General features: G+C 48.4%; 4 protein-coding genes across 5 annotated transcripts; 2 read left to right on the top strand and 2 right to left on the bottom strand.

Moving 5' to 3' along the window:
- Positions 1-25097: 25097 nt before the first annotated feature.
- On the top strand, positions 25098-52227 carry RFX2 (regulatory factor X2; the record flags this gene model as incomplete). Of its 2 annotated transcripts, XM_079546689.1 has the most annotated exons (17): positions 25098-25202; positions 27910-27999; positions 28998-29074; positions 29779-30043; positions 34584-34658; positions 39804-39985; positions 43125-43244; positions 44126-44241; positions 45073-45191; positions 45512-45624; positions 47458-47609; positions 48442-48539; positions 49035-49184; positions 49581-49789; positions 50123-50276; positions 51937-51992; positions 52128-52227. In XM_079546689.1, 17 exons carry the CDS (start codon positions 25098-25100, stop codon positions 52225-52227), a joined length of 2181 nt encoding a protein of 726 aa, XP_079402815.1. The 2 variants fall into 2 exon arrangements, with proteins under 2 accessions (XP_079402815.1, XP_079402816.1); XM_079546690.1 differs by lacking the exon at positions 34584-34658.
- Positions 52228-55044: 2817 nt separating this feature from the next.
- On the top strand, positions 55045-57364 carry LOC306955304 (la-related protein 6-like; the record flags this gene model as incomplete). The annotated part of the gene is made up of 3 exons (XM_079546568.1): positions 55045-55199; positions 55384-55594; positions 56447-57364. 3 exons carry the CDS (start codon positions 55045-55047, stop codon positions 57362-57364), a joined length of 1284 nt encoding a protein of 427 aa, XP_079402694.1.
- A 1110-nt stretch (positions 57365-58474) lies between these two features.
- PRR22 (proline rich 22) lies at positions 58475-59675 on the bottom strand (the record flags this gene model as incomplete). Its single annotated transcript, XM_079546938.1, has 3 exons — positions 58475-59286; positions 59367-59471; positions 59585-59675. 3 exons carry the CDS (start codon positions 59673-59675, stop codon positions 58475-58477), a joined length of 1008 nt encoding a protein of 335 aa, XP_079403064.1.
- Positions 59676-61294: 1619 nt separating this feature from the next.
- On the bottom strand, positions 61295-68900 carry DUS3L (dihydrouridine synthase 3 like; the record flags this gene model as incomplete). Its single annotated transcript, XM_079546943.1, has 13 exons — positions 61295-61367; positions 62776-62904; positions 62999-63187; positions 63480-63555; positions 64007-64103; positions 64705-64815; positions 64899-64964; positions 65267-65383; positions 65463-65615; positions 65712-65753; positions 66357-66944; positions 67372-67705; positions 68866-68900. The coding sequence occupies 13 exons, from the start codon at positions 68898-68900 to the stop codon at positions 61295-61297; spliced, it is 2010 nt and encodes a 669-aa protein (XP_079403069.1).
- Between the last annotated feature and the right edge of the window lie 969 nt (positions 68901-69869).

Here is a 69869-nt window from a genome sequence, read left to right as displayed (position 1 = left end):
GGCGGGGGAAGAAAGAAAACAGAAATCAATCAAAATGTAAAGCTGGCTCATTCTGCTGTGAGGCTTGTTCTATGAGCGAGAGGCAAATTCTTTACTATGAGAGTGGTGAGGTGCTGGAATAGCTGCCCAGAGAGGTTGTGGATGCCCCATCCATCCCTGGAGGTGTTCAGGGCCAGGTTGGATGAGGCCCTGGGCAGCCTGGGCTGGTATTAAATGAGAAGATTGGTGGCCCTGTATGCAGCAGGGGGGTTGGAGATTTGTAATCCTTCCAACCCTGGCCATTCTGTGATCCTGCTCTATTTTACTTCCTGCAACAGTTTGCTTGAGTTCAAGATGAACCCATCTCCTCGTAGGACTGAGCTGTGGTGTCAGATGCTGACATCAGTGCTGGGACAGGGGGCTTCCACGGAGGCTTTGCTGTTTCATTTTGAAAATCATATTTTAAAAAAGGAAAAAAGAAGCTGTCATCTTAGCACTCGATATTGCTGTCCCAAAGGGTGTGACGTTAGGCTGAATCTTGCTGGGCACCTTACATTTTGCCTTGAGGTGCATGGGGTTGTGCATGTGCTCTGCTTCTTGTTTTAAGCCTTGAGAGTTCGGGTTCTCAAAGCTGTTTCTGTACAGCAGGGCTTGGGAATGCCAGTCTTTCCAGAAGGAACTTGGGATCCTTGTGTAAGTGCAGGATTTTGGCCTGAAGGGCAAAAACACATGCAAAAGTGAGGGTTGACAGCTGGAATTTCTTTGTCCCTACTTGCCTTCTGCATAATGGGAAAAATACCAGTGAATGCAAGGGGGATGATAAGGAGCATCCAGTGCTACAGAGGAACGCCAGGTCTGTCAAACTTCCCAGTGGTTCCCATGGGCAGTCCCTGCTTTGCATTTCCTGCTGTGTCATTTACATCTCATGAATTCTTCTTGTGGCACCATGTCCCTGTCCTGCAGCCCTGTTTGCTGTGGAAGAGCCCAAGAGCACAAAATCCCTGAGGCTGGGCAGCAGCAGGGACACAGACTGCTGGAGGGGAGGAAACAAACAGCCCAGGGCAGCAAATCCATCCTCACCCTACAGTCTGCCCTCTCTAAGGACGTTTTGTATGTTTGTCACACAGGTTTACAAGGCTGGCGTGCAGGTCAAGGTGCAGCCTCACAGAGTGACCTGGGTCAGTGCAGCAAGGTGGGTGGGAAGGGGCTCCCACGCTAAGACTTGAACTGAGTGAGGTCTGGAGAGTCAGCATTAATTTGTGTTCTAGGTAGATATCTGTGTGTGTGTGTACTTGCAGGATGGGACAGCAGAAATACACTTCTTGTATCCTTTTGCTTGTGTGAGTGTGAAATGTAATTTAAGGGTGTAATTTATGAAGACATGAGCAGCTATTGCCTCCAATGGCCCTGAACATGCTGTGTGTCCTTGCTGTCTGCTGGGGTAAATTAGAATCATGGCATGGGTTGTGTGGGAAGAGACCCTAAAGCACTCCTCATCCCCAACCCCTGCTGTGGCTGCTTGCCCCCCACCAGATCAGGCTGCCCAGGGCCCCATCCAAGCTGGCCTTGGGAGTCCCATTCCTGGAGGTGACCGGAGCTTCTCTGGACAGCCTCATGATGAGGAATTTCTTCCTAATATCTTGTCTAAACATACTTTCTTGTGATTCAAAGCCATTATCTTGTCCTGTCACTGCATCCCCTGATAAAGAATTGCCGTAGCCCCTTTTAGGCCATAGAAGGCTGCAGTGAGGCCCCCCTGGAGCCTTCTCTTCTCCACCCTGAAGGCCCTCAGCCTGGCTCCACAGCAGAGATGCTGCAGCCTCTGAGCATCCTCCTGCACCCACTCCATCAGCTCCACATCCTTCTTGTGCTTCCTCAGTGGAGAGCATTCAGCATTTAGGTGCCACTGAAAGTCAGTGCTGCACTTGTTGCCATTCCTACACCTTTTGTGACAGAATGTCTTCAGAGCTGACATCAATTTAAAGCCTCAGTCAGCACAGCTTTTCCTGGCTCCATCAAAGTGAAATAGATGGCGCCAGTCATTGTCTTTAAATAGTCTCATACTTGTAACACCTCGGAGCATTGACAGCTGTTAAGTTGAATCAGAACATGGTTTTGCTTTTAATACAGGCCTATAAACAAAGCTGATTTAACGCATCTTAGCATATTTCCCCCGTTCTGTTTTAATGCTCTAAATCTATGTGCATCCTGCGGCGTGCGCAGTCACAGAACAGGGAGGGCAGTGCTGATTCAACAGGCTTATCTTACAGCCGCCTGCTCAGCCCAAGTTTCTGTCGGAGGAGGCCGAGTTATATTTAAACCAGTTTCCCCCTTTCCCTCCCATGAAACAAATGCCAGCGCTGCTACCGCCAGACACCGGGCAGCTGCAGCCTGAGCTGTGGGCCTGAGCACCGTGCGTGCAGCCCGAGGTGTGGGGTTGTGTTTCTCCTGTTTGAAACGCACATTTTGAAACTTTCATTCTGTGATCCCTGCTCTGAGAGGAGGTGGTTTGTTTTGTTTGTGCTGGCAGTGCTTTATTCCTGTGTTCAAACATTCACAAATCCACCTTATTGTCTAAGAATGTGCTGGCTTGCTTGTGGTGGGCTGTCTCTGTCTAAGTAATGTGTGAACTAATTATGCCATAAATATATAAATAGATGAAAATGTATTCAGCACAAGCCATGTACCTCTTAATACACCGAGCAAAGAGGAATCCTTTTGTAAGGGTACTACCTACAAACAATCACTTTCCATAGCACAGGTAGCATGGAGATACGTCAGTGCGCATTGTTAGGCAAACTGTTTCCAAATACAAAGAAGAAAACAACCAGCGCCTTCAGCTTTGGGCCATGTATATATGAACGACAGCCGTGTTTGTGATGCAACGTGCACCAAAACAGCCTTTGGTGCAGACGTGTAACTTCATGTCAATAACTGAAAGTCTTCCTCACCCAATGAGATCCAGCCTGCTTATCAGACCAGGTGTGGGCAGCATCCATCCAGCACTGCATTTACAGGGAGAATTCTGAAGCACATGAGAAGCAAAGCCTCTTCCCAAAGAGAGCTCTATGAACTGTTTTGGTTTTATTAGTCTGACGTTACACAGGACTTAAGAGCTGTAGTAAGTGCCAGATGAAGGCATTTGAAAAGCAGTTCAAAGGCAGTTGTTGAGTGTGCTTTTCCTCTAAGTGAGATTTCTATTAGAAAATTAAGAATTTCTTTTTCAGAGTTTAACAAACGCCAAAGAAGTCTCAGTGCAGTACAAATGTGTCCTAGTGGCAAAGCTGTGAAAGCAACTGGCAACTGCCAATTTGTTGCAGTTGCTTTCAAAGAAACAGTGGTCACAGGATGCTGTGCCAGTGATGACTGTACAAAGCAAATACAAAATAGAGTCAGCTTCTTTGTGTTCTTGTCACAAATCGATGCTCTGCTGGAGGAAGCCCTCAGCAAGAAGGAAAGTTGCACTGACTGGACCTGCGCCCTGTGCTGATGCTCCGCTTTGTCCACCAGTGTGTGTTGTAACAATCCAGGCTGCACAGATGGCTTCGTCTCTGAGGTGGTTCTTCTCTGGCTTCGCATGCAGGACAAATGACGGCACATGGCTGTGCGCACTGGGAAGCCTGGTGTTTGCCTGTGCTCTGCGGCTCAGCAACTTCTCATCCTATCTTTGCGGTGTTTAGACTTTCCAAAGCTTCTAGTCATCACAAAGAAAATGCTGGTTGGCAGGAATGCCTGGAGGGGAGGATGTCTGAATTCTTCACCCCTTTTAGGGAGGACTCCTGAGTAGTCAAAACCTGAATCACAGTGAGTGCAGGAGGCACGAGTGCTGCTGTGTGTTGTGCCAACCCTGGGGTGTGTCCAGCAGTGGCTCTGTGTGGGCTCAGCTCTCCTGCTTGGGGGCAGTTCTGCTGAAGGAACATCAGGGGCAGGAGAGAAAAAGGAAAAACAAGTGCAAGTGGAGTGATTACAAGCAAACAGCCTTCTAGCTGCCGGCTGGTTAGTTGTTTTTAGACTATTCTTTAGTATTAGCCTAAGATCCCATTGCCACCCCGACAACCCTGCAACAATTCTGGATAATTTCTAGCTCACCACATAACGCTGGTCAAACGTGCAACTTGTTTGGGGGAATGTGTTAGTTATCTGACTTCTTGTAATCCGTACTGAGTGTGGGATGCTGGCAGTTCAGCAGGCTTTAGAAGCAGCCTTCTGCTGAAGGTAGCATCTTTCATGTGCTGGGAAGGGCAGCGTTTTAGTAACACTCTGCAAGTGCTGTAACCTCAGTGCTCCGTGATGGGTATATTTCTTTTTCTTCCCCCCACCCCAAGCTGTCTTGGAAGGCACAGTCAGAAACCAATCTGAAATCCTTCTCTGGGATGTGATACGTGGGGGTAGATGTGAGTGCATACGGACTGGTTCTACTTTATAGGCAGTCTGTGCATTTAAATAAAATATTTTATTTAAATATACATCCTCTTCCTCCTGAAGAAGATGAAATGTGGATCTTCTCAAATATTCATTACTTTAAATGACCAATCATGGGAGGAAATATTTCTTTAACAGATACAGATCATGAGAGAAATAATGGCTTTTGGTCACCAAGCTGATCTTCACAGCTTCTCTCTTCCCAGCAGATATTCATTCTCTACAACATGAGCTCTTCTCACCTGATGAGAGGAGCAGCCCCTGACCTGAGCTGGGTGCTGTACAGCAGCACTGCTCCTGCTCATGGTCTGGCCTTGAGGTCTGGTGCTGCAGGTGTTAGATGCTGTAGAAACACCTCCTACAAAAGTTTATGCCCTGACCAGAAGATGTCTACCAGATGGGAGCCTCAGCAGGCAGTTAGAGGACCAGGACTTCTGTTTGCTGTGCTGATAAGTTTACATATTTACATTTTAGAGCGTTGTCTTGTGTGCTGTGACCATTAGATAATGACTGCTTCAAATTATACTGGAGCACCAAAAATGCTTTTTGATATCTGGTTGGACGTTTTCGTTCTTCCCCATCTAGACACTGGTTAGAATGCTTTTTTAAAACAAAACAAAACATACTCAACACTGCTGTAGCATTTAATAAATTGTGTGCTCCTAAAGGTTGGCCTGGGCTCTGAAATTTTGTGTCAGTCCCATATTTAACCTGGCTTGAGGTAGATGGAACTGAGTAGCAGTAACTTCTTTCAGACTTATTCTCCACAGTCAGTTAAAAACTGTGTTTGAGCTGTTACAATCTGAGAACACGTTACCCAAGCTCTGTGCAGAGGTACAGCAGGGCTGGTGTCTGCCCCAAGGAGTTTCCGTTGGAAGGCAGAGCAAGGATTGCCTTCTAACCAGGATGGGGGTTAATGATTTCCTGCTGGCAGCACGCTTTGCCGTCCCAGCAACCTCCCTGCAGTCCCTGTCCAAGACATTCCAGTGCTGTGCCTCATCCACTGCCTGCTGCGTAATCCTCGGGATTGTTGGGGGAACGGCTGTAGCCACAGCCTTTGGTTACCAGGGAAAAGCTTGATGTGTCTTCAAGGGCCTCCAGAACACGAACATCTTTGGGCTGGCTCAGCTGCAGAGCCCTGCTGGATGGAGATCAGCATCCCTGAGAGCAAACCTCTCCTTACCTTCAGGGAGGAATGAGCTGTTGTGTTACAGTCACAGACTCTGTTATTGGTGCTTAATATATAAACTGCAAATCCACGTTTTGGAGGTGATTTGTAGGAGACGGTGTTCTGGTTCATTGTGGCCCACAAGGTCAGAGGATGCTTGTTGGTGGCCAGGCATTGCCCTTTTTTTGGTGCCACGTTCTCGTGGCTGATTGCAGCAAAGCAGGGGACGTCTTTCATACACAAGCTGTGGACCAGGCTCATTTCTGCATTGGCTTCATGGATGCAATCACCTGTGAAATCTAATGCGATGTATTGCAATATAATGCAATATGCTCAGGAGTTCTTAAGTCCCCTGCTGTTGCTCTGTAGGGAAACATGTTTTGTCTTTAGCTCTATAGGTAGCACGCCTTCATAGCTCATTAGTAAAAAGTTGTAATCATCTCTACTTTAATGAGGACTGAAAGGAGAGATTTTAGTATCAAAACAGCTGAGGATGTCTGTCAATAGAATGTATGTGTTAATTCAGACCCGGGGCTGTATCTGTAGCTCTCTGAGGAGATGTATGCATATGTTTGTATCCATATTTATACATATATGTTGTGATGCAGTGTGGTTTGCAGAGTACAGCATGCCAAAGGATGCTTCCTCCATATTTGTCCCCACACTCAGTCCTTGCTGGGTCTCCCGGGGAGCTGTGCCACCTCGAGCTCCCCTGCAGGACCATGGCACGAGGCACAGCTTCGTCTCTGATCTACAGCTCCCATCTTCTGCTCCAGGCTTTGCATCTAGCAGTACTTCTGAGCCTGTTTGGGAAACCTTGCTTTGATTGCTCTGTGCTTTCATTTCCACGTTTCAGAAGGAAAAAACTCAACACTTGTCTTTTTCTGGCTGGTAAAGATGCTGAAAGCATGCTCAGAGACGTGTTCTGGGCACAAGGACCTGGAGGACTGGACGGGGCTTAGAAATTCTTTACTTTGAGAGATGCTTGTGGGGGAAAAGAGTGATTGGACAAGGTTTTGCTGAAGTGCTTCAAGCATAGTGATTCTTCAGCCTGCTTTACAATCCAGCCGAACACAAGTTGTCAAAAAGTGAACGTTTCAACAGTAACATTCAGTAGCTCAAACTACAGGAGAGGTAGAACCGTTGTTCCGTGTCGATTTGTTTGCAGCATCTGATGAGCAACACCAAATAGTTTCAGTGACACTCCCTTTGATTGCACATTTAAAGAGACTATTTATGCTGTGGATTGAATTTTTCCAGCTGTATTCTAACCTCTTGTCCTTAACACTCGAGTCCTATTCTTAAGTGCCACAAAATTACTGAATTAATACATCATGCATTGCATTTCTTATTCATGTTCCCTGAAGAATTACTTAATACTTTGGTGAAGAGTCTCCTGTTATTCTATTATTAAGGAATTTTTGTCATAGCTTTCCTTTTGGCAGCTGTTTGGTTGAACTTGCATTCTGAACGTTACACACTGTGAATGCATCTTCTGATTCCTCACTGCTTTCTTTATATATGAGGACTGAATTACACAGCCTGAACATTATGCAATGCTTTTGTTGGAGACAAGGGAATTGGGTATGGATATATATTTACTTTACACTTCTGGCTTATTGCCATCCTGGATTAATAGTGAACTGAAAGTTGGGAAGAAATGACAGCTGGTGGCCTCTGTGAAATTTTTATACCTTTTCCTTTTTTATGAAAAAGGTATTTATAAAAAAGGGTTTATGGAAGTTAGTAGCTTGTACCAGAAAGTTGAGATAAGGCTTGAACCTGCTATCTCTTCTCTGGAAGCGTCCGTTTCCCCCAAATCAGCAGTAGCATGTGCTGATGAATGGAAAGTTTGGGATCAGTTACAGGAGGTATGCAATAATGGGGTCCCATAACGGCTTAGCGGGGCAGGATTTCATTCTGCAGTCTGCCCTGCCCTCCAGCCCCCAGCAGTCTTACTCAGCTGGGCACAGGGAGTTGGCTCTGCAATTCCTCTGGGACAAAGTGTGCTGAAAACCTGCTTTGGAAGGTAAAGCAGTCTCTGTACTGATGCCATTTCATGGGTTTATATCAACAGTGAGTGCTTTATCACTGCAGAAGCACAAACAAAACTCTTGCTGGGACGCACGTGTGCACGCTTGCAGGAGATCAAGGCTGCAAACATGATTTGGTTTTTTGTTCTCTGCAAGGGGATACAAGCATCGCTGCTGTAGCTTTAAGAAAGATGCAGTGTTTTTTGGTGAAAATAATACAAACTGCTTGCAGTGTCCTTTGAGTCTGTTTTTTGAATTGTCTCTCTGAACATCATGTGAAATGAGAAAAACTGAGCATTCTCTTTTGGAAGATTGAACCTGGAAATTCAGGCTGAACAAAATCTACTTTTTGCCTTTGAAATTGGCAGATGGGATCACATAACAAATCACTTGCTGGTGTTTATTTTGACTGAAGTCTGATGTCAAGTAGCATCCCAAGCAAATATTTAAGAATAAAATACCATATTGCTGACTTACAACTCTGTTGCTGTTAGTTTAAACTAACTATGGTTATAAAATCCCTCGTATTGGCGTGGGTTCTGTAACAGAACAGTCACTGTTTGTATATAGTATTTCAAGCCCGTTGTGTTTTCTGCTATTACGTTAATGGAAAGCATGTTTTGACATCTTCCCTTTAGCTCATTGACTAAGCTGCCTAGATTTGGAATTCCATCTGGCTTCAGTGAGGGAATTCTTCCCTCTATTCCCCACCCGAATCCCAGTACACAACTGAGCCAGAAAAGGTTAACTGCTTTTTAAGGCAACAAATCATTCTGCTTTTACGACTGGCTTGGTGGTGCAAGGGCCCTTGCTGGCTACCTGCTGCACTGAGGCTCTGGAGGTATTGCAAGCTTTTTTAAAGCCCTTCAACTTGTTTGAAGCACGTTTGTCTTGTAAATACCTTCAGATCATGGCCCGTGAGAGACCTATGAGTCAGGGAGTACGAAAGGGTCAAGTATGGATGCTGTAGAAACCCCAGCCTGATACTCTGAGTAACAGAATGAACTGGTGTTTCATTTGACAGTGCCAAAGCCCATCTGTAATTAATGCTTCCCAACCTGTCCTCACCCCTCCCACCTCTTTTTTTTCTCTTCTTTGTTTTTGATGAATGCTGCAAATAGGAAGACTACGGTGAGATCAGTGTTAGCACGTATTTTCTGATTTTCTTTTTAAAGAGTGGTTTATGGAATTCAGTTAATGAAGGGAAAATCGATGGAGAGCTGAAATGGGTCAATAGCCAAACAATCCCTAATTTGGAAAAGAAAAAAAAAAAGACACTGCTCAATACTACTGAAAGCTGTGAGTGCTGACTGCCTCCTCTGATGCCTTTTAAGCTGCACTGCTCAGACAGGAGAATGAGGTTGAGGTGATTTAATCAAGCCACCTGTGCAATCTTTCCTATTGAAAAACTCCACTGAAAGCTTAATAGCCCACACAGAGGAGCAGGATCTTGGCTCTTAATGCTTCAGCCCAGCTCCCTCTTTTTCACTTAATGACAAACCTTCATTGTTCTTTTCAGCAGAATACAGGAAAAGTTGCTGAAGACTTGATGGAATTCACTATTTTTTAGCCACGTGCTTTTTGAAAAAAAAAAAAAAAAAAAAAAAAAAAGGCTGGATGTGTTACTGGGTGGCTCTGGAGCACTTCAATCTGCAGGACTGAACTTGGGCTTCTGCACGCTTTGTCTTCCAGGCAACATCCCTGCATCCTCTTGATTGCTCCAGGCACAAAGCAGCTGCTCCTGCTTTATCCAGCTCTGATACAGAAGTCTCTTAAGTCAGTTGTGGTGTCTGTGAGGGAGGTTGGCCTTGCTTGGAACAATAACAAGTTTTGTTGATCCTTGAACTGTTAACTGGGCTCTGTGTGACTTAGGAAACGTCTGGCCAGCCCAGGCAGCTCCGCATTCCTTCAGGACCAGCAGAAGAGCCCCACTTTCTCTCCCCGTGGCAATCGCATTCGGTTTGAAGAACTGAGATCTGTATAGCTTGCTGACAGAGGGCGTGCGGGCAAGGGCTCAGGTGGGCACAGGCAAGGGCTGCTGCCTGGGTTTGGTGACGGTGGCACAGCACAGACCCTCAGCCCCAGTTGAGCATCTCTCCCTGTGGAACAGAGCCTCAACAAGATGTTGCCATTTGAGACATGGACGAGAATAAGAAGGTGTCCCAGCTGCGGTGCTTATGGTCAGTAACTTCTGTCTGTCAGCTCAATCCAGCACCACCTGCAGTCTCCCTGGAGAAGGCGGTGATGTTTGGGGTATTGCTTCTCACTCTGCCTCTCGAGCTCCTTCTTCAAATGCTGCACCGTGTACAATATGCTGCACTGTGAGATGCTGTTGGTGTTTTTAACTGAGGAAGTACTCCTAGAAAACATTTTTCTTTGCTAATGTCACTGCACCTTTTTTGCTTGTGTTTGCTGTGCTATTTGGCCTTGGGAGGGTTGTTACTCTCTTCTTGGCTGCTGACAGCTTTCCTTTTCAGAGCAGATGGATTTGTTTCTTCACCTCTGTATAATTTAGATACTATTGACAGTTTAAGGAATACTATTTTGCAGAGTAACTGTCCTTGCATTAGACTGCAAATGAATAAACTTCCATATTTCCATCTGCAAATTACGAAGCCGTTGCATGAAGTTTACTATTAAAAAGCTGTAGGATCTGCAATTTAGTTTTCATTTAACCAGTTCATTCTGTGGAAGAAAATTTGTATCACATCTGGCAGTCCTTTCAGTAGGTGTGTTTCAGAAATGAAATGATGGCTGATTCTGGCTTCAAATGTGCTGTGACATTAGGTTACTTTCTTTAAATTGGGGGGGAAAAAAAGCAATTATTGCTTCTCTTAATTCTGAAATAAGGCAAAGCCATGTATATAGAAATTTGTTTTAATATTTGAAAGGTTTTATCATCCTCAGCTGTCGGCCACTGTTGTTGCTTGCGAGTGCATCCCCAGCTCAGGAAATGTCTCATAATTTGAAAAACAAACATTTTCTGTCTGGCCTCTATTAAAGGAAAGATTTAACTTGAAAGCTTCAGTCAAAATAGTGACACAAATCAATAGGGTGCTCTCAGTTGTGGCAGCTGCTACTTTCTTTGTTTGGAATGAGGGAATTTGAAGTAGGACACCAAGAGGTACCCCTGTATCAATCCTGCCTTGGGGCGAGAGTGTAGGGGTGCTCACCTGATGACACCCCACGGCTCAGCCTCGTGCACTGCTCACCAGCTCTATTTGTGCTGCAGTGAGGCCTTCGTGCCCCAGAGGAGGATCACAGAGCAGCTCTGCTCCATGCATGGCTTCCTTTCACAGCCTGGTGGTGCATGGATGTGTCAGCTCTGTGCCGGCTCTGCACCATCCCGTGAGGCTCCGCTCCAGCAGTGCCCAGTCCCTAAGCAGTGGCATTCCTTGCATTCCTTCCTGTTTGTATCTCAGCTACACAACATCTAATTACGCTGCTACACAACAGCCAGCCAGCAAATTAACATTATAATGGATCTTAAGGTTTAGTAATTACTCAGAAATGTCACTGGGCTCAGAGTGCTGTGCATCCAGCTCAGCAGCTGTGTGCAGTCAGCTCTGGCTTGCCTTGCCCTTGTCTTGCAGGTGAGAACTGCTGGACATCCGTTCTTCTTGAGATGTTGCTGTCACAGAATCACAGAATGGCCAGGGTTGGAAAGGACCCCAAGGATCACGAATCTCCAACCCTCTGCCACATGCAGGGCCACCAACCTCCACATTTAATACTAGACCAGGTTGCCCAGGGCCCCATCCAACCTGGCCTTGAACACCTCTAGGATGGGGCATCCACAGCCTCTCTGGGCAGCTGTTCCAGCACCTCTCCACACCTTCCTTTGCTATAAGGTTATTTGCTATATGGTTATTACCATGCAGGAGTGTCACCTAAGTTTTAAACCAGGCTCTTGAGCAGTCGGTGTATCAGCACTGATGCGTCGTAAGGAACAAAGCCTCAAAGGGAGGTGCAGGACCTTGGGCTGTCCTGTGTGCACCAAGGCTTCAAACATTGCTGTGAGAGGGCCTTACTGCACTGCTCAGGCTGGCCATACACTTGCAGTACTTTAAATATTTGTCATAGCTAGGGAGAAGACAGCGAAAGTAACACTTCTTTTGGTTCAGGACCAGTTCCACTGTTTTGTACTGCTGCATTTCTCCTGTGTGTGCACAGGAGGAGGCAGGGAGGAGCTGCTATGGTGATTGTGGATGGAGGCAGAAGCTGGTTTTTGTGCATGGACTTGGGAGATGTCCTAGGCAGGGATGAAAGAAACTTGTACAAAGAAGAACAGGAGTTTTTATCTCCCATTGCTTGGTTTTTACTAGCTCACTTATTAACATAGCATATTCCTACAATAAATCTGTTCAGTCACAGTTTACTGCTTTTCAAATATGAGCCACTTACATCTAAATTGCCGTGTAGCATGGAAAGCGACTCCCATGGTACCGGTGTCCTCCAGGAGCAGTTACCCTGTTTTGTTACATCAGTGCTTACTGTTTACTATGAAGTTATATGGTTGACTTGTAGGAATATGTTGCCAAATTTTTTTGCAGACCTGAAGTATCTATGCAGCTTCTACACACTTGGCAACTGCTGCTTTCTTTTGACCTGACTGGCAGTGTTGCATCGCTTCCTTGTGGGCACTGACCTGAACTTTGGACTCCTGGTGCGGGCAGCACAGAGCAGCATCTCCTCCCCAGACTGCCTGCATCTCCTTGCACAGCAAACTGAGCATTGAGCTCCCAAGGAGGGCACTTGGGGTAGGTGGTTAATGCCAGGTGCTGGAATGCCAGGTGTTTGGGAGCATCCTGCAGGACTGAGAAACCTGGGGGTGTTCAATTCTTATGTGGCTTTGACCTCACTTCCAGCTGTGTCCAGTCAGCATTTGCTTTGCAGAGAGAACAGCTTGGGAACTGAGGTTTGCTGCCTTTTTATCAAAAGGGGGAAGGAATGAAATAATAGTTAATACTTAATGCATATGAGCAGCACGGCTGCTCGGGTTGCCTAGCAGCCTGGAGCCAAGCAGCACAATGAAAAGGCCTCACTGGGTGAGCCTGCAGCCCCGTGGCTCTGTTTGCGGGTGGAATCTGACCCTCACAGCTTTGGGAGAGGGGGAGGAGATGATGGAATTTGCCACTAATGGATATTTTAGCTCTGGATCATCACTATCTGCTCCCCCCCCTCCCCCCACCCTCATCTGGTTTTCCTTTTCAGTTTTTCATGTGTAACTCAGAAAGCTTTAGCCAAAGGGAGGTGTTAAAGTTTTGTGCGGTTTCTGGAGATGAAATGGGCAAAAATCTCTCAAAGCTGTTTTCCTTCTATTTGAGACTGTATCTCCAGCAGTCTGTAGAACATTACCATTTCATGGTCTCTTCAATATACTGCTCAGCACAGGCAGTAAATGCTATATAGACTGGAAATAGCTCCTGCCATCACACTTAACTCTCCTAGCATTGCTCTCGTTCTTGCAAGAAGAGGATGTGGGTTTCATTTTCTGGAAAGCAAAAAGTAGAAGGATTCTTAGGGAGGGTAAAGAAAAAAAAGGAAGGAGAGGGTTCAGATGGTATTTGATTGTGAATACACTCGAGGTCAGAAATGCCCTAAAATAAGGGTGCGTTTAAAAAGCACTAGGAGATACAAATGAGGAAGGCTGACTGTTCAAACAGTGGCTTACTGAAATTGGGTTCTTTGTGCTTTTTCAGTGAAAGTCAGAAAGCTGAAAGCTTCTTCCTGTAAGGTAGAGCTCTGTGGGAGTAACAGGACTCCAGCAACTGAGTTGCGAACCCCCACCAGCATCCTTGCTTGTGATAAGAGGTGTCAGCTCTCAGTGTTAATGCATTTTCCTCATCCCAGCGGTAACTTTTTAGCATATTAAAGGCAGGAATGAGGGCACTTAGGAGAAAGAAATGGAAAGAGAAAAGTCTTGGGCTTAATTTGCCCATCTTAATAAGGAGTAAGAACAGTGGCTCTTTCATGGCTGCAGGTCTTGCATCTGAGCTGATAGGTCTTGGGCTGATGCCAGGAAGGCATTGCTTGGGCAGCTTTGGTAGAAGGATTCTTGGCATTGAGTGAGACCAGAACTATCAGGAGGCTGGAGGCAGAGCTGTTCCTCTGAGCCAGGAGCATCTGTGGAAGCCCTTTCCTTGGCCAAATGTTGCAGTGGTAAAGCATCTTTTGACCATATTTCATTTTAAACCGTATTTCACACAGTGCTGAGGTCTACCATAAGTTAGGATAGCAGTAAGGAGTTTGAGGTTACTTTTTTGTGCAGTGAGCACAAACGCTGCCACTTCACCTCAGATAGCTGCAAACTGTGTGCTTTTTATTCCTCATGTTCTGGCATTTCTTAGTTTTCAGTTGTCATTTTGAAGGTGCCAGGCTATGCTCAGCTCCTGGCTCTCACACAAGTCTTTCTTCTCACCACCAGAAATATTCCAAAATGTTCCCAGGGTTCCCGTTTGGAGGACAGGAGGCCTGTGAGATGGAGGTGCAAGCAATCAAGTGCTAGAAGGCCGGGTGCTTGGGAGACTGAAGTCAGCAGTAGTTTGAAAAGCAAATCTTTAAATAAAGAACAGAGCTGTTGAAACACCTCATGTAAAACGTACCCTATACTGTGACTTTTTGAGATCTAGTGGTTGAGTGATTTCATATTTTCATGGCATCTGCCTTGGCGAGGTGAGTGCCATAGTGCAGTGCTGTTGCGGTGCCCTGGAAGGCCGTGCCAGGAGCAGACAAATGAACGTGCTCCAGAAGGAATGCTGAGAGCACCCTGTGCTTGGAAGCCACCAGCTGCAGTGATGAGCCTTGTTGGTAGGTGCTGTGAAGGTGAGCTGATGGGATGTCAGTGCCTAAGCTGAGATTTGAAGGTTAAAGGGATACATTCTGCCCAAATTCTGCTCCTATTGAATTAGCAAGCTTGTGACAGCAGCGTATGGCCTTAGTGATGATTAGCAAGCACAGCAGAACTTTTATGTTTTGGATTGTACCGCTGTGCCCAGGACAATGGCCCGTTTCCACCAGCCCAATGGAAGCCAGCCTCTATTCTTCACTTCCATAGAGAGACAGCTCTCCCTTAAAATCCTGTGAGATTTTATAAATCTTTGCTTATGGTTCATTGCCTCAAAAAGAAGGGAAATAGTTAATTTACTTATTATTTAGTTAATTTATTTAATCAACTTCCCCTGTTCATGAATTTAGAAGAAAACATCTTGCTGGTGAGTTTTTCCTCTCCATCAAGCAGAGGACACCCAAAAAGCACACTGCTTCCTGAACACCAATGTCCCACCTGCAGCCTGGGCTCCCCAGGTACCACAAGGAAAAGCAAACCTGCTCTAAAAGGACTGAAAACTCTGCTGGGAAATGTTCAGGTATCTACAAATAAGTGAAAAGAAGTTGGGGAAGGAGCTGTGGTTGGGGGTGGTGTCTGTGCAGTGCTGTGCAGGGCTTCACCGGGCAGAGAGCAGGAGTCACGGCGTGGTGACCGAGCGGTGATCACTCTCTTTAAAAGAACTTAATATTTGAGAAAACAAATCAAAGAAGGGTTTTCAAAAAAGCTCCTTTTCCGTGCGTTTCCACTGCAGGGCTCTGAATCCATTTATTCTGTAATAACAATTAAAAAAAAAAAAAAAGAAGAAAAGAAATGAAAGAAAAACCCACAACACCCCACACCCTGCAACCCCCCCGCTCAGTTACTATAGCAAAGGCATTATTTGTCGATCCTCCCCGGGCTGCTGAAAATACCCGCTGACATATTTAGTGCGCTGGCGGCGCGCGCTGGGGCCGGTGGGGCTGGCACTGTTTGGTTTGGGAAGTGTTCCCTGCGTCGCACAGCAACGCGGCCCGGCCGCCGCTGCGGGCTCCGTCTCCTCTAGCAACCCGTGTTGCTCCCCAAACATCGCCCTGCCCGCTTCGTCACCCAACATCTGCCGGCTGCTCCTCCCATGCAAGCCGTGCATCCCGTACTTTTGCTGCAGCCGTGCAGCCCCTGCGTTTTCTCCTGTTTTGTGGAGCTGAAGTGGGGCTGCAGCTCCCCCCGTAGCACCCAGAAGTGTTCTCAGGACTTGAGTGAAATCTAACCGTCTTGCTTCCCCCCTCGTAGGGTTTCACAAGAGCTCAAATCTCTCAGCTTGATCTACTGTGCAGCACTTGGGGTGTGCTTTTAAAACCGAAGCTTTATGCTGCAGATGGGCAGAACAGAGCAGGACCCGTGCTATCTGAGCCCCTCTCGGGGCAGGCAGAGGCAGCTGGGGGTTGGGGAGGCTGTTGGGAAGCCACCCACTCAAATCTCCCGGCCAAAAGCACTGCCTGCTGGGATTCCTCAGTTGGATCAAGTTATAACTCAGTTATTCCTCATTTGGTAACAGGCAGTGTTTTTTTTCTTTGTGGACGTGATTGCTGCAAAGTACAAACTGCTAGGCCAGCATGCATTGAAGACTTTATCTTCTCCCTTTCAACTTGAATGCATTCTGTCCTATTCTTGTCCTCACCAAAAATACAGCCATGCCATTCTCCAAGTGCACAGTATTCCAGTACGTATTCCTAAATGTTTTCTTTAGGGAATCTGAAGCAGCCTCCCCTTTTCGTAGCTTTTCCAAGAATTATGGTTTTAGACAGCTTGTGGCTTCAATCTGGGGGGTCATGTTTAGTCTGCAGAACACTTGTCAATAGCTGTATGGACAGTAAATGTCTATAGGACAAAGCCCAGCTCCTTCTCCCTCTCACTGCTAGCAGCGCACTGCTGTGGAAAGCAGCTGTTTCTGTCCCTGAGCTGCAATAACGTGCACAGAATGCTGCAGTGAATGAGCTGGCAGAAGCTGGGGGCTCCAGTTCAGGACCCCTGTGCCTCCCAGATGAGCGTGCTCCCAAATGCACACGGCCAATGTGGGTTTTGAACATGCAGCTATTTTACTGTATGTGCATGAGGAGAATTACTGACAAGCAAACCCCATCTCCCAAGAAGAGCTTGCCCCAGAAGCTCATTGGCAGCCTTGTGTCCTCCTTGCTCCATGTGAGGTTTCACCTGGCACAGGGCACTGCACAGAGGGTGAGACCTCTTTTCTGCAGGGCAGGAGCAGAGCTCAGCCCACTGCAGTGCTCTGCCCCAGTAACACCAGCCCCCAGCACAGCGTGTCAAAGCATCTTGTGCATGGATGGAGAGATGCTGCAGTCAGAGCTGGGTCAGGATGAAGTCTTGACTGCTTTTGTTTCCTCTCCTTGCCCAACTCCTTTCTGGCTTCTTAAACTACTTCCTTGTGCCATGTTTTTGTGCACCACATGGTGAAAGCTCTTCCCTAAATTCAGCTGCTTTAAAATCTGATTTCAAGTCGTCTCTTTTCTGAATGGCCACAGTTTATGTTTGTGGCTTGTTCTGCTTAACTTTGTTAAGCATCATAACGCTTGAGAGTGGTGCTATGTAAATAAATAGCAATATTGGGCTGTGTTGGCAGCAGTCACTCCTGCTTACCAGATGGGCATGATGGGAACAGCTGCTGCTGCTCCATTTCTAAACAAAGTACTGCAGCACATCTCCTACTTCAGCCTTGATGTGTCAGAAGGGTGGCCAGCCTTGAGACCTTCTGAAGGATTCTGTAGGCTAAGCAAGTAAACGAAGGACATGTAGGTTCAGATTCACTTGGAGTTCATTTAAAATAAGGGACGTCTTCCATAGTTTTCTGCCACAGCTATAAAAGTGGATCCTACAGAAGCACATCCAGTGAGACACATCGCAATATCCAGTCCTCAAAGGAACTAATGGACAGCACGAATGCATCCAGGTACTGAGGGCAGCCTGGGAGCAGCTGGGATGGGGTTATGCTGTGGTCCAAAACAGCACTTTGAAGGTTTGTCCTAGAGAGCAGCCTTCACAATGTTGTGCCAGAGTATTGCCTGATAGGCTGCACTTCCCCTATTGAACTACAGCCCTGGGAAATCCTGCAGTGCACATATTAAAAATATGGGAAGATGGTGAATTGGAGCCCAGAACTTGTGCTTGCTTTACCACGTGTTCACTGCACATGTTGCAGGTGGTACCCAAAAGGCCACGGTGTGGAACAGAGTTCAGTGTGTGACCTTTTTTTCCTCCTTCCAGATGTGAAAGTCTCCTGACTGCCCAGCAATCTCCAAAATTCTCTTGGGCAGCACTGTTTTCCATGGCTATAGCAAAACTTTTCTGAAGTCAAGATTTAGCTAGCTCATAGAAAAGATGCAAGGACTTTCATGCGCTTCTTGTCAGGGCTTTGCCAGTCTGATAACCTGGAGCTGTGGAAATTTCCTTAAGAACAAGCATCTGGGGCTGTCACAGGTAAGGTTCTGGGGGTTGGAATGCAGCACAGCAGTGAATGGGATGGTGCTGGCCTCCCTGTTCCTACACATCAGAAGGGATGCATTCAGGCCTGGGGGATTCCAATCCCACTTTTGACACCCAGAGAGTGTTAAAGTCATTGGGCTAAAACGAAAAAGGGACAGTCTTATGGATGGGGGGGGAACCACTGAGTTCTTTTGCAGGTGCTCAGGTCTGAGCTCTGAGCACACGAGATTTGTAATCAGGCTGTTCCCAGCAGCATTAACCCATCACAGCTCTGCTGCTCCATCTCAGCTGGCTCTTAAGGAAACTCCACTCGAGCAGCCAGCACTGAGATGTTCCCAGCTCTCTCCTGCCACTGAAAGGCACTTTTAAAGAAACAGCAAAGGTTACTGAGCTGCTGTTATGCAACAGTTATGTATATACGTCTGTATATATATATGACATGACTGATTCCATGAAATCCAATTAAAGACTGTGTTTATATTTATATAACAGTATATTATTAACTACTGCTAATAAAAGCTGTTTCCAGATTTGTATTTTTCCATGAGGACCGTGTTTCTGAAAAAACAGCCATACTGCTGCTGCCCTCAAAACTCGTGTTTTGGATTTATCTGGGTTTCCAGGTAACTAGAGCTCTTAGACAAGCAGCGGTTGCTTCTGTTTTAAATTAATTTAACCTAATCAGTGGAAGGCTCTGGTGCCTTCTCTGTTCATATCATTTTGAAGCAATTTAATAAGCAGCCTTTCCAGAATCGGCTTATTATCAAGTTCCTTGTCATATTTGCCTTCCCTTTTCCATCCCCTCCACTTAGCACTGCTTATTAAAAGGCTAAAGGTTATGACACGCAGTTCAGATGAGGCTGCTCGAGTGCCAGCTCCTGTTTATCTGGAATACTCACTGTGTTACTCGAGGTGACGAGGGCACATTCGTGCTCAGAGCCAGGGATGCCCCAAGCTTTGCCCCGTTTTGCTGCTGAGTTTGGCAGGGCTCTCCCATCCTGTGGGACACAAATGGAAGAAGGAGAACATCATTGCTTGTGGCAATCTCACTGCCCTTCTCTGTGCAGCCCTAACTGCTCCTCTGAACACTGAGCAGAAAGGATCTTCCACAGCTCCCAGAGCAGATAAAAGGGAGGAAGGAAATACTGTGGCTCTCCAAAGTGGAGCTGGTATACATTTTCTGGTTATATAATATTTTGGATAAGGAACGGCCTTCCTTTGGATATAATATCTGGAGGTCTTAGAGGGAACTTATGAAGAGAGACCAACTTTTTGCAGGGTCTGATAGCGGTAGGATGAGGGAGAATGGCTTTAAACCGAAGAAAGGGAGATTTAGGTTGGATGTGAGGAGGAAACTCTTCCATCGGAGGGTCTGCTGAGAGCCATGGGTGCCCCATCCCTGGAGGCCCAAGGCCATGGATTGGGCCCTGGGCAGCTTGAGCTGGGAGGATTAACTGGCTCATGGCAGGGAGTGGGATTGGGGGGGAGGGTGCTGGGGGGTCCCTTCCAGCCCAAACGAGGGGTACTCAATACTAACAGCTGTGCTGGGAGCTTCACCCCTGAGTGTTTGCTGTAGTGCGTGAAGGAGGTGATAGCTTTAATCCCAACCATGGGCACAACCACCCCATGGTGATCTGTTTCGGTTGGTTTCACAGCCTTGGAACTCCACTTTCCTGAAGCAGAATGCTGGGTGCAGGCATTGAGACATGCCTGTCCACGTCCTCAGAGCCGCGTGGCAGCAGTTCCTCCAGCCCTGAGTTTAATGGGCAATGGGAAAATAAAATATTTTCCTGATAGGGATTTTGGGGAAACGCCTGTTATTTCTTGGAGATATCATGCTTTGGAGACAAGCACTGCAGGAATAAAGGATGCGTGGAGGCAGGAAGCGAGCTGGGTTTGGTACAAGGATTTGCCTTGATTCTGCTCTGCGCTGGTATCATTCATGGGGTCACGTTTTTATTCATGTAGTGTAAAAATGTGTTGTTTTCCAAATAAAGACAGTTCCTTTCTGTGCTGTAGTTAAAACACAGCTAATGGCTTTTCAGAGCAAATTATTAAACAGAGACTAAGCAAAAAATGCTGAGAGAAATGGAAAATCCTGAAGAAAACCTCAAATAAAATAAATGTAACATAGAAGGTGGTAGATAAAATCAAGAGTTGATGTTCATCTGCTAGAGCAGAAAGTGAAGATCTGCTCTTTTCTGTGTTCCTTTTATCATTTTTGAATGCTGAGTTTATTGAGGGTCCCCAGTAGTGAATCTAAAAGCAGAAACCCTACATCCTTTGTCTAGAGACAAGTTGGTAGGTAAACGGGGGAGTAAATACCTTTAGAGCTTGTGTAGAGCTTGGTGGTTAAATAATGTTTTTATTTCTTCTGAATCCAGTTGTTGCCATTCTGTTTTTCCTATTTATTCAAGCTCCATGCCAGCTAAACCTGAAAAAAGTTCCAGAAAGCAAATAACTCTTTTAAATTGTAATCCTTCCCTTCAAAGTATGCAGAAAATGTACAAAATCAACCAAACAGAAAAAAAAGCAGAAACTTGGACTTGAATTTTGATCCAGCAAGTCAATGCTATGGGTAAGAAATTGTTCATTTCTTCTAATTAAACTACAACTTTCCTGTTGCTACGTGTTTCCCATGTTGGGATTTTTGCTAAAGCACCAACTATTATGGGATTTCCATAAAAATCTCAGAGCTGTATCACCATCCTGTACATGGAAAAGTGACTGCTTCTGATTCCCTGGTTGTTTTACCCCTTGGTCAGCCTGAAGTCCAGCAAACCAAAAGAAATCTTGGAGCAGAAACTGGGCTCAGTTCAGCATCCTGGCTGTTGGGTACTGCAGATCTCATTAACTAATGGTAATATTAAGGAAGCACAAAGATTACCCAGTGCATTCATTTTGGGTGCAGTTTACTATAAATTCCTGTAGCAATCACATCTGGCTCTTCAGGCTTCCCACCGTTCTGTTGCATCTACCTGCACTTCATTTTAGTTGTGTGTTTCGATGCAACCAAGCTCATCTCTGTTCCCATGGCTGCCTGCATTCTGATTTCGGTTTTTATCTTCAGTCCCTGCTGTAGGATGTGTCTGACAACATGGGCAGGTGGCAGCTGAGAACTCAGGATCCCTTCTTTAGCTGGAGAGCTAATGCACTTGGCATTTGCTTCCTGTTTAATGAGCGTGGCATCAGAAATAAAGAAGGAAGACATGATGATAGCAGGTTTGCCTGGAAAAATGAACTTTTTTCTTTCTGCCTTCATTTGAAATGTAAGACATGAAGGATGTCCTTCAGTCTTAGGTTTACTAGTGATTCCTGTGCTTTGAGGCAATTATTTTCCTGGTGGATTTTTATGCCCCATATTTAAAGTCCAGAAATCTCCATGGAGGGGCAGTGCTAAGCCCATTCTGTAATGGCGATTGCAGTCAGTGGAACCTCCCAACAGAGGCATTGGCATCTGCTGAGGTTCACTGTAAAACTTAACAATAAATGGCTGAGAATTTGTCCCAGAGGTAGAACTGGTGACTGTTTTTATTAAAGACAACAAACAAGAACCACCTCATCCGAGACATTTTGCTTCCCCTCCTTTCTGCCCTGGTATTGTATTCCATTTCAAAAATTCTGCCAGGAAAAAAATATAATAAAGATGTAATAAAAGAATGTAAAGAGTTTAAATAAGATCAAAGGATGACCAAGTAAGCTTTGAAAAGCAAATTCAATTTTTCCCCACTGTAAAATGGTTCACAATATGTTTTGCCTTCCACTGAGCATGTAAATCACTGAAACAAGCCATGTTAGTATTCTCAAAGCAACACTGGGATGCTTGAACCATTATTCTGGATTAAAAAAAGGCACTCACTGTGTGCTGGTGTAGGGTAGGTAGCTCCTGTGTTTTACATTTGCACCTTAAAGATGTGGCTATGTAAATGCAAGACCTAGATGCCATCCATGCACCTCACACACTGCTTGCACCCGTGAGAATCACACCAGTGTGCCAGTCCCACTCCAGGACTTCCTGCCTTCAGTAAGGCTGCTCTTACATGCAGTGAAAGTAAGGGAGGGGTGGCCAGGAGGAGCAGCACTTGCACCCTGTCCTATTAAATCTGGGCAGCTGTAGGGCTGTAGCCCTGAATGAGGAGCAGAGCAGCAAAGGGAAACAATCCGAATACTTTCTCTGGGGCAGGCTCCCTGCTCTGGCTCTAATCAGCAGCGGTTATTAAGACAATTGAGGTCTCAGCATTTAGCAGTGAAGCTTTTTTGTTTGAGCGTCCAGGAGCTGATAGTTTATATTAAAGTGTTCCGTGGAAAAATACTTGGAGCTTTTCTTCACCTCTGTGTTCTGTTGAACCCTGGCTGCTGGGACCCCGCGGTGCTGGGTGCTGGGCTCCCATCCTGTGGCTCCTTCTGGGAGGTGGCTTCCACCCCAGCTGCAGGACAAAGCTTCTGGATGCCCCTCACTACAAACCAGAATGTGGAAAACATTGCAAAGTGCTCCCTTATCTCTGTTTTCCCAGCGTTTTGGAGCTGGTTTGGGCAGGACAGATTAACAAAGGCAAGGCTATTTACATGAAGGCTGTGAGATTTATGAATGAAGCAGCAACAATTGGAGTTTTATCGAGCCCCAGGCTTGCAGCATGACTACTTGTCTTTCTCAAACACATTCAGTCTTTGACAGCTCTCTGAGGCCAGTGCTTGAAAAACACCTTACAGAGGGGAGCAGGATCGCTTTTTTAGGAGTGGGAAAACTGAAGCATAGGAAAGGGGAAGCATCCTGCTCAAGGTCACAGAGCAAGTTGGTGGCAGGACCAGAAATAGCACCCAGAAGTTATTAGCTTTTTCTGTATTTCCTTTCCTGTCACTGCTGTTTGCTTGGATACCGAGATAGCTGGGGTGTAAACAGAAGGTTTCCAGAGCCCAGCAGCCCTGCAGCCTGATTCATTCAGCGATGATGCAACGTGGAATCCAGATTTCTGCACCACCTCCTGCAGCCGCTGCTGTGATGCCATGCGTGATGTCACCGTCAGGTTGAGCAGCTTTGAGACTTGTCTGAACCTGAAATGCACAGTTGCACGGGGCCTCTCTCACTGCACTTTTATTCCTTCTGCAGGGTCAGATTCCGTCTGCTAACTGGAGAAATAACTAAGCTGTGGTTTTGCTCTTAGCTCTGCATGGAGCTCTGGAGCATTGGGAGTTGGCTGTGGTTGCTGTTCTTCTCTGTGACCCGCTGGTGGCTTTGTTCAGTGCTGATTTGTTTCTCCATCTGTACAGACTCACCGGCCCAAGGGGCTGCCAGGCTGCTATGCTGCCATCAGCTGTTGGGAGGCATCAGACACCTTTTCCAGCTCTGTTGGTTACTTTTGCTGGGACAGCTGCAGCCAACAGGGACCAAATCTGGAGCTGTGGGGAAATGACAGGGCAGCTTCTGAGCTACCAAGACTGCCAGGAGCAGGTCTGCAAAACTTCCTGCAAGGAGTCCTTTCCCAGGCACAGGCTTCAGACAGGTGGCAGAACTGGCATCTAATTGGGGCTGTGCCCCAACACCGAGCACCCATCACGAGTGTGTTCCATGCTGTGCATGCCCAACTTCCAGGAAGGAGGGTGAAAAGGCCTGGGACATGCTTCCCTTCCTGTTAGAAAGCTGGCTGTTCCCATTGCTCCTTTGGTAGCTGTCTTTGGGATGTGGATGGAGATGTGGGGCATCATGCAGTGGTTGCTTGGAGTGCAGGAATTCTGTTGATACTGTCAGCATCTCAGCAGCACAAATTACTGCTAGCAGATGGCATACACAGTTCTGTCTCTGCAATTCTCAGGAAGTACAGGATGGCTTCAGTAGGAAATGAATTATTCTCTATGCAGGATGTTTTACTAATGAACAAAATAATAGTAAGTTCTGCACATGTGTTTTGGGGTCCAGCACTCCTGTGTCTGTCCACCTTGTCTGGGAGTACAGCTGCAGATGCCATTGGATTCTTTGTGTCTGGCTTTGTTGTCATCAGTAACAGAGCCTGTGTTTTATAACAAATCTGAAACTAATGGTGATGATTTCTTTTGGCAGCAGACAGTTCATCTTCTGCCTCTCTCTGCTGTCGTTTGGTCACTGGGGGAAGCCAGAAGACAAAGTATCAGCAGGGCTGAGGCGCTGGTAATTCTGAGCTATCAGAAAAGTGCACACAAGTGTGATTCTTGCAGCCATACTTGAGACCTTTCTGCAGACCTGAAATGCCAACATCTGCCCCTGTCAGAACCATTCTTAAATTTCTTTTTGCCACCAACAGCAATGTCCAGAGTGCCCCTAAACTTCTCATTGTCCCTTTTGCTTATTCAATTGCACAAAGCTGAAGGAGAAGTTCAAATACTGAGAGGAGCAGGAAAATAAAACTGAAAGGATTCCACCCCATTGTTCGGAGGCTGTGCAGCACACAGCAGCAAGACTGAGGAAGGAGAAACGACTGCTCAAAATGTGGATGTTTCTGAATTTGTTGGTTCAGAAGTGATGGCAGAAACATCTCAAAAGCATTTTAAATGGGAACTTTCACAGCGGTTCCCTTACGGTGGGCAGCACACAGGGCAGGAGGGTGATGGCTTAGGTCCTGCTTTGGGGGACGTGGAGAGGATGAGGTGATGTGGGACTTGGCTGAGGGCAGAGGTGTTCCTTGGAGGTTTGGGATGGCACTCAGCCTCTGCTTGTTCTCTGCATTCGTGTTTGATCACTGGCTGTGACTGGACGCCCCAACTGGACACCCCACTTTCAGAATGCAGCCCCAGGCAGGTACTGCAATACAGATTTTACAGTAACCATGATCAAGCAGAAGGGAAGAATAAATGGCTTTAAAAATATGCTCTTACTCTTACAGATCTGTAGTTATCCCTCGCTATGACACAATAATTTTCCAATGCCACTTTTTTGTTATATTTAGAAGTGCATTTTCTGTTCCTTCCCTCCCCTTTCTGCGGAACAATTGTGCAACTTTCTTTTTTCTTAATATAATACCGCATTAAAATTAGATCCAAGACTAAAAAGAGCCCTCTGTGTAGGAAGGTAGCTACCTTCCTTCCTATCACTCCCCCTGGGTCTTCCACTGGGATTTTGCTCCATTTAGATGCCGGTTCCTGAATCTTCTGGCTATGGTGAGTGAGTGTAACAGTGCTTCCTATGCTGATGTCCCTTCTGCTCTCTCCAGCAGTGAGCATGCAGAGTTCAGAGGGTGGATCAGACTCGGCAGCTTCCGTGACACTTCATCCTTCTGCATCAGCCCAAGCTCCAGTGGTGCAGCCAGTGCCAGCCTCACAGCAGGTAACATGTGCACAGCTGGAACGCCGTTTCCATGGAGAAGGGACCAATTCTACCAGTAGATGTATTTTAATCCAGGATCTTATTTGGGGAAAGAGTTTGTTGATCACTTTGTTGAGGCAGTGGTGAGAAACTGCTTGGAGATTGTGTTGATGGAGACCAGAGATACTTAGCTGTGTTAGCACTGCTTTTAAATCCCGGAATTTAGATTTTTATCTTAGCTACCTAAGGAACTCACTTTGTGGCAGTTTGATGTTTTCTCAGTATAATATCTTGCTGTCATTTGTTGTGTCAGTAAAAGCAGCAGAAAATGAAACTATCCCTAAAGACATCTCTAGCAGAAAAGTTACCAAGATCAAGAGAAAAAGAGAGGGGGAATGCTAAGCAGGTGTGGGTGGAGAAGTCAGAAGGAAGCCTCTTCCTTTTGTGGGTGGATCCTAACATGTTGAATTAGAGAGAGGGGAGATATTCGTGATGTATTTGCCTGAATACAATGCTCTTGGAAGGTCTCCTGACAGGAGAGATGAATTAATTGATGAATGAAACCTACCTAGTACAAAACGGGAAGTGTTAAGTATCACTGTAGTTCCTTTTTGTGCCGTTTGGGGAACTGTCAGAAGAACTTTCCATCACACTTAAGGAAGCTGAAGGGATAAGAGAATGGGTGGGTGTAGCTGAGCTACACCCTTCTCTCCAACTCCCAAGTGAGCAGAAGTAGCTGCCATTGGATGCTGATGGGAAGTGACAATTAAAAATAGTGAATTGTTAGGAGCACTTTGTCCATTAGGACGTGGGCATCCACATCGTGCAGCTCGGCATTTGGCCAGCCCTCTGTCTTCCTGCAGCCTTCCCAGCATTTATCCAGATGTTATTTCTCATTTGTATGATAATGGTGTGAATGCTGGACAGTAGCATCAAGTATCTTAGGGATTATCAGTCCGTAGTGTGAATTTGACTGTGACAACGTTAACGAAGTTTAGAAAACCTGCTGGCTTTGGATCATGAAATTACCCATCCAGCCTTTCCTAGTGCTGTTGTAATGACACAGCATATTGAGTGGAACTCCATGGATTAAGGAAAACCCAGAGGAACTTGGAAGAAAGCTTGGAGCAAGAACATCCAGAGAGCCTCCCCCTCCCACCTGCAGGACAAAGGAAACGCTAGGAATGAACTACTGGCAGCAGGAGTGGTGTGAGGCTGAAGCCTGTGGTTTTGTTGATCACTGGTCTAACTTTCAGTGTGAGAGAAGGCTCTACGAACAGGATGGCCTCATCTTACAGGTTGGGGATGATTAATTATTTTGGTTGGAAGCTGATAGGGGTAACGGGCAGATGGTGATGAATTACAGAAGTAGCTGAGTTGGGCAGCTGTGCCAAAGGAGGAGAGATGTGTCATTTGGTAAAAGCAAAGACAGAGAATGAATGAGAAGTAGGAGAAAGGAACAATTCTCAGTGAGAGTTGGAGGCAGTTGGCATTGCCAAGGTCTGACTTGAAAAAGGGCTTTTAATGTTCCTTTGGTCACAGCCTCTTTTGGAAATAAAATAGGCAAACTGATGGCAGGCGTAATTGTCAGTGTCCTTATCGCTGTCTCAGCTGCAGGATCTCAAATGTATCCAGACTTGTGAAGGTCTCCATGGGGGGCTGGTGATGTAGGGACGGTGTAATTATCACATTCCTGGTAATTGTGCAGGAACAGAATTTCTGGCTGATTACTAAGGCCATGTCTGGGAGGGTATTAGAGGACTGAAATTCATAAATAGAGATATGACAGCCAGTAATTGTCAGGGTCTCTTCTAGGACTCATGCGGGATTGTTTTGCAGCTGTTTATTCTGTTGGCCCAGTTTGCTGGGTATTTTTAAAGCTTCGAGCTGCAGAGGATGACTGTCTCCTTGGAGAAGGTCCTCATCATTTTAAAATGCCATACAGATATTTGGCTCGAATGTTTCCTTTCTTACTTTCATGCCAGTATCCAAGGCTCCGTTCCCATGGGCCTCACTGAATCATTTCTTTCCATCCACATTTGTTTTTCTGGATCTGCAAGGTGCTTAGCACTCTTCAAGACAAGCCCAGCCTCCAACTGAGTGTGGAGTGTAATGCAAAGAACAAGGGGGCAGTGGAAAGGGCAAGGGAAAGGTAGAGGACAGTGTTCTGGAGTGAGCACTGCAGGGCAGCACAAGTCAGATTTGTGCCCTTGGTGGCACTAAAGCCACTAAAGGTGCAGAGCCATCCTAGATTTGGAAGCCATAACATCTGTGCTTTGTTGCAGGGTGTAGTTTCATATCACAGGAGGCAGAAAGTGGCTCGGTGTAGCAGGAATAAAAGAAGTAGCTTTGCAATCTTAGGAGGAAGATGTGAACACGTGAGGAACAGTTCTTGTTGTGCTGCGCCTGAACCTCCTGCTGAACTCCTCCTGTTGAATGCCTCCTGTTGAACTTTTCCTGTCAATCAGCTGCTTTCTGTTATTCTTTTATTTTCCATGGAGAAATTCAGAAATTGTGGATGTAGGTCTCCACTTCTCCCCAGTTCTGGGTGCTGAGTTCAGTTCTGGTGTCACTGCAGATTACATTGGAGGGATGGGGGACCACAGAGATGCCAAGTAAGGAGTTGTCCTGCCTCCCAGAAATTTTGAAAGGGAATAGCTGACTCACCTGTGTTACAGAGTGACAACAAGCTGAAATAAGTGTGTGTTAATATATCTTCTTTTTGCAGAGGGTTCTGGTGCAAGCAGCAGGCTCTGCTCCCAAAGGAGCGCAGATGCAGCAAATCTCTGTTCCCAGAGTTCAGCAGGTTCCACAACAGGTAATGTCCCCACAGGGAGACCCCACACAGGGGCTCTGTGTCAGCAGGACTGGACACTCCCCATCTCTCATGTCCCGCTCTGTATTAGATTCTGTGACAAACATCTCCTTTGAAAGATCCACAGTGTTAATTAAAGAGCTGTGTGCAACCGGAGACCTGGTGAGACAGTTTTCTCCCTCTCTCCCCCTCCTTCTTAGACTGGTAATACAATAAACTATAAAGATATTTAAGGTGTAGAAAAAACCTTTAGTGTAGCAGGTGTCTTGCATACGTTTGAAGATTTGATGTTTGATTTTAGTTGCCATTCAGTAAGCAGGACTTCTCTGTAAAAAAATTTTTAGAGGGAAGGTGTTTGGGATTATTTTTTAAGTTACACAGACAAATATACTGGCTGCATGTGGCTTCGTAGGAAGTTTGGGTGACTGAGAACCATGCAAGTGTTTTTATTTATCTGAACCTTGCCTTTTGCAGCCCTTGTTTCCTAAGAAACCAAGCATATGTGGTGCTGCCTCACGTGGACAGTGTGTCTGACTCCTTTGACTTTTTCCTCTAGCAGTTTTTTATTTGGTTGCTCAGTTCCAGAAAAACTTGACAGAGGGCAACCACATATCTCCCAGACCAACAAGAAAGTGGGCTGGGATGCAGATGGACACTGCCAACCTCTCTGAAGGAAAGGCTGCAGTGTGATCTCACCCTTATTAGTCAGCAGAGAAGCAGCCCTCAGACGTGTGTGGAGGAAACCCAGCTCCATTGTTTCCACTGCTCATGGAGCAACTACTTATTTACTAATTTTAATTTGAACTTTTAAAATAAATATGTCCCTTGGGATTCCCAAGCGTGGTAATTAGGGGTTTTATTTTTGTTGTGATTTTCCTTTTTTGTTGAAGAAAGCCTAGATGTCAAGGTAAGGTTGAAAGTTAAGGATGCAGTATGTAATTTGTCTCGCTGTTCCTAGGCAGGGACATGTCTCTAACTCAGGCTTATGATGCTTGTTTCAGGTGCAATCCGTGCAGCACGTCTATCCATCCCAGGTCCAGTATGTGGAAGGAGAAGCTGTTTATACCAATGGAACCATGTAAGAGTCTTTTACTCTGTTCACCACTCCACGCTGGGTCTAAGCAGTTTGGTCCTGCCGGGCTTCTCCTAGTCCAGCACTGCTCCTGGCACTGCCTGCCATTCAAAGGTGGAAGGGAAAGAACTTTTTTGCATGCTGCATTGTGTGTGTGGGTGCTAGGCTTTAGGCAGAGATGTTGTCCTCATGGAAGGAGTGTTCTCCAGCAAATCCTGCTCTCCCTGGTATGAAATGATCCGGTATTTTCCTCTCCCCAGTCCTCTGCAGTGGAGAGCTGGGGCAGGCTTAGGAACCAAAGAAGGATTTCTATAGGGAGAAAGGGGCTTTGTAAGATTTCCTCTTGCCTCTCTGTACTGGGACCATCTTTGTGCCCCTGATTTGGTCTTGCTGCCCATTCTCTCAGCTCTCAGCCTCCACATTTAGGCTGAGACAGCTGCAAAGTGGTCGCAGGGCTCTGTGTGCAGGCACACTGCTTGGATAGGCTGTGGGTCTTTGCTTCAGGGCCATCGCAGGACAGATTAATGATGTCAGAGGTGACTTTTATGGCAGAGTTCAATTTCACTGAAGCAAATCCCTCTGACAATGGAGTCGAGGCCTTTTTTAAAACACGGCGCTTGGTGCAGAAGCCATTGTCTGACAGATTAGCTCTGTAAGCTCCTCTCCATGGGCGCGTGCTCCACATCCTAACCCTGTTGTTCCTTTGACAGACGAGCCGCCTACTCCTACAACACCGAAGCTCAGATTTACGCCCCTAGCAGCGCAGCTTCCTATTTCGAACCGCAGGGAGGTGGAGCTCAGGTGACTACAGCGGCATCCTCTCCTACAGCCATTCCCTCTCACAACATGGTGGGCATCACCATGGACATTGGGGGAAGTCCGATCCTCTCCAGCTCGGGAGCCTATCTCATTCATGGGGGGATGGAAAACACTAGACATTCTCTGTCACATACTTCACGCTCCTCTCCAGCAACGGTATGTAGCCCTGCAGATGTTGTAGCTCAGGGGCCCGGAATTGTTCCAAGGGAACTGAAAAGCCTGCAGAAAATAAATTCTCCTATCATTATCACCGTGTATATGTCTGTATAACGTGTCATGCAAGTGCAAGGAAGAGAATAGACACTGGTGTACTGCACAGATACGTACCCCAGAGTTTGGGATGTGTCTTACTGGCAGGCAGAAGCTTGTCAAATGTTTTGAGCAGATCATTCATACACTGAAATTATGCAGCACGGAGATAAGAGTTATGTTCCCAGAGTTTGGGGTTTTTTCTTTCCCCAAGCAAAATGTTTTGGTTTTCCAATTCAAAAGAATTGTCTATGTTAACATTTTTTAATAACATCTGAACACGAAGCTTATCCCAAAGTAAAGCAATACATATTTTTAATTATAAAGAGACCTGAAAAGTCCATTATTAACACAGTGAATAATTACTGCAAAAGATATGTCAAGCTGATTTCTCCAAATCCTCAATGACTGAAAAGCTTTCATATATCTCCTACACCACTGTGTATTCTGCCTTTGCCATATGTTACAGAAAATGTATTTTAGGGATAATGCTGCTCTTACCCAAACGTGTAAAGCTCTAATACTGTTTAATTGTGTCTTTCCAACAGAGGTGCCAGGTTTAGAAGCATAACTGTACAACTATGTGGGACTATGAGAGATAGCTTAACCTAAAGCAGCCTTCCTGTGGCTACAAGCTGTCAAAGTTTTATCTGAGAATCCACAAAGTCTTAGTAGCAACTGTTGCCAAGAGTTGGTTGGAGTTTGTGTTCTGGGACAGTATTCACCTTCCTTTTCACCTGACTTGGTGTGTGTATGTGTGTATACATTTCTGTGTAAGTGTGATTATAAACATAGGTGCAATTGAGTATATGTGGCTGGATTTTAAAACATTAAAGACACTCTTAGGGTGAAAAATGGGAGCTGCTGGCTACTGAGTTCTCTTGAATCTCTGGCCAACAAGGCTCCACTTTCTTGTCCCACAGCATTTTAAAACACAGACTTAAAAGATTTTGGATTGTTGTGCCTTGATTTGTTGCCTTTATCCCACAGTGAATGTGTTCTGCCTTAGGCAGAAATACCTGTCAGTGGGGAACAGTCTTTAGCTCAGGATGAAGGAGAACTGTGAAGTGACAACTGTAGGAATAAGGGGCAGATTCACTGGATGAGCAGATTTCTTTTGTGAGAGTTGTCCATGTGTTTTAATTACTCAGAGTTAAGAACCAGCACTGGAACTTCCTCTGATTTTGCTCATGCTTGTTATTTTGAGGGAAGTAGCAGCTGATCGTGTCACCTGCGTGGGACTGCATCTTGCAGAGCTGCACAACATTGCTTTTTTTTCTTTATTTCCATGGCGATGGACACAGTGTAAAAAGCCCAAGTGTGATGTGTCAGTACAAACGTCCCATGAACAGATTCATTTTGTAGCTGTCTATCACGTGAGATAAGCTGTTCAGAAAAAAACAAAAAGAAGAATTTAGGAAGTGACCTTTATGAAAATGCATCTGAAAGAAAAGTCACTGTGTTGCATGTAGGAATGAACTTTCAGAAGTGTTTGTGGCTCCTGTGGATAAGCTTAACAGTGCTAACTAATGAATGATGCTTGTGTGGAAGGTGCTGTAGAGATGTGTCCATCTGTGGCTTTCAGTTCTCTCAGCACAGACCAGAGCTGCAGGGAGATAAGGTAGATCTCCCAGGGCCATTCAGAGCCATGACAGATGCTTTTAATTTCACACAGTAATGGGCGGACAAATAGTGGAAGGCAAGGGCAGTATCAAGATAATGTCACTGGGTAATAACATTTTTATTTGCAGTGTTTTGCTTAAACAGAGAATAGGGAAGCCTGGTATTGCAAGCCTGCAGACCTAACAAATGCAGTTGGGGCAGTATTAAGAACTTAACTGTGGAGAGAACACGATTACAGCTCATGCAAATGTAGGCAAGGAAGAAATGTTTGCATGTGGTCTCAGGTGTGCAGTGTGAAAAGTTTGGGTGTCAACACAGCCAAGGAACAGGGAATCGTGAGGGCTTGGAGGATGCTGACTGCTTGTGGCAGAGCCAAAACAGACCTCAGAGGGAAAACCAAGGAGAGTAGCTTCAAATGGGAGTGAAATGGGAACAAGGGATCACAATTAGCGATGAAATAAGAGCAGAGCTGCCTCGGGAGGTTGAGAGATGTTTGGCAAAGGGTGTATGCACACTAAAATAAACTCTTCAAATATTAAAAAGAAAAAACCCAGCATCCTCCAAATCTGCTGGAATGAAGATGATATTCTCCCGGTGGGCTGAATCAAAGCATCGCATAGTTCTGCTTGGTGTCTGTACTGCCAGAGCACTATTAATCTTCATCTAAATTAAACTGGGCCAAGTGGGGAAATCCCTGAGATCTCCTGTGTGTAGGTCCTCAGAACTGTCTTCCTTCTGGTCCCAGTAACTCAATCTTTACCCAATGCACTCTAGTCCTTTCTTGGGCAGGTTTTACTTGTCCAGCAGTTAGTGAGCAGTAGCTGAGAGGTGCTGCTGGTCTGTACAGCCATGGTAGCAAAATGAATGACTGACTGTAAAGCAGCTTGTCTTCTACTGCTGCACCACTCCAGGCAGCTCCCTTTTTTTTTTCCAAACAATTGCAGTTTTTTTCCTGTATCCTGGTTTGGTATAGAGAGCAGAACAGCTCTCCTTTAATGAGCTGATGACATTTCATCAGGGCACATGGTGCTTTTTAACTTCATAGTCAAGAAATTCAGCACCTATTCTCATAGAGCAGCTATTGAACTGTTCTTTTTATCAAAAAGCTCTCCTTCATAAAGGACTGCTTAAAAATTTTCAGTCTTTTTTTTTCGTTTTTTTTTCCTGCAGATGTCAGGTGGCTGTTTGGATTGGACACTTACCAAAATGCCAAAAGGACAAGTGGTGCTTCTGTGCTTGCATAAGAGACATTGCTCAACAGGCACTGCCCTGCTCAGCTGGCTCTGCCCCTAAACAGAGGAAGGAAATGGTGTCTCCCTCTCACACTTTGACTCATTTCCTGAAGGCTGCATCAGCAATCAATCTGTGCTGATGGGTTTTGGTTCCTCATGGTGCATCAGGGCGTGCAAGTTCTCTCAAAATCCAGTGAACCATATGCTTGGGCTGACCCTTTTTTGAATTCAGTGCTAACTTACTGAGAGGTGCCACAGTGATGTTTCTTTGGGGCAGAAACCGAGGAATTTATGCTGGAGGTTTTTGGACAGTGTCACATTCAGACGTGGATATGGCAAAGCCTGGACATTTTTTTACTGAATTGAGCTTCAGATGTTAGATCTCACTTCTCTGATAGAGCCTGGTTTTGTACTTGGCTGGTTTGTTCTCCACCCTTGTCTTTGCAATGCTAGGAATCAGTGCAAACTTGAGTATAGGGAGCTAGCTGTATGTAAATGAGGCCATAAGCTGACTGATCGTCATGCAGATGTGATGCTTTTTGGATGCACCTCCAGATACATGCATGACCATGCATGTTAGATGGTGATAGATGCCAAACTTGATAAGAGAGAGGTGCTGGTTGCAAGTTCTACAGCATGCTGCCTTATCCTGCCTGCTTTAATAGGTCACAGATAAAGGGTTTGGAGAACGTTTACTGGAAACAGAAGGAACGGACAGAAAACTGCCAGTCCCTCAACCTGAGGTGCTTCTTCATCCTTCCACATTTGCAGAAACCTTGTGCTCAGGAGCAGGAGAGCTCTGGACCAGCAGCATTCTGCTAAGTAGTTTGTCAGAGATTGCCAAGGGAGCCCCAGCAGCAACACAAGGAGGGTCTGGAAGGGGGTCTCAGCACAGGGCAGCAGCAAGAGCTAGGCTGGGAGCAGAAGAGAAGGTAGGAGCAGGTAGAGGAAAGCAAGGGGTCTGTTCAGAAGCCAGGATGTATTGCTGTTCTCCCAGTTGCAGAAGCTCTGAGATGAGAGGAAATGAGTACAATAGCAGTCTGCATAATAGCAAAGATGCATTCCATTTCAGCTTGCACACTCCTTGTATCAGCCCTCCTGGTGCCTCTGTTTTATTTCAGTGCTTTTAGTTCTTTGTCAAAATTTTAAGAAGTAATAAGTTCATTAATCCCAGTTTTCCATGAAAGATCTGAGTACAATGCACCTCCTCTGTACCACTGTCCTTTGATTTGCTGCAGTACATCTGTATGGGGGTGTTTTGGTCGAGGCATGAAAGGGAGAGAAGGAAAACTGCTTCCCCTTTATAACGGGCAGTGCATGTGGTGGAAGAGCAAATATCCCCATGTCTCACTCTGTCAGCCTAACAGGGACTCTTGCTGTGTTGTTAGTTTGCATGCCATACAATAACGTCTTTGCAGCTTCATCCCATAAGGACTGTGCCTCATCTACTTGCTCTTTTCACAAGCCTGTTGATATAAAGCATAAATCATTCAATTATTAATAAGGGTGAATTCCTGGCTGTTGCTAACTATCTGATTTCCTTTCTTTTTCTTTTTTCCTTTTTTTTTTTTCCCTGTGCACATTTTCTTTAGCTTGAAATGGCGATTGAAAACCTACAAAAAAATGAAGGGATTACATCACACAAAAGCAGTTTGCTCAACAGCCATGTAAGTTGCAATCGGAATTTACAACCTCTTTCCTGCTTTGGTAGAAGCATTATTTGTAGCTGTTTGGTGTATTCAAGAGCACAAAGCACTCAAAACAGCCCGATTCAGCTGTGCTGCCCAAAGCAGCCCATTCCCAAGAAACAAGAATTGATGCAAAAACTGCCATGATGTTAATGTTTGTTTATGAGAAGCTCTGGATTGTGTTAACTGCCTCTACCCTGTATTTATTTATTTCTTCTACCTTGCAATGGAAATTGCTGGCAATTAGATAAACACATTTGAGGAAGTTCTTTCCTTTTGGTGAAATTGGAAGATGGCTGCAAAATAACTTGCAATTCTACAGCAATAACTTGGAGTGAATCCTGACAAATATCCCCTAGATTCCAAATACCAAAAGCCTACTCCTGTAAATACTTCACTGCCTCTTTCTGTGCCTCAGGAAGACCATTGCTGTTACAATGCTACTCTAAATCCATTTGCTAGGCCTCTCTGTTCTTGCTATGCCAATAACTTCCCTGCTTTGTGTGAAGTTCCTGCTGTCCTACTGGGCCTACTCAGGGTCTTCTGCATCATGGTTTATGGCTTCCATGCAGTAATGCTTAACAGCAAGCACATATTTGTGTCAGATTTGAGGAGTCTAATTCAAGTCCTACTGAAGTCTCTGGATTTGCCTTGTCTTCATTGTGGTTTGGGTTAGGCTGAAGCATGTTCTGCTCTGATAACTCACAGTGCACTGAGTGGTACTTCCTTATTCTAACAAATTTAGTCTTGCTTTGTATTTGGAGGCAGAAATCTTGTCATTCTTGAGTAGGTTTGACCTTTTCACCCTACCAAAATAGGCAGAGAAAATTAGAGGAACTTTCAAACGAATGTTCTGATATCTTAAGCTGATTCCAAACTTCAAGCCTGGGCTCCTGGGTGAGCTCAGTTCTTATTTCAGGTGCTAGAAATAGAAGGGTCCTTGCTGTAGCTGGGAAAATGCACAGTTGTGGAATCAGGCTTTGATCAGAGCATCATTGCACATCCTCTTGCTCCAGGTTGCAGCCACACTTCTGCACCTCAGCCACAGAGGTTTGACTAAGGGTAATGTCCTGCAGAATTGTTCTTGTTCATTGCAGCACAGACAGGGGCAGAGTGGAGCAGGGTGGGGGACGGAGGGGAGTTCTGAAGGAGGTTTGGAAAAAGCAGAAAAAGAACAGAGCAAGGAAAGTGAAGATAGAAAAGAGATTTCATCTGACTACAGGTCATGTGGAATGGAGGTGGGGCCAGACCCAGGCTCCCAGCAGTGCCACCTCACTTCTTTCTTGCAGGACAAGACATAGCATAAGGTCTGTGCCCACATCACTGCTCAGTGTTTGAGTCTCTTGGCTCAGTCCCAACCATTCTGCACTGAGGCTGTGTCCATGTACACATAGAAGCAATGAGGAGGCAGCAGTGCTGCAGTGCCTGCAGGAAATGCAATGTGCTGCAGGACCAGGTTGGGTGATTTCCTCTCAGAGCTCCAGGAAGCTCAGTGAAGCTGCCTGGAAAAACCTCTGCCTGTTGTGGAGGTCTTCAGGACCTTCCTGTGCAGTTAGCCCCAGGCTGTGGCTGAGTGTCTGCATGCATCCCCCGGTCCATGCTGAGTTATAATATTTTCTGTTACGTGGGATATTTCAGTTCCTACCTTCTGTGCTTACTGTGAAGACAGGCAATTGCGTATCTCAGCTGCCTGCCTGAATATTGTCAGGCTCGCCAGTGGGAATCAGAAAGCAAAACAGAAGGGAACTGTGATTTGTCAGGGCTGAAAGGAAAATAGGAGCTTGACATGGGGGACAGAAATCAAAACAGAGCTCACAGCCCCGAGCAGTGGTAGCATCACAAGCCAAGGTGGTAGCAAAATGCAATCCTTTAACCTGACAAATGTTCCTCTGCTGGAAAACCTGGTACCCAAGGGAAGCTTTGAGGTGATGCTAATTGCACCATTAGTTCTGGTTTAATTGCATTTGTTCTTAAGGTTGAATAATTTTTCATCGGGTGTTCTGCCTCTCCTTTTAAACTGCACTTTTTGCAAATTTGTAAATTCTTAGGATAATGGTTTATTTTAAGGCCATCAGCAGATTTTTCATGTCAGAGTTTTTTTTTAAAGGTAAACAAAACATATCTCAATCAAGAGGGTTTTTTTTTTAACATATCTCAGTTTATACAAAGTCCACGCCATAAGGAGCCACTCCTGATAACTGAAATTATCCTTGAAAACTCTGAGAAGTTACTTAAGTGCACTTGAAATATCGAGTGTAGAAGCCAAAGCGAATGGTCACACCAGTGAGAAGTGATGCTTTATTGAAATTATGTCCATCGAATACGTTCCTCAAAAGCTCTGCTCACAAGTGCACTCCGCAGTCGCTGGATCAGAGCATTTTATTCTCTGACAGTGAGGAGCTTGCAGATGATGCAGAGGGAGGAAAGTGATGGTTTTTCAAGAAAACTTTTGAAGAAAAAGTGTAGATTTTGCTGACATCTAATTGTGGAAGGATGTGGGGATGCCCCAGCTTCGAGTGAAGCTCCCACGTGTGCCCCACAGCTGTGTGTCCTCATGGCTTTGTTCAGTTCCACAACTGGTTGTATAACAAAACCTTCACACCTGGAGTTCGCCTTTTTACACAGCGTCTCTTCTCCCACCCTCAGATCCCTCCTTGAATCAAGGGCTGTGTTAAAGGGTTGTTTTTTTACATCAAAGCAGACCCTCGATAGAAATAAAGTGGAAGTCAAAATTAAATGGAAATGTTCCTCTGCGGTGCTTGTAGCACAAACAGCAGCATGCAGCTGCCCTGAGATTTTATTGGAGCCTGATCAGAACACAAACAGAAGTGAAACCGTGGTGTATTTGGTCATTGTCACACCAGAGCCCAGTGTCAAAAAGTAAACAGAATAGAGAATGCAAACAGGGAGAATCTTGAAAGTTCTTATTTTCAGTGCCCAGTGCGTTGTTGGTAATGCAGGAAGAGCACAAATCATCCTTTGAAAATTATTTATATCCTCAACATTCCTTTTTTGAGTTCTTTTGTGCATTTTGCATCAAATTCCAATTCAGCAGTGGGAGTTTGTCTTGTGAAACTCCACAGTGTTTGAAGGAATGTTAAAAAACACTGCAAGTGTTGGAAGATGGAGGGGATGTTGTAGGATTGGAGTGAAAATCTCCAGTCAAGTTGAAATGACTGCTTTTTTAAGGCATGGAATTAGGGCAGGTTTAGAGGAGTAGGAATAACCAATCCATGGTCATTATCTTCCATTGGATAAATAAAAGGTAAAGAAAACAAAACAACAAAAAAAGCAGGACATATTAATCATTAAATATAGGGGATGGGCCAAAATAAGCACAGGTGTGGACTGAAGAGAGACAGAACTGCTGCTGGTTCTTCATGTCCTGAGTGCTGGGGAGTGCTTTTGTTAGAGGCAGCTGTAAGGGATGGGTTGATCGGAGCCTCGGGGTCTGCAGTGGCCTTTTGGGGACTGCCAACACATCTCCTGCTGCAGACAGGGGCAGGGAGGCCAGCAGCAGTCACTGCCTCGTAGGTTTGTAGGGTTTGGACTCCAGAAAGTTCATTTTCTGTGCAATGCAGTGCGAGTGGATGGAGGTTTGAAGGGGGCAGGCACGTGGCTCTTGAAAAGCAGGCTGGGGAGCTGAGCAGCAGGTTTGTCTTCTTCCTGCTGTGGCATTCTGTGCCCTGCTCCAAAGCCCACCGCTGCTGATGGGACCTGATGATCCTTATGGGTTCCAACTCAAAGTATTCTGTGATCTGAATGTCTGCGTGGGTTGGGTCAAACCCAATAACAGAACTCATTTTAACTGTGTTTCTTCATTGGATTCAGCTTCGTTGGCATAGCAGAAGTTGAAATTTCAGTATGTGGATGATAACCACACAGCGTGCATCTGTAGGTGCTGATAGCTTATGGCTCAGAAGCATTTGTATGAGAGCAGAGTTGGGTGGGAAATGCAGAAACTGAAAACGACTGAATTGAGTGAGGTGTCAGAAATGTCACTGCACAATGCAGGTTGTGTTCTCCCAGTTATTGACATAAAACTCAAGCAGTGTAGTGGTGAATTGGGACCCTCAAGTTTCACCAAGGGAAAATGACAGAAAAAAGGCAGTTATTGAAGTTTGAGTGGGGAGGGTTGAAGCGTAGGCCAGCTTGTACCTCCATGTGCGTGGTTGAATCCCACTGGTTTCTAAGGTTGTGCTGAAGTACAGTATGTTCTTGACTTCTTTGTTGTAAGGAGGTAATGGGGTGAACATTTTAACCTCCAGAAGTTGACTTTGTTTAGCCACTAATGAGCTGCAAATGCAGCTGCATCTGGTGGAGCTGTGCCACCTTTATATGGATGTATGTGCAGAGGTCTGGACGTAGAAAGCCTTGATCCCAGATAGCCCCAATGTCAGTGAAAGGACTCCTGCCAACGCTATTGATTTTAATCCATTTGTACATTTAGTTCCTTCAAAAATCCCCTTACTATAACACAACACTTACTGGTACTGAATTTGTCATTTAGCCAATTAAAGGAGATTAGATTTTTGACTTTTTTGTGTTTTAATTCCCATGCTGCTATTTTCACCCTTTCGGACCATCTGGATATAAATACTTTCTATTTAATTGCAAACTCTAATCAACAGAAATTTCAAAAGAAGTTCAAGCAATAAGTTTTGGAAAATAATGGGTGAAACACCTCAGATTTCCAAGGTTGGGTGGTGACCTATTTATTGTTAGGAGAACAGCTGCAGACATGCCAATCTTCAAATGAATAAAGTCTTTGCTTCTCTGAAATTTATTCATCCAAGGCAGTTTTTAATGTCTTCATTCTTGGCAGACAGCTCTATCTTGGTCCCACAGGAATTTATCCAAATGCAAGATGGACACTGAGATGGCAGGATCAGCAAAACCTGATGGTGGTTTTGTTTTGTTGTTAGCTTTGGACCGGGGATCCTTCTACTCTTATAACAATGTTGCTGGCATAATTATCACTTATACAAATTAACCACACAGTATTAAGTTCTCTTGAATGTCAGATATTGCTGCTGACATGAAGCGCTGCCATTGGTTTTTGTAGCCCATTCCAGCCCTCTTTAGACTTTCACGTGTTCTTTATTTATGTCTCCATGCCTAAAGCTCCAGTGGTTGTTGGACAACTACGAGACAGCGGAAGGTGTGAGCCTGCCCCGGAGTTCTCTCTACAACCACTACCTGAGGCACTGCCAGGAGCACAAGCTGGACCCAGTGAACGCTGCTTCCTTTGGAAAACTGATCCGGTCGGTGTTCATGGGGCTGAGGACTCGCCGCCTGGGAACCAGGTTGGTGGGGAGCTGGGGCTGGAGGTGGTGGGGAGAAGCTTCCCAGATCCGGATGATTTTCAAAGTCCTTTCCAATCTAAACTGAGACAGGGAGGTTTAGGTTGGATATGAGGAGGAAGTTTTTCACCCAGAGGGTGAGGCATTGGCACAGGTTGCCCAAGGAGGCTGTGGATGCCCCAGCCCTGCAGGCATTCAAGGCCAGGCTGGATGTGGCTCTGGGCAGCCTGGGCTGCTGGTTGGTGACCTGCACACAGCAGGGGGTTGGAACTGGATGGGCATTGTGTGCCTTTGCAACCCAGGCCATTCCATGATGCTAAGCCATGCCATGATTCTGTGGCACGCTGTCCTGTGGGTGAGCTGGGGATGCTCTCAGTGTACACTCAGTGGCAAGGTGCAGGCAAGCAAGAGATAGATGCTGGCTGGGCCATCAAAGTGCAAAGTGACAGCTCTCAAGCTCAGCTGCATCTCGCCTCCTCCCACCACTTTGCATGGCTGTGGGTGCTGTACAGCTCCTTGCATCGGGGATTAATTAAAAGCAAATATTTTGTATAGCCACTAATTTCAGGGGCTGTAGTTTGTTCTCAAGAGCAAAGCATGTGGCCTCATGTTTTGCAGAAGAAAGGAGCATTGCACTGTTCTTGTGGGATCTGCAACTCCTCTCACACACGTAGAAAATCTACCAAATATAACTTGGCAGGCACGGGTCTTTCTTCTGAGATGTATAGAAACTACCAAGCATTATGCTGTAGGAAAAAAAATTGCTATGCTAAATCACAGGACTAATTTCCACGTGTTGTGAGACAAAGCTCTTTCTGAACAGGAATCAGCAGGGTTAGAATGTTGATTTCAGACATGTTCTGGGTTTCTGGTGACAGCACCTCATCCTGAATTCAATCTAAGCCCGTTTCTCAAGGAATCCAAGGACATTTTATTTAAAACCAGGCTGCTTTTCATCCCATTGTTTTCTCTTGATCACCATTGCTGCTGTCAGCTGCTGGATCCAGCGTTCTGCTGCGGAGTTCCTTCTGGATCCAGGAAGGTTCTCCATCAGCAGTGGGAACAGATCCCAGATCCCTGATGCAGACAAGGTGTTCAGACATCCCTGTAGATATGGAGATGCCTTATTTCTGAAATTCACAAAGAAGGAGGCTGAATCTTCTTAACGAATTTTTGTTTTAAAGTATCACAGACCCATGTGATGTAACAAGAAAGGTGAAACTTAAGGGAGAACACTTGCAGTAATGGCATGTGTGTCCTTCAGGGGAGCATCCATGCACAGCCTGTCCAGCTGACATTGCACTTTACTTCAGCTTCTAATTTTAAAAAAGCAGTGAATACACTGGAGAAGCAGTGACTGCTCTGGTTTTATAACTTTCTATAATAAAATACAAGCTTGGATATTCCAGAGTAGAACAAAACCAGATGTGCCTGCAGCATTCACACAGCTGGAATGGGGAGGTAGCAGTCGCAGGAAGAGCGGGGGAGAGTTTGGATTTCTGAAGATGGGTTCCAATGTAAGAACTCTGAAGTCATTTCTTTAAAATTCTTTAATCCTACCAAAGGAGGAAAAATTCAAAGTCCCAACAGCTGCTCTAGAATCCTTCTGCTTTGTGACCCGAAAGAAGATTGGACTTGGAAATAGAAAGGCTCAGAAAATGGAATTTCTGATTGATGGCAGTGTTCTGATATTTCAGAATTTATTTTCACCATGGAAGACTGAAATTAAAAAAAAGTCAGAATATTTTATTTCAATGTATGATAATGCTACTTGGTTGACATGTCGTTATTTATGAAGGTTTAAAATTATCTAATAGCTCTTATATTCTTTTGTAAAAAGAAGGAAATAGATGTAATGAGGGAACTGATGTCCAGTTCTTAAACTTATTTTTATATCTATCTCCTGTGGTATAAATGCTAAGTATTCACCAGGGGTTCTTTTGGTCTGTGATGTTCTGAATTCCATCACCAAAAGGTTTTGGTTAACCTTGAAAACTTTGTAATTAAGACAGAAACGAAAAAAGCAACAAACTTGATATTCAAGATGTGCAAGCTTGAAAGGCTACAATACACCTCCATACATATGGAAATAGCTGTCTACCACCTTACTCATTCATTTGCATTATCAATGCATTTATTATTTAATTTGCAGGCACTTAGAATCACTTAAGGTTTGATTGGAGCATGCTTCACACCTGAGCACGTATAAACCCTACATTATGGTGACAAAGACTGAACAGTTCTGCTGTCTCCCTTAAATAAAAGCAGCCGAAAATGGAAAAGAGAGAATTCCCACAAGATAAAAAGCATTCTGGATAGCAGCTTAATTCTTCAACAGATACTTCTCTTAAATTTCTCTGTGGGAGACATCACTGGATTTAAGGTGCCTTCAGACACTGCCATACTGAAGCACTAAGCTGTAATTTTAAGCAATGAGAGCACATTGGAGACCCCACTGCAGAGGAAAAATCCTGGGTTGGTAGGAAAACGTGAGTGGAGACATTTGTCCAATGTGATGGGTGGGAAGGCCTCTTCCTGAGGAGCATCACAGCAGCTTTGCAAAGGAGAAGGAAATCCAGCCTCTCTTTCTTGCAGTAAGCTTTCAGATCTTACAAAACAGCAAAAATGAGCAATTCCCAAGGCCAAAAGCAGATCAAAGTCTCTTAACTGTTGCTGTTAAAGTGCAGACACCAGAGAGGTGGCTTTCTTATCATAGCTGGCCATTCAGTCGGGCTTGTTTTCATCCAACTCTAGATGAAGATAAAAGTTTAGTTTCAATATAAAAGCAAATTCTTTAGCTCTAATCAAAGTGCAAAGCGTCCCTTGAGGTCTCTGTCATTGTTTAACAATGCTTTGTACTTTAACACTTGTCAGTTCTCCCCCGTTGCTGTTGACTGCTTGGAACAAACCTTGCCAGATTTCACATGTGGACGTCGCTGAACTTTGTGACATGTGGTCATGAATTTTAGAGGAGCTGATGGCATTCATTAGGTCAGCGTTCAGACAGCGTTGGCAGCAAACACGTGTGCACTGTAAGGGCTGGTGTGGATTGTCAAAACAAGCCTGAGAGTCAATAGCAGGGCTGTGAGGTTGCTCCCATTGACTAGCTGGCACTGAGCAATTTTAATGCTGCTACTTGCAGGGGAAACTCCAAATACCATTACTATGGGATCCGGCTGAAGCCAGAGTCTCCGCTGAACCGCTTGCAGGAGGACACACAGTACATGGCCATGAGGCAGCAGCCCATCCACCAGAAGCAAAGGTAGGTGCTCCCGGCCCCGTGGCACCCACTGCTGTGCCCCAGAGCTGCTGTGGGGTCCTCCCCGAGAATGGGGCTGCCGGGTTCTGGCTGGTCTGAGCAGCAGAAGGCTCAAGGGGAAATTCTGGCTTGCCAAGCTGCATTTATCTGCTGTTCTGTTTGCCAGTGGCTTGAGTTCAGCCTGCTGCTACAGAGCTCACTGCAGAATATACCACTCCTCCCTGTATCCCCTGGCTCAATAGCTGAGGACCTCAGCTCTGCAGCTGTTTGTCCTGATCACAGGAAGGGGTTGTGGGCTTGCATTGGTTTGTTTCTTGGGTTTGGGTTTTTGGGTTGTTTGGACTTGGGACAATGCAAGTTAAAGTGCTGTGGTTAGTCTTGTGTCTGAGCAGTTTTGAGTGCCGAGGAATTTGGGATTGTCTCCTGGAAGCACTGACACTTCTGGCTCATGCTACAGTAAAGAAAGAGCAGAAGAATTCATTTCTTGTGCTCCTGAAAAGAAAGCAAATGTAAAAGTCACCTCCAGAGTCTGCAAGTCTGTACCCTGGCATCCACACCAGCTCTGCTTCTTGTTTTCTTTTTTTTTTTTTTTAATGTCCACCTTGGGCAAATTTCTTAACCCATTTAATCTTCTCCTGGGGAGAAGATTAGGGGAGAAGATCCAAAGGAGATTCTCATTCGCCACCTCGAGCAGGTGATAGAAATAGTCAGCCTTCCAAATGCTGGCTTTGGATGTAACCTCTGTTATTATATGATGTAACTTTTTAATTAAGTGCTCTACAGCATCATGGGTTTGTAGGTGTCCCTATCTCTCACAGTATGACCGTGTTGCATGTGATGTGTTTGCTTGTGCGTGTGTAACAGCAGGCATTCTCTGGCCCTAGGTACAGACCAGCTCAGAAGATGGATGGCGTGGCAGAAGCCGGTTCCAACAGCAGCCTGCACACAACCCCTGAGCAATCAGTTGCTGCTCAAAGTCAGCACCATCAGCAGTTCATAGGTGAGCAGACTGCTTTCGTGGATTTGATGTCGCACTTCTGGGCTGATCACCTTAGAGGAAGGAAGGCCAGAAAACCCTGCCTGCTCTGGATTTCTTCTTTTCTAAGAAATCTATATTCTAGTACAATCTTGTAATGCCACATTTGCTGTTGCTCCTGTACCCACAGGAAATTCATCCTAGTGCCACTGGCTCTGTCAGTTCCTAGGTATGCTTTTAATTCAGACAAGTTGGATGGAAGAGTTGAGTTCTCCAAGCCACACTATTCTGAAGAGCTTTGTAGAACAGGGGGAGTGAAGCCATTCTGTTTGTTGCCCTACACTGCAGCCTGCAGTGTGGGGCCTCTCCTGATGACACAGGTTCTCTGCTTTTACTGGTCATGGATCTACATGTTTCCATAATCTCCAGTAGATACAAAATCCCAGCCCAGCTCCAAGCGTTCTCTGAGATGCAATTACTCCTGATATGCCTGATATCCAGTTATATTGTCTGTTGTACTCTCAAGATTACAAAAGGATGTTTTTCAGGCCTTGGAGAAAGTCTAATGGGAAGCACATTACATGAGGACAATGTATTCTTGTTACTTTTATTACAAAGAGAAGGAAAACATTCTCCTTTACATGCTGGACATATGGACTGCAGTTGTTTACTTTTTGCCCATTATAACAGCAGGAATCAGGGAAGTACTCGTTTATCAGCCTCATTTCAACAGTTTCACCCCCAATTAAAATGTGAAAGATAGCAACCAGAGACAAAAGCATCCTGTGTGTGTCTGTAGTCTGCATAACTGAGTGCTTCTAATTTTTACCAACTTCCCCATCTTCTTTTCCCTAGATGTAACCCACGTCTTTCCTGAGTTCCCAGCCCCTGATCTGGGTAACGTCCTCTTACAAGAAGGGGTCACCATGAATGATGTGAAAACTCTTCAGCTTCTTTACAGGAGACACTGCGAGGTGATGACTTTGAATATTTTTAATTGATTAACAGATCGAGTAAATGACATGGGACATAATTCATGTACACCTCTTTCATGCTGTCCTCAGGAAAAGCTAAACTGTAATAGGACATGTTTGTTTCACTAGGTATTGCAACTCAAGTGCAGCCTGCGGTGTGATGTGACCTCTTTTGTATTACATTGATTATTAAAACAATGCACTTCTTGTTGTTTTTCCTGTAAATTATTTAATCTGAACGTCAGCGCATGAAATACGTGCTGACACTGTGTGACAGGATGCTAACGGAGCAGCTAATGAGATGTGTTCTTTGTTGTTAGGCAACTTTGGATGTTGTAATGAACCTTCAGTTTCATTATATTGAGAAACTGTGGCAGTCCTTCTGGAGTCCTAAAACACCACCTAGTGATGGCTCTGCTGCCCTGCCATCCAGGTACACCGTGCTGCTTTGATTATTTCTGAATGATGCTTTTCTTGATGCATTCTGTCTTTTAAAAATGCACAAACTGATGTCAGCTTCACTGGGTATTTTGAGTGCTTCGTAGGACTTGGAAATACCTACTTCTGATGAGGCACTTCTGATGGATGCCTCCTGTACCCTAATCTGAAATACAGGGAGCATCTGGGTGGATGCAAACAGGATGCTGCTTTTGAAAGCATCTCCAACACCGAGGTTTTGGCGACCCCTCGACTGGCTCTCCTGTTTGGGTGCCTGACCAAGTCTGTTCCTGCCTCATGTCTTGAGGAAGATAATGACAAACTGAGCTGCTCTGATCCTGGCTTTGTGCTCCTGTCTGGCTCGTTACTGCCTATTCTTCTTCCTTTATGCACTGGTAGTCTGCTGCCAAGAGACAGTATAAGGGAAATAAGTGAAAATAGAGAGAATTGAAAAGGTGATGGTTTCTCGTTAAGATGTGTATTGAAAGTCTGTGTTGTTCACTCACAGTAATTACATGAGGACTTCAGATACTGATGTTTGATATTCGGAAGAAAAATGATAAAAGTTTGGGTAATAAGGAAATATCCCATAATAATCCCTAGAGTACGGCCCTTTTGCCCTCAGCAGATGTTATCCAGTGAATATTTTGCAGCAGAGAAACACTGTAGCTCTTTGATGGTCTCAGAATCTTTTCGTTAAGGGGTCGTCTACAAGGCATTGGCAGCACAGCAGAGAGCTGAGCAAGGTCAGGGCAGACCCAGGCAGCATCTGCACAGGGCCCTGCCTAAACTGGCTCACCTTGGTAGGGCAGTGTGCTCCCATACCTCTGCACAGCACAGCTATTAATCACGATAGGTAGCACTCTAGCCCCTCTTTTATAGATGTGGATATAAAACCAAGGAGTTCTCTAAGTGCCAAATTGTTTGAAAATGTGATAAAATGAAGAATCTGGTTCAACTCAACAGAAAGTGTAGGTGGTTGACAGCTGATTTTTCCATGTGAGTGTTCTAGGACTACGCCCGTGGATAAAACCTCTCAGGCAGAGGGTATAAGGACCTCTTTATAGTCCATCAAAGGCTTGGCTTTAATGATTTTGATGTAATGCATGGGGAAAGTTCCCTGTAAGTTCCCAGTGCAGTGTCTTAATAGCTCTGACTTGCGACTCTGGCAGTGCAGTAAGGCTTCAGTTTTCTCTGCCTGCTGTTTAAACAAATATCTTATGCCTTAATCATGCAAAAAAAAGTTTCCGTGCATCTATAAAGTGAAGTGAATGCAGGCTCATTTGACCTCATTCAGCTGGAGACAATTTGTTCTCATCACAACACCAAGATTTCATTTCACAAAATGAGAATTTTGTAGCATTTGTAGGTGCCAGACACCTCAAAACTGACCGCAGTGTCCATCAGCACTGGCTAACCTGCTCAGACAGCATTTGCTGCAAATATTTGTCAGAGGGGAGAGGATAAAGGTGTGAAGGGTTTGGGAACAGCTAGAGCTGTAAGGAGGAGCCAGCTGTGCTGTGTTGTAGGACAATTCCAGGTACACATGAAGATGGGCGTGTGTGTGTGTGTGAAGGGAGGCTGAAGGTAGAGAAAGCAAAAGGAGGGCAAGCACAGGAAATGCAGGCTTGAGGTGAAACCACAGTCAGAGCTCTGATCCCATGATGGAGAGGTGCTTGCAGAGTCAGAGATTGGTACAAATGATCAGAGATTTCCTTTTGAAAGAAATGTGAGTTGCTTTTTCTGCTGAAAACTGAAATTAGAAATCCAGACAAAGTGTGAAACGCCTGGAAAATCAGCTTCTAATGCTGCTTCCCTTCTCCTGCAGTGAAGAAGAACATGAAGGGACCCTCCCAAAAGACAAGCTGATCACTCTGTGTAAATATGAACCCATCCTCAAGTGGATGAGAAGCTGTGACCACATCCTGTACCAGGCCCTGGTGGAGATTCTCATCCCCGATGTGCTGCGACCGGTGCCCAGTGAGTGTCTGCAGTGAGACCAGGAGGGCACAGGCAGTGCTGCCTCCTGCTCCAGCTCCTTGCTGCGCTGCTCCTGAGTCACCAAATGTTTGGAGAACTGCATTTTGTGACTCACGCTGTCTGGCTACCACTTGCCACAAAGATTTCCATTGTAAAAGCAGGCTAATATTTTGGGCAAGGACAATATTCCTTCCACAGCAGTGTTCTCTGTAGGCGTAACTTTGTGGCCTTTGGAATTCTCAGGTCTTTTAAAACAGGCTCCATTTCATATCATCACATCTCCTGACTTTGGCTCTCAGTCAAGATAAAAGCAAAGGCTTAATGCACAAGCTGTTGTAAGTCCTTGTGAGGTGTTTCCTTGGAGACCGTATCTTGGTTCGCACAGGACCATGCTGTCCCCTCCTGCACCTCCTGGAAAAATAGGGTTAACTTTCACTTGGGAGATTATTGATGGGATATGAAGGGTTTTCACTCTGATCTGGCTCCTTACTTTGATTCATCTGTCAGCCTCCCAGGGCTACAACTTAGCCACAAACTGGGCTGAGCAGTGCTGTAAAAACCTGGTCCCACTGATCTGCTTCTGTCAGTCTGTATGCTGGCGCAGACACGTGTCTTTGAAGAGCACGTCTCAGCAATTAGAGAAAGCTAAAATGGGTCACAGAGAAGCTAAGGAGCTGTTTGAGTGCATTTTGGGACCTAGCTGACCCAGGATGCTGAACTGAGATCACAGCTGCCGGATCAGTGGCTGTGCCTTCCACAGCAGATGATCCAGAAAGGTGGTGTGTAAAGACAGTGTGGAACAGCCTTTCTAACTCTGCAGCTTTCTTTGCAGGCACACTTACACAGGCGATTCGTAATTTTGCCAAGAGTTTGGAAGGGTGGCTGATGAATGCAATGAGTGAATTCCCCCCCCAGATTGTCCAGACAAAGGTAAGTAGAGAAAGCATGATACTGAACAGGGGGTGTGTGCTGTCATTTTCCACGGTGATTGGAAATCACTGCTGGAGTTTGGCTGTGTGTGCTCCAGCCTAACACAGCATGAAGAACAATTCTGAACCAAAATCAGCAAGGAGCAGGGCAAGATCAGGCAGTTCATTTGAGCTGATAATGCTCTGCCTGTTGAGCCATTCCCTTGCCTGAATGGAAAGTACAGGACACTTCAGAGGCTGAATGACACCACAGAGACTGAATATAAGGCTCCTACTGTCTTTCTCCTAATGCCATGGATTTGTGAAGCCTGTTCCCAGCTCAGTAGATGCTGCAAAAGTGCTTGAGTGCACATTAGGCAGCAGCTTGAGAGGAGCCATGCAGGTTACCCCAGCTAAAAATGTGTGCAGCATTCTTGAGCTCGGCACTGAGAAAAGTTTGCTCCTGAGCCCTGCTGCCCCCTGCTCTCAGTCCCCTGCGTGCTCTGCTCTGCTGCAGGTCGCAGTAGTGAGTGCCTTTGCACAGACGTTGCGGAGATACACATCCCTTAACCACCTGGCCCAGGCTGCTCGTGCTGTGCTGCAGAACACTTCCCAGATAAACCAGATGCTCAGCGATCTCAATCGGGTCGACTTTGCCAACGTGCAGGTAACTTACTGCATCTTTTCCTGGGCCTTATTGTCTAGAACTGGGGCTGTCTAGTGAGACTGTCTGCTGGTAACCAGCATGTTATTTCCAATACTAAGAAGTGATTCAGTGAACTATTTAGCGTGAGGTTTTGGTGTTATTTTTCAAGGTATATCTGTCATCTCATTGTGAATAGTGGAGAAGGCTCTCATGAACTTCTATAAGGAGTACTGCTAGCAATAGTGATTTTGTTCTAACAGTAATATTGTGCTGTGGTCAGGAGAGATCAAAAGAGGTGTGATTCAGAGCTGGTTTGGAGTCCTCGCCTACTAGAAATGAGGTTGAATTCCTGGGCTGGGGTAACCAGAAACTGAAACAGCAGGCTTTGAGTGACTGTCAGCCCTTCCTCCTGAGCAGGAGCAAGCCTCGTGGGTGTGCCAGTGTGAGGAAGGCATGGTGCAAAAGCTGGAGCAGGATTTCAAGCTCACACTGCAGCAGCAGAGCTCCCTGGACCAGTGGGCCAGCTGGCTGGATAATGTTGTTACTCAAGTCCTGAAGCATCACGAGGGCAGTCCCAGCTTCCCCAAGGCAGCTAGGCAGTTCCTGTTGAAATGGTCTTTCTATAGGTATGTTTTCTTCTCATTTCGGTAATATCTCTGCATCTGGCTCAGGGCATGTAAATAACTCCTTGAAAAGGCAAAGCCAACTTCTTTACACCTTTACACGCAGGCAGCTCTGGCTGACTGTTGTTCTGCCCTTGTGCAAAAGAGTGTCCCCACCTGTATCCTTTTGGGATGGAGATAGGATGCCCCACTCACTCATTTCTTAAAGCTCTTGGACACTCTTTGGTTAGAGTTAGAAAGAAAGCACTCACAGTAGCCTTAGGATCAAGGATTCACACCAGCCACGATGCCAGTGTAAAACACATCCTAACTATTTTCTTTCTGGCCGTTCTCCAGCTCCATGGTGATCCGTGACCTCACCTTGCGCAGCGCTGCCAGCTTTGGTTCCTTCCACCTGATTCGCCTGCTGTATGATGAATACATGTTTTATCTGGTAGAGCATCGTGTTGCCCAGGCAACAGGGGAGACGCCAATCGCTGTAATGGGAGAGGTGAGAATTGTTTATTCCCCTAGAAACAAGCCCAAACCAAGCAGCGTGTAAAGGAGAGCCGTTGGTTCACAGACAGCACTCTGCCCTGAACATGTTTTACAACCATCTTTGCTGAGAGATTTACTGACTTGTTTTGAGTGCCTGGCACAAGGATCCAGCTACCAGAGCATCTTCCCTCCTGTCTCACTAATACTGGGCTGATGGTTTTGGGGCAGTTGGGCATCAGCTGGGCTTCAGAGTCCTGGACGAGGAAGGAAATAGACCTACTAACTTCTCTCCCTAATCTGATTTTGGTATTCCTGCCGTAGCCCCATCCAACACAAAAAGTAAGCCAAAACCAAAATCTCCAGAAGTTATTTTTCCTGCAATTTCCTGTGGTTCTGTGCACATCACTGGTGCAAACTCCAGAGCTGTCTGTACAGTCAGACACCCTCTCCATTTTTTCTGTGGAAAAATGATGAGAGGCTTTTTTTTCAGTTTTGTGGGTTTTTTAACTACCAATCAGACAGCAAACGTATTGCCTGGCTTGCAAACAGGACCCGTCCTGCCTAGCTGAAGCCACTTCCAACATTTCATTCTGACATGCCCAAATTTGGAAGGTTCCAGTCAACCTGTGAAAGCAATATAGAAACTGCTGTTAGATTAAAACTGATGCTGTTTGCTCCATGAAGCTCATGCTATTTTCCTCCTTCTGTGGAGCTCATGTAGGGCAGTCAGACAAATCAATCACATCCATTTTGCTTTCTCTTCCCCTCCCATTAGACCCATGCTGCTGCATCGTGACAGCAGTGTTGTGAATGCACACTATTCCCTGAAACCTCTGTATTTATTGATATTAGAAGAACATGAAAGAGAGAGGGGACCTTCCAGCAAAACCTAGTTGTGGGAGGCTTTCATCCTTTAGGTTTTGCTTTTCCTTCGTTACACTCTTGCAATATTTCTTTTCTCCAGGAGGAGGCTGATTCTTCCCAGCAAAAGCCAGTGAATTGTGTCCATCTACTCCCACTGCTCACTTTATAACTCCTGCTGTCTTTAATTCTTTCTGCTGCCCAACTTTCTATGACCTTTCAGAATTATGATTATAGTTTTTCAGAGTTTCAGACCCTGTCCCAGGTGGAGACAATACATCTCCAGAACCAAAGTTGTCACCAGCTCACTGGTTACACTTGGCACTATGGCCTTGAAAGCCAAAGCACTTTCCTGACCTGAACTAAAGGGTACAGAGTGTGCAGAGGTGGAATGTTGGTAGAGCCCAGCAGGGGTGAAAGCATGTCTGTGCTGCCTGACAGAGGCAGAAGGCTGGAGAACAGGCACCTTTTCTGCTGTCCTTCTCCACTGTCTGGATGAGAGGCAGCACCCTGGCCAGGAGTCTGTGGCAGCAATTGAGAGACAGAACATCTTCTCTTGCCCTTCTCCAGAGCTTGATCCTTCCCTGGCTTTTTGTGTTTTGTATTTTTGCAGAGGTTTAGATGGAAGTGACAAACTTTTCCACAAAATGTGTGGTCAGTTTTGCGTTCTGCTTTTTACCACTGGCGCTGCTGGTGCTCATGGCTTCATCCAATTGCTTGTTAGAATTACTTGGAGACAGATGCTGGCTCGCAGGTGTGATGCTTTGGCTCTCCATAATCCTCACTCACCTCAAGCCTCCTTTCTCTTTCAGTTTGGTGACCTCACATCCATGTCCCCAACACTGCTGGACAAAGGTATGAAAGCTCTGTGGGGCCGGGATTGAATCACTGCGGGTGGGAGAACCTGGTGCCGGCCTTTCCGTTTCACTCTGGTGGAGAAAAGGTCCTCTTATCCCCAGGGACCACCCTGATGCTGAGCCTTTCCCTTTGCAGACCCCATCAGTGAGCTGGGCAGCGAAGTGGACCCGGATTCCCGGAGCGTGGGGGAGCCGCTCGTGAAGCGAGAACGCAGCGACACGGGGCACTCACTGCAGGAGATCTGACAGGGGGATGTGGCTGTTCTCCAGCTGGATGGAGACATCTGGAGCCAGGTTTGGCAGCCTCGAGCCTGAGTCTCCCCACGTCTGTGCTATTAGTGCCTCTTAGTTTCTCTCTCTGTTTACCGCTGTTTGAGGAAGGGCTGCGGGCGGTGAGCCCGGATGGGGGGCAGAAGGAGGCTCTGCCTGCACCCAGCTCTCTGCCAGCAGCTGAGTAGAGGGTGAAGGACAAAGTCTGCTGAAGGGAGGTTGAAGCATCTGACTGACTGTGCCTGGCAGGAGAGGCTGTGCCCCACTCAACGATGGGGCAAAGGAGGCTTTCTCTTTCAGGGAAGGTAATTTGGATTTTTTCCCCACTTCTCAGACTTCACTGTGATACAGACTTGAACCAATCAGTGCCCAAGAGGAAGGAAAAATGCCTGACCCTTCTCCTACAGCCTTTTAAGATGCACTGTCCTGGCTCTGACTTTGCCAAATCATTTGTGCTGGGCTGTGGTACCGTGCACCTCTTGAACCTGTCTGGGGCTGTGCTCCGAGCCGGTCCCCCCAAGTGGCACTCATACGTGCCCTGGGACTTGGGATGAGCCCTCCCTGCTGCCCTCACGTCCTGCCAGCCACGTGTTCCATCTGCAAGCGATCCTGGGATGCTGTCAAACCGGCCCAAGATACCAAAGGACTCCGAGGACGCAACAGCTGGACACCGAGCTGGCTCTGATGCCCTTGTCTGCAGGGTGGGATGTTCCCGTCCTCTCCAGGGTACCCACACAGAGGGCATGATCTCACACCCTGGGTTCCAGCAGGTTCTGTAGAATTCCAGCTCGACGTCCTGCGAAAACACCACCGTGGCCCTACACAGGGTATCCAGAGCATGGGGGAGGGTGTGCGACCGCAGTGCCTTAGGACAGGCTGGCAGACCTGCTTCTGCGGTGCTCCACTCCTGCTCCAACCCCGGCCCTGCAGCAGCGAGGGGCTCCCTGTGGCCGTGGCTGGCATCACGCTCAGCACTGCGGGGACGTTTCCCTGCTGTGCCATCGCTGTGGGGCTGAGCCAAGGCAGCTCTGCGCGGCTGCAGGCAGTGGGGGGTCTGTTGTCAAGCCAACTGCAAAAAGCAAACCCCGAGGCAAATCTTTCTGTGAATAAAGGCTGTGTCATAAATAGCTTTTATTATAATTATTTCTAATGATGTTTTATATGGTATGTTTGATGTGAGCTTTTCCAGGGGCCTCGTGTACATTTGCATATCAGAGTATATTCTATCCAAATATAATATTTACTCATTCAGAGTGTGGTACTAAGGTAGCTGTGACACTTTAAAAGAAATGGAAAGTAAAAAGAAAGCGTGTACAGTGTACATCTTTCCCTCTTACTGTTCCGTGCTGGTGTCTGTCAGAGTGGTGTCTGTCTGTTAATGTCTCCTATCACAGTAGGAAGAGACAAATGAGAAGGCTGGATTTATCTGTAAATAATGACAGTGATTACTCCCTGGGTCAGCATCTGCCCCTCACATCCTGCTAATAAGAGATGATGGTCAAAAAACAGCCGAGCAACCAAGTCTTAAATTCTCCTGCTCCCACAGAGTGTGATGCTAACTTCAGCTGCTGCATTGGCTCTATGGACCAGACCCAACCACCTCCTGCTCCCCACGGCCAGCTGAGATGCTCTGGAGCTGTGCAGCACCAAAAGACGAATCTGGATCACCCCCTCAAGTCCACATGCACAAAATTCCCAGCTAAACCCGAATAGCAATAAATGTATATCAAATGCTCAGGCCTGCACCATAGTTGTTGTGGTCCCATTTCTTTAATCGTTGAGAGGAGGTGGCAGATTTGCAGGGCTGGGGGGGAGATGGAAATCTGTCCCTGGGGGGGGGGGGGTGGACACCAGACGAAGCAGCCACAGGGAACCCCAGCGAATGGGACGTCCCAGAGGTGGTTTGGCATGGCTGCTCCCCGTGACTCGTGGCAGGAGGGCAGGGTTTGGGCTGGCAGTGAGGCACAGTCTGAGCATTCACACTGGCTTCTCTTCTCTTCCCATCCCACAGCCATCAGCTGAACCCCACGGGCTGAAGGTCATCTTTTGTCCCCGCAAAAGATGGGCAGCCCCCACCAAGGGCTTAAGCCATAGGATATTTCATCCCCATTCTCCTCCCCTGTCCCTTACTGAGGCCGTGGGCCGTCTGCCCCCCAGTGTCCCCCCCCGGGGGGTGCCTGCCCTGAGCTTTTCCTCTTTTTTTAGGACTCTTGTTTTCTCCCATCAGGATGTGGGCGTGCAGGATTAAGGGCTTTGCTGTCACCCTGACAGCACGAGGAGATGAAATGCTGCCTGCCACCAAAGCTTCCTGATGTGAATGTCACTGCCCCTGTGCAAGGCAGGGAAACTGAGGCAGAGATGCCCCTGGCAGCAACATCCTGCAGCCTGGTCCAGCCCAGCACCTGCAGCCAGGGCTCAGCTGGGGCTGCTTAACCCACTGATTCGCTCCAGCTGGAGCTGGTGGGGCTTGGGGCAGGGCTCAGCACTGGGCCCCTTCTGGGCTCTTATAAACCAGCAGCCTGAGAGCCCTTAAGGCTTTTTCTCCTTTTTTCTTTTCCCCCTTACTTTCAGGAGCCTTAGTTTGGAGGTGGGAGGGTTGGGCTCTGCTCTCTGCAGCTCTAGGATGTAGTGCCAGGATTTCCACGCTTCCCAGTGCTGCCACACAGGTAAGGGCGCAGCCTCTGCTCTCCTATCCCTGTTCTGGGGCTGCTGCTGGGAGCTGGGCTCTGCTCTGGGGCTGCTGGAGCCTCCCAGCACAGCCCTTGTCCCACACGATGTCCTAGATGAAGGATCATGGCATCGCGTAGCTCCGTGGTGGCCCTGGGGCTCAGTTCCCAGCCCAGCTGCAGCACCCCGCTGTCTGTGCAAAGAAATCCCTTCCCTGGGCTGCACCTCCCGTCGCAGAGCTGCCTGCTCAGCCAAGACAGCTTCTTCAGGAGCTCCAATAGGTACGTGGCTGTGCGTGGGGCTGAGCGCTTGTCTTGCTTTGCACCCATCTCTGAGCCCCTATAGCCAGGTCACACCAACCTGGGGCTCACGGCATCTCTCCCCCACCCCACTGCTATTGGGGCTGGGCAGCCCTGCACATCCAAAGGCTGCCGACTCATTCCTGCGTCCCTGCTGCTCTCCCAGGAGTTTCTGTGATACGAGTGATGCTGCGGGTTCAGAACTGTTCGACTGCAGCTACTCCATCCCTGACCCGCAGCTGATCCGCAGGATTGTGTCCCAGGTGGAGTTCTACCTCTCTGATGAGAATCTGGCCAAGGATGCCTTCCTCCTGAAGCACGTCCAGAAGAACAAGTTGGGCTTTGTCAGCATCAAGCTGCTGACATCCTTCAAGAAGGTGGGAGGATTTGGTGCCTGCTGGGCAGGAGGGGGCTTCTTTGGGGTGGGTGAAGCAGGGAAGGGAGGGTTGTGTGGGGAGGTGTGGGTCGGAGTCGCAGAATGGTTTGAGTTGGAAGAGACTCTTAAAGGTTGCCTGGTTCCACTCTCCTATGGTGAACGGAGACACCCACAGCTCTGCCAGGTGCTCAGAGCCCCATCCTCTGATCTTGAATATATCTAGGGATAGGACACCCACCCACCTCTCTGCTCTTCCAGCCCTTGGATCGTTTTTGTGACCCTCCTTTGGACGCATCCCAACAGCTCCATCCTTTTGTCCCCCACCTTGCCCTAACAGTGGGGGAAGGGGTTGAAAACCTTGCACTTGGCTTTGTTGTCTCTCATGTGGCTTCCCTGGCCCCACTGCTCAGCCTGTCCAGGTCTCTCTGGATGCCATCTCATCCCTCAGGGGTGTCACAGCACCACGCAGCTCTGTGCCATCCAATGGTCATCTCCATGGTCTTTAGGGGCTTTCTCCTGCAGACCCCGATGGACTTCAGGTGAACACTGTGCTGCTGTCGGAGCATCCAGAGGAGGGTCACAAAACTGATCCCCAGGATGGAAGACCAGCGAGGTGGTGGGCGCTGCATCCCTTGGAGACCACCGAGGTGAGGCAACAATGCTCCGAGCACCTGATGGAGCTGGAGGGCCCTAAGGAGGGATGGGAGCCTTGCCCAAGTTGGCTCACTGCAACGAGTTGAACCAGACGGTCTTCAAAGGTCCCTTCCGACTCAATGATCCCACGACTGCCTTGAGGTGAGGCTGTGCCTGCACCATGGCTCTGGGCAGGGGCTCAATGTCCCTCTCCCCATAGGTGAAGTACCTCACCCGAGACTGGCGCCTCACGCTCTACGCCCTGCGCTTCTCCGAGCTGCTGGAAGTCAACCAGGAGGGCACCAAAGTGCGGCGTCGCATCCCCATCCCCGACTCCATCCTCAACGTCCCTCCCACCAAACTCCTGCTGGCCTGGGACCCCCTGCCCCCAGAGCCGGGTACGCCTCCGCCGCTGCAGAGGAACTTCATCGAAACCATCACGCAGATGTTCAGCCCCTTTGGAGCCATCGCCTCCATCCGCATCCTCCGGCCGGGCCGTAAGCTGCCGTCGGACATGAGGAAATACGCAGCGCGTTTCCCTGAGCTGCTGAGCCACTGCTGTGCGCTGGTGGAGTATGAGAGCCTGGAGAGCGCGCGCAGGGCCTGCGAGGAGCTGGGCCAGCCCTGCTCCCGTGGCATCTGTGTGGTGAGGCTCTCGGGGAAGGGATCCAAGAAGAGGAGCGGGGCTGAGCAGGAGGAGCTGGTGGAGGCGCGAGCCGAAGCCTTTCCCTGCGCTGTTGGGGATTCGCTGTTCTGCAGCTCCTCGGAGTCGGATGTGGCCTCACCGCAGCTCCTCTCGGCACACGCTTGGCCCCATGGCCACAGCTTCCAGCCCAGCTCCTTCAGCAGCACCTTCTCTGGGTCGCTCCTGGCCAGCATGGCCTTCCCTCCGCTCACTGCAGAGCTGGGTTTCAGCCTCAGTGCCACCCCCAAGAGCCCCGATTTGGGCTGGGGGAGCACGTGGGCCCCGTGGCACAGCAGCACTGCCCACAGCCCCTCTGTGGATGCCACCTCCCCCCCCAGAGCCCCCCTGGCTGTGAAGCCCAAATCCTGCGTGCTGCGCCTGCCCCATGGGCCCGATGGCACCAAAGGCTTCTACAACAGCATTGGGAGAGGGAAGTTTGTCCTCGAGCACTAAGGCTCCTTTACGTTTGGGTTATGGGATTATTTTTTTTTTTTTAATTATTTTTTATTTTCCTTTTCTCTTTTTCTTGAGCAGAACATCTCTTTGTGGCCCATAGAGGCACCGCTGCTGCGTGTGGTTCTGTTTTGGAGTGAGGCTGCTCAGGGAAGGGTGGCACCCAAAGCTTTTCCCAATGCCTGAGCCATCCTCACTGCCCATGTTGGGGTCTGTGCTCAGGTGATGGTCACTGGTTCTGCCCCATTGCTCCCCCACGCCCTGGGGCTGCTGATGGGGAAACCCAGAGCTTGAGCGTGGTGGAATGGTGGCACCATGGCCTGAAGGTGCTGTGTTGGCTGCACTGGTATGAAGTTGAGGAGCTCAGATGTGGAATGCTCAATAAAGACAGGTGACATTTCCAGGCACTTTCTGGCTATGAGAGTGACGTTATTTTTCCTCTAGTATTATGGCTTTATGCTGGGCAGATGAGGGGAGTGGGGGTACTGTCCCACCAGCAGCTTCCTCCCTTACTCCCCTCTGGGTTATTTGGGGTTATTTTGCTGCAGCAGGGAGGGCAAGCCAGGCTCTGAAGTGGGCTCTTAAGATGGGTGTAAATAAGGGCTTCACTACTCAGACCCTGTTGTCATGTCTGTCTGTCCCTCTTTCCCTCCCCCCCCCCCCCTTTTTGGAGGACCCTGTCCCCCTCCCTCCCCCTCCCTCCCCTCCCCCCCCCCCCCCCCCACCGGAGGACCCTGTCCCCTCCCCCTCTTTCCCCCCCCCCTTTGGAGGACCCTGTCCCTCCCCCCCCCTTGGAAGTGACTCCATCTACCTTTGGGATGAAGGCACTGCGAACTCCCTCTGCCCTTGGCCTGGGTTTCACTGCAGGGCTGGGGGTGCTGTGTGTAGGCAATGTGTCTGTCCCAGCCTCTTCCCCCCCTCCCCCCAACCCCTCCCCCACCCAAGGTCTGTTCCAGCCCCCACCAAGACATGGAGATGTTCTGAACAAACAATCTTTAATAGATAACAAGAAAAAAGTTGTATAACATCACCCTTCTCCCTCCCCCCTCCCAATCCCATTACAAGGCCTCTAACCCTGCTCTCCCACCCACTGCTGCAGGTGGAGGCTCTCTATTTGCGGCCCTTTCTCAGCAAGAAGCTGTTTCGTCGCTTTTTCCCCCTCTTTTCCAGCTTGGCTTTGGGCTGCAACTCATCACCCTGCGGTGGTGACAGCAGCAGAGCTGGTGGTGTCAGATCCTGCTGCATCTCCTGGGTGCTCATCTGGGCGCTGTCGAGCTGCTCCACGCTCAGCATTATGCTGGAGGCTTCAGGGATGCTGTAGTCAGAGGAGAGCATCTCTTCGGGCAGCGAGAGCGAGCTCATGTCGTGGCTGGAGATGATATCGTCGAGGTCAGCGAGATCCCCGAGGTCTTCGAGCATAGGGACGCTGCTGGGGTTGTCTTCGTTGACCACCTCCATCTCAGGGGAGCAGTTGAAGAGCCTCACGGCCTCCTCCAGCAGCACCTCGTCGGGCAGCTCGATGTCTAAGCTCTCCAGGTTGGCCCCCATCTCTTGGGGGTCGGGGGTGGTGGAGGTGCCCATCGGGGTGTCACTATCGAGTGGGACGATGCCATCAGAGGGCACAGTGGGGCTGCCACTCGGAGGTGCCTCTGAGATCCTCAGCTGCTGGATCTGCCCCTCCAGCTCCTGGAAGTCAGGGACCGACGGCAGCAGCGGGGTCACGGCGCTGCCCTGCTGTTTGTAGGGCACAAACGGCTGCGGTGGGGCCGGGGGGGTCACCCAGCTCTGCGGAGCCCCGGGGGCGACGTTGGGCAACGAAGCGGAGCCCAGGGGGTTGGCCGGTGGCGGCGGGGTGGTGGTCGCCCACTCAAAGTGAAAGACGCGGGGGTCGAAGTAGCAGCCGCACGGAGCCATCCACAGCCCTGCAGGGGAGAAGGGGAGTTGGGGAGGGGGCTCCTCGGGACCCCCCGAGAGCTCACATGGCGGATGGGGGATGTCTAACCTGGCGGGGGGCCGCGGGGCGCGCCGGGTGCCATCAGCGTCCCTATAGCCGGAGGTGCGAGGAGGGGCTGCTCCATCGCAGGAGGCTGGCAGGGTTTGGCTGAGCCTGGAAGAGGTGAGAAAACGCCATCAGTCCCCTCCCAAACCGACGGGAGGAGCCCGGGGTGGGCGGGCCGGGAAGGGAGCGGGGCGCGTGGAGAGGCCGGGGTTGGTCCTCACCTACGAGGCTGAAGAGCTCAGGAAGGATGAGCGGCGGAGCCGGGGGGCCCTGGGGGCCACGAGAGGAGCGCAAGGCGGCAGCCAACTCCATGCGCTGCTGTCCGCTAGCGGGTCCAACCGACTCTGCTGTGTTTGGGGTCTCCCAACGGGAATTGCCAGGGGTCCCAGCGTTCTATCCCCGCCCACCGCCCCCTCCTCATCTCGTCTTAAAGGGAGAGGAAGGGTTAACGGGGGCTGCTGTGACCCCACAGCTGTGGGTCTTTATGAGGTGGCGATGGGGCAGGGCTCGTTGGCCCCATTGCAGCCCAGGGGCCGTTTTGTGGCTGTGGGCTGTCAGCGCCGGGGCATCCCATGTGGCCAGCGCAGGGATGTGGGTGCTCAGGGCTGGATGTGGAGCCCCATAAGGATGAAAGTGGAACCCCGTAGGGATGTGTGTGCTTAGGGGTGGACGTGGAGCCCCGTTTGGGGGTCCTGTTGTGTTTGGAGATGCTCTCTGCCTGGCACAACGAGGCTCTGGCTCTGGATGCCTGACTGCTGTGACTGACTTCATGATTTACTGCAGTGACTTTTGGTGCAACCCTCAGCATCGTTCTGCCTTGGCAAACTGCCTGGGGGGGCCGCACCGTGGGCCATCCATCCTCTCCCTTTCTCCCTGCCCTTGAACTCACTGCCCCAAAATACATCTGCTCCCAGATCAAGGCACCTCACAAGCAAGCCTGGGCTGAAACTTGCACAGCTTTGAACAGCAATTTTTGGAGATCCCCTTCTGCACCTTGCTCTGCAGGTGGAACCACAGGCAGCAGGCTGCTGCAAACCCCAGCTCAGCCCTGCCTGGACTCCTTGGTGGTGGAATGATGGCAGGCAGCGTGTGAACATGTGAGCATTGCTCAGCTGCACTAAAAGCCCCTCTGCTGCTGGAGGAGCTCATTCAGACAGCAGCTGCTCTTTGAGCAGGGAAGGAACGCCCGCTGCTGCGGTGCGGCTCTACCCAACCTCAGCTGCTGTGGTTGCAAACCCCTTTTGTACCCAATGGAATATTTTGGAGGGGATGAAGCTGATTCAGCCGAGCTGAGTCAGGGATGTGAGCTGTCTGCCTCGTGGCTGCACTCGTGGAGACTTTGAGATACAGAGCAGCTGCATCTGTGAGTGCTGCCTGTGCTCAGCAGCCTTCACTGCTGTGCCCGAGTGACACGAGCACAGAAAAAGCCCTCGAGGCAGCCAAGGGAAGGTCACTGTGCTGTCACCAGGCCTGCTTTCATTCACCCTTCTCTTTAAGCAGAGCTCGTGATGGAAAAACAGCTGCTTTGCATCCCCCCTTCCAGCACAGCCCTTGAAGGGGCCGTGTGACATCCAGCAGATGACAGCAGCCCGTGTCAGCTCCCCAAAAGGGACAGGATTCTGTACAACGTCAGATGGCAGGAGGGTGAGGGTGGCTGCGCTCTCCAGCAACCCCAGGGATTGGGTCCATACACCTCACCCTCCCACAGGCAGGATTTGCCCCTAACCCAGGCTATCCCCATAGGAACAGAGTGCCACAATGGGAACAGCAGGGTTGAGCGGTGGTTGTGACGGTAACGATGCTCAAGGTAAGAAAGCAACCACACTTCTAAAAACATAAAAGTTTATTTTGCTTCTGCGTGCAGCTGAGCAACGCGCACCATCCTGCTGCCTCCCCTGCACTCGATGCTGCAGGAAAGGGCTGCACTGCTCCTATCTGTAGGAATTGGCCTTGTGCTTGGGCAGGAAGGTGAAGTTGGTGGGTACAGGTCCCAGGAGCAGCTCGCTGAAGGGAAACAGAAGAGGTTTGTGTTCAGTACGGAACCACTGCCACCCCCAGCTGCTGCACGGCACCGGGGCTTTGCTCAGATGGACCCAAAGCTTTCACCTTCCCACATGGCACCCAACTGGCTCTAGAGCTGAGCTTGAGCCCTGAACCACAGCAATGGGAGCACAGACTCTGGTTCTTGGCACAGCCCTCACTGCTGGGAAGTCACTGAGGGTCAATGCCAAAATGGGATTCTAAGTTTGGTGACCTGAATACCAGCTTCACTGCTGGCACCCGCATGCCTAAAATCAGCACAAGCCTCTGAGAGCTCCTCCCAACCTCTTGCTGTGCTTGTGCAGAGCCAAAACCCCGTTAGTGCCAAAGAGTATTAAGGCTGGATCCTAAAATGATGTAAGCCAGTGCTATTGCAACTGATCCTCACTTAAGACTTCAACTATTTCACACTTGGGAACCCACGCTGGATTTCCAGCACAGAGTAATTTTCTTTACAGTCCAGGAGGCTTCGTGTATTTCCTGGATGCTGGTTCAATACAGCACCACTAAAACTTTCCATAAGACATGTCAGCAGAGTATCCCAGCAGGGCACATTGCTGCGTAATGAGAAGCTGCAGTGGTGAGAGCAGAGCAGAGCAGAGCATGCCTGGGAGCCCCCTCGGCTGCTTCACATCTCCTTACAATAAGCTTTAATGAATAAACCTAATTGGACTGGAAATTGAATTTTTATGGCTACGAATCTCTCTTAGAAGGTGCTGCAAAGAGCAGTGGTCACAGAGCTTTGCACAGCCCCACGAGGGCAGGTTCTGCTCGAAAAACCAGCAATTAAAAATCCCAATCAAAACTTGACGTGCTCATAACTTGCTTTCAGGCAGCCGTTCCCAGCACTACGTGGATGAGGATTAGCAAAAACCAGAGAAGCTCGTGGCTGTGCTCTATTTTTGTTAATCTCCGTTTCCATGACACAAGGAACAGCAGCTGGCTGTGCTGCACCAGTTCTCATTTTAGCTGCCTTGGAAGTGAAGCCGCTTCCCAGCCATTGCCTGTAGGCTTGTAGGAGTGGGGAGAAGCAGTTGTGTCTGCGTTTTGTTGCACAAGCTCAGAATCAGATGCTGAGGAATGGGGGGGTCGCACTCGGTTCCCTCCAGCTGGGGAAGCTGCCCTGCTGCTGGGCTGAGCAGAGCTGTGTGCAAAGTGCTGACATCCCCAGCGCCCCATCGCTGCGCTGCCTCCTCTCAGTTCCTGCCTGTCCCAGGATGAGCAGTGTGTCATGAGAGAGGTCAGCCAGCCGAGGTCTGCATGGCTGTGCACGACCTCCTGAGGCAGAGGGAGGGAATGAGAGCCCTTCTGTGGCGACTCCAAGCTGGGTTCAAACCTCCAAGTGAAACTGCCTGACCCCGTGCTTTGTTACCTGATTTTAATCCAATCATCCACGTTTTGGCTTGCCATTAGTGTCTCCAGATAGTCTCTCCCTATGTAGTACGGCGGCCGCTCGTTGATCTTCTGAGGCAGGCGCTCCAATAACCCGACTGGAATATACCTGCAGCACAACACAAACACTATGGGCACTGCGTGCTGCTGCTCAAGGAGGTGGGCCTGTTGAGGGGACAGTCCTCCAACCCGGGCACAATTACCTGCACAGGAACGAGAGCCATTCCAGCAGAAACTTCCTGGTCTTCTCCACACCCTGAGTATCTGACCCCCAGTGCTCCAGGCCGTAGTTGGTGAAGTCTTTGAGGATATCAAATCTCTCACTGGAGGAGATGTCCCAGTGTCTCTGCTCCTTGATTTCAGTGAAAAGCCACGGTTTGATGAGTGCTCCCCTGCAGCCCAATAAAACGTGCATCACCACTCCTGCGACTGATGCTTCAGAGAGGGCTAAAATGGTTTCCAGCTCTCATCTGCCAGCCCAGCGCTGCTTGAGAAGCTTTCAGCCACTGTAAGCTCCCACAGACACACACTGTCCCAAGTTTCAAAGAGTAATGTCATTCAGAGGAAGCTCTTCTCATATTTAGAGTTGGTTTAGGTATTTCTGTTATTTTTTTCCCTTTTTTCCTACTTTTTTTCCCCTGCACCAACAGGCTCAGAAGCAAAGGGGGAAATGCAGCCACTTGCCTTGCAATCATAATTCCTGAGACGCCGGTCTGCATGGCTTGATCAGCATCTTCGTAAGACAAAATATCACCGTTTCCTGTGCAGAAGGGAGGGAGAAGCCAGAGGTCAAAGTGATGCAGCAGGGCAAGTCAGAATGAGCTAATCCAGGCATGGGATAAAATTCAAGAAGGACACAGGGTCATATCTAGAGATCCTCAGGAATGTTTCTGATTAACGTTCCCATAGCCTTCTCCTCTCTCTCCTTCTCTCAACTCCTACCCTGAAGGTTTAGCTGGGATTCTCTGTGCCGTGCTGCCTACCAACAGAAAGCACCTGCTGCAACCAAGGTGCTCTGCGTGCTGCCCTCTGTCCTGCTCTGCTCCACGCCAGGCCTCAAGCAAGCAGGCAGAACTGAGCTGCACAAGACTTTGTGGAGAAGGGCCAGGGATCATCCAGCCTTTCCCCCAGACTGGATGTATTTTGGGGCTGTATTTTCCCCCACTCTTTTTGTTTTTAACGTTTTTCAAACCGCATCCCGAAACACCTACCAAAAAGAGGCATGGGGCTTGCTATTTTAGCACATTCTGCTATGTAGTCCCAGTCAGCAACTCTTGTGTACCTCTGCTCCCTGGACCGGCCGTGCAGCTGCAGAAAGAAGTCACAGTGAGACCTCACTGAGCACCAGAGAGGAGGCAGAACAGCACAGGAGCACTGCAGGAGTGTGCTTTGACAAGGCAATGCCACCAGGCTGGGGTAAAGGATCCTAATGGGTGCCCAGCTGCTAACAAAGCAGGCTGCAGAGGTGGTTTGCAACGCTGAGAAATGCTGGATGCTTTTCTGAGTAACGTTTGGGCTATTTGCGAGGCAGAGCAGGAAGTGACTGCAGGCAGTGAAAGGGAATATTCACTGTGGGCAGGAACTACTCATCTCCATGCAAATGATTAGCCAGCCCTGATATAATGAAGCTCATCTGAATGAAGCCTCTGTTCCAAAGCCACCTCCTTTTGTAACGGATACAGGCTTCAGGAGCAGCGAGGACAATGTTCTAAATATAAAAGCATCACAATTTGTCTCTCTTTTTAGGAGCAAGCACCAGAAGACAGCACACAGATAGCCAGAGGTGTTTGAAAGAGCTACTCAGCTCTGGGCAGGGGGTGAGGGTCACACTGGGCTGACATGCAAGCAGAGCTCCCTGGACAGCAGCCAACCATTTCAAGCCCCAGCACCATTGCAAGTATCCCAGTACCGTGACCATGGATGCTCCCCACTCCCGGATCTTGGGGATTATTTTATGGGCCACGTTCATCTTTTCTTGCACCCCTGTCCGTATCTTCACAGTCAGTGGGACGTCCAGCACCTGCAGGGAGGGCAGAGTGAGGCTGGAGAAGCAGTTCAGCTCCACCTGCTGCTCTCCTGCTGGCAGCCCGTGGTTGGACTCACCGAGTTCATCCCTCGGACAATCTGCTCAAATTTGTTAGATCGAGTCATCAGGGCACAGCCTCCACCCTGGGGAAAGAAAGGTGGCACAATCAAGGCTTTCTGCTCCCTTGCATAGAAAAGAGCAGCCCTCTATTCACAGAAAAGCAGCTAAAACTCCACGACTTCCCAGACTTGGTGTGGTTTTTTGTGATAAAACATTCCCTTTCTCCTTTTTCCCTCCCCACTTCAGCCTGCTGTTCAAGTGTAGTGTCCATAAACGACCTGGTAACTCTGGATCAAACTGACAGAGGCAGATCAGGGAGCAGGAAACGATGCAAACGACGAACATCTATGCACAGAAACAAGGCATGCTGCAAACATCTCCTTACCTTCTTGTAGACCAGGTCGATAGGACAGCCAACATTGATGTCTACAAAGTCCACATCAATCGTTTGGTTCAGGAGCTCTGCACATTTGGTCATCGTGTCTGGAAATGCTCCCTCCAGCTACCAAAGGGCGACAGTTTGCATGAGCTCAAGCAGCAGCTTTTTGCCTCAGAAGTGAGTTTAATTTGGCTGCACTCACCTGCACCCCAAAAATATCCTCGGTGTGGTGCCGTTTGAGGAGAGCCCACTCGGAGGACTGGCCCTGAAGCAGGTTTGTGCACACAGCCATCTCTCCACAGGTGACATCTGCCCCAAAGCGTTTGCAGATCCTTCTGAAAGGGAGGTTACCACACTGAAAGACAGCAGACAGATCGTTTGTGGGGAGATGAGCTCTGTTCCAAACGTGGCAATGGCAAATTTTGACCAAAGGACAGAACTGCCTACTTACCGTGGTCAGTGGGGCCAAGTAGAGCTTGCCTTGGATTTCCAACTGGAAAACAACCAGGGATGGAGGAGCATGTTAGCAGAGCTGAACCGGCAGCAGTAAAACACGAGGAGATCCCAGTTAGCCACTTTATCACCTGTCTTGAGAAAACTCAGTGGGAAACCCAGGAAATCACTGTTATTTGTTTAAGAACCTCAACAGCTCCCTGACACTCTATCATTTAATTGCTCCATCTGTTTTCACTGCTCAGCTTGGAGAAAACTCAGTTAAAGATGCAGCAGGATGTAAGACTGGCTAAAGAGGTCAGGAGGAGGCAATGCTCAGCCTCCCCTCAGGAGAGCACTGCACAGTACAGGATATCGACCAGCCCCAGCCTCGTTTCTCCTTGCAGATCATTTCTACCCGCACTGACAGCTCAGCTCCTAATTTCTCTCCCGTGCAAAAGGCTGAAGCTTCTCTTAGCTCCTACTCCTTCAGTAACACCACTGGCTTCCAACAGCTCACCCGTCTGCATCCTTCCCCTCTCATGACAGTAACGTGGTCCCCATGCAGCTCAGCCCCCTCCCTGCCTGTCACCCAGCTAAGAGGTCTCTTCTGTCTTCCCCGGGGACAGAGGCAGCAGCCCTTGACCAAACTCTCACTGCTCACCTTCTTCTTCTCACATGACCTCAGCTTTACAATGTCTTCATCTGTCACTGGACCTGCTGTTTTGGTGGGGCACCCCCCCCTGCTTTCTGTGGGCTGAGGACTCTGCATGGGAGCTGGTTTGGAATCTCCTCCCTCAGGTAGCACAGGACAATGTGAGGGGTCTCCCAGGACATCCTCAGGCGTCGTGCAGTTGGACACCTCCTCCTCCTCACCCTCTGCAGAGCACCCCGGGGCTTTGCCTCCTTTCCTATCCTCGTGGTGGGGCTTGGCCAGGCTGCAGAGATACTCATCAGCTTTCTTAAAGGTAAATTTCTTCTTGCGCAGCTGGTGCTGGAGGTCCTTGGAGAGGTTGTTCCTCACCAGCGATTTCCCCTCCCACTGCTTGGCCAGCTCCGTGTTGACCACGTTCTGGTATCCATCCCCGAGGTGGGCCTTGGCAAAGCGACAAGTGATGCCGTAAGGACACTTGCCAAAGGTTTCAAAGAGCACACAGCTGTGGCCCAGGTCAGCTGGTTTTGCTGCCATGTACTCGCCGACATCGTGAAGGAAGCGGCACCGTGGGCCAAAGTAGCATTTGTCTGCACAGCCCTTCAAAGGAGAAAGGAGAGATTAAAGCTCTGCCCTCTGCTTCCAGTTGTGGGCATATCTGTACAACCGAGGTGAGCCTGAAGAGGGGAAAAAACCACACCAAGCACCCATCACTCCCTAAATGACGTTGGCCATGCCACGAAGCATGAAGCCAAGTGCCAGTGCTGGGGGGCACTGAACACCTGAGGGGCTGTTTTAGCCCTGTGGACTCAGAAAGCTGATACTTTGCTTGCCCTGGTCAGCCTCACCCTACTACATGCTCCCCAAGCAGCCAACAGAGGCAGTTCTGCCAGCACAGCCCTGTGCCCTCAGCTCCCTCCTTCTGGGAGGGATCTTTGTCTTCAGTCACTCTGGGATGTGCTTCCCTAAACTAAAAAATAAAGAAACCCACCGAGAGCAAAGCAAGGCATCACACCCCACGTCACACCTGCGTGACTGATGGACATAACCGGCTCTTCTCATAGTGGTTGGGCTTCATGCAGGGTCTGCTCTTGTTCTGCCCTCGGGCTCGTTTGCGCTCCACAGGCTCCTTCTCTCCGTCCTCAGGCTCCTTCTCCCCATCCCTGGATTCCTTCTCCCCGTCCTCGGGCTCCCCTGGGCTTTCTCCATCCTGGCCCTGCACATCCAACCTCCCCCGCTTGGCAGGGGGCTCGTTCTGCTCGCTGCTGGCCTCCTTCTCCTCCTCCCTGTCACCTTCTTGGCCACCAAGCTCCCCGTTGGCCCTCAGGTAGGCATGGAACTGCTCTTTGGAGGTGACAAACCTGCAGAACAACCATGAAGCTGTGAAGAACTGCACTGCCAGCAGCACAGGGCTGTGAAGTGCCCCCACCTCCATCCTCATCCCCAACTCCATCCCCATCCTTGACCTCATTCCTGCTCCCAGTCCCATTCCTATCCCTAACTCCATATCACACAGAACGGCAGGGGTTGGAAGGGACCCCAAGGGTTGTGAATCTCCAACCCTCTGCCACATGCAGAGCCACCAACCTCCACATTTCATACCAGCCCAGGCTGCCCAGGGCCCCATCCAACCTGGCCTTGAACACCTCCAGGGATGGACAGGGCATCCACAGCCTCTCTGGGCAGCTGTTCCAGCGCCTCACCACTCTCATAGGAAAGAACTTCCCCTGACATTCAAATGACATTCAACCTAAATCTTCCTTCTTTCAACTTCAAACCATTTCCCCTTGTCCTGCTGTTATCTCCCCTTTCCAAGAGTTGACTCCCCTCCTGTTTGCAGGCTCCCTTTAGGTACTGCAGGCTGCAATGAGGTCACCCCCAGCCTTCTTTTCTCCATGCTGAATGAGCCCAGCTCCCTCAGCCTGTCTTCATAGGAAGGTGCTGCAGCCCCCTGGTCATCTTTATGTCCTCCTCCAGACCCTCTCCAACAGCTCCCCGTCTTTCTTGTACTGGGGGCTCCAGACCTGGACGCAGTGCTGCAGATGGGGCCTCACAAGAGCAGAGGGGGACGATCGCCTCCCTGTCCCTGCTGCCACCCCCCTGCTGATGGAGCCCAGGATCCCGTTTGCTTTCCAAGCTGCAATCACACACTGCTGGCTCATGTTCAGCGTTTCACCCCTCAGGACCCCCAGGTCCTTCCCTGCAGGGCTGCTCTGCAGTCTGTACAAACACCTGGGATTCCTTCAGCCCAAAACTCCGTCTCCATCCCCACCCCCTTCCCCAACCTCACTCCCATCCCCTTCCCAATCCCAATCCCCACCCCGCAGTACCCCAGGATGAGGCCCTGTTATCCCCACTGCCCTCCTGCAGGCCGCAGCCCCTCAGCGAGCATCGGCAGCTCCCCCAGCCGCACCCCGGGACCAGGCCGGCCCCTCAGCCGCCGCAGGGAGAGCTCCGTGCGATGGCCGATGTCTCACGGAGCGGACAGGAGCTCACGCTTGGCCTCGAAGCCGGCACTCACCGCTCCCGGACCGGCGCCACTCCCGCCGCCGCCATTGCTGCCGCACGCGGCGATGACGTCACTCACGCGACGGGGGCGGGAGGCGCGTGCTGGGCGGCTATAAAAGGGCGGGCGGAAGGCGGGTAGCGGCAGAGCGGCGGGTGGTGCGGGCTGGGGAGGGTGGGTGTTTTACGCACGGCCGTATTGAGGCGCTCGGTTAGGTTCTGTGAGGGGTTGCGGCGTTGCTGGGGGCTGCGAAAGTCGGCGAGACCTCTCAGCTCTGCCCTCTATAACGAGAAGGGCCGCCCCAGCCCTGGATGAGGGAGCCCGGCCTGCAGCCTTTAAGCCCTCGCCCTTCCCCCGGCTCCGTGGCGGCCCGGGCTGAGGCAGCAGAGCTGCTCCGTGCCTCGGAGCCGGGCTGGAGGTGGCCGGGGTTGGGAGGTGCTCCTGTGGCCTCATCGCATCCCGTGGGGCCCTGCTGTGAGAGGAGCTCCTGGCCGTGGGTTCTGCCTGTTGGTAGAACAGCTGAGGCTCTGCAGAGCTGTGGGGCTTTGTTGCTTCTTTGTTTTCCTATGCCAGGCAGCCCAAACAGAGGGTGTGAGTGCTCACGGTGCACAGGTGGCTGCGCCTTGCTGCTGTGCTGCCCATCCTGTGAGCAGCCTGCTGTAGCTGCTCTGGCGGTTTTCTTGCAGTGCTGCCCAGCTCCCAGCCAGCTGACACATGCATAAATGTTTTGTGTGCCCGGTGCTGATGGGGAGAATCAGCCTGTGTTCTGTGCAGCAGGTGGAGGAGTGTGACAGAGCCACCACTGGGGTTATCCACCATGGCACCACAGCCCTGCGGTGCTGCCACGCGTTCCTGCAATTGAGCTGAGGAGGCTGTTCCCAGCTGGTGCTTCTGAGGCTGCCCCGAGTGCATTCCAGGCCTTGTGTTTGCTCTATAGGTTGAATTTAGGGCTGCAAGATAAATCATGGCGTTGAGTTCTTTGGCTGCATATATGTGACCTTTCCATCCCATGTAGCTGC

This window comes from Tetrao urogallus (assembly GCF_951394365.1).
Source record: "Tetrao urogallus genome assembly, chromosome: 25".
NCBI classification, from domain to species: Eukaryota; Metazoa; Chordata; class Aves; order Galliformes; family Phasianidae; genus Tetrao; species Tetrao urogallus.
This window is presented reverse-complemented; position numbering and strand designations above follow the sequence as displayed.